General features: G+C 41.9%; 6 protein-coding genes and 1 long non-coding RNA gene across 11 annotated transcripts in view; 5 read left to right on the top strand and 2 right to left on the bottom strand.

Moving 5' to 3' along the window:
• Positions 1-4,377, top strand: part of btr01 (bloodthirsty-related gene family, member 1) — a 6,090-nt gene extending 1,713 nt beyond the window's left edge. The window contains exons 2-8 of the mRNA XM_062519362.1: positions 160-845; positions 1,153-1,248; positions 1,864-2,097; positions 2,588-2,738; positions 3,033-3,086; positions 3,193-3,219; positions 3,322-4,377. Of these exons, the coding sequence (XP_062375346.1) occupies positions 183-845; positions 1,153-1,248; positions 1,864-2,097; positions 2,588-2,738; positions 3,033-3,086; positions 3,193-3,219; positions 3,322-3,863 (1,767 nt within the window). The 5' untranslated portion in view covers positions 160-182 and the 3' untranslated portion in view covers positions 3,864-4,377. The remainder of the gene's footprint in view (positions 1-159; positions 846-1,152; positions 1,249-1,863; positions 2,098-2,587; positions 2,739-3,032; positions 3,087-3,192; positions 3,220-3,321) is intronic.
• Positions 4,378-4,921: 544 nt separating this feature from the next.
• LOC134063672 (adipose secreted signaling protein) lies at positions 4,922-10,932 on the top strand. Of its 4 annotated transcripts, none has more exons than XM_062519326.1 (6): positions 4,922-5,170; positions 6,404-6,494; positions 7,128-7,282; positions 8,301-8,451; positions 9,599-9,724; positions 10,275-10,932. In XM_062519326.1, exons 2-6 carry the CDS (start codon positions 6,446-6,448, stop codon positions 10,370-10,372), a joined length of 579 nt encoding a protein of 192 aa, XP_062375310.1. In that variant the 5' UTR covers positions 4,922-5,170; positions 6,404-6,445; the 3' UTR covers positions 10,373-10,932. The 4 variants fall into 4 exon arrangements, with proteins under 4 accessions (XP_062375310.1, XP_062375317.1, XP_062375325.1 ...); XM_062519333.1 differs by having other exon boundaries at positions 4,923-5,080; XM_062519341.1 differs by having other exon boundaries at positions 4,924-5,170; positions 7,146-7,282.
• Positions 10,933-15,949: 5,017 nt separating this feature from the next.
• LOC134098135 (sterile alpha motif domain-containing protein 9) lies at positions 15,950-25,067 on the top strand. The gene is made up of 4 exons (XM_062551110.1): positions 15,950-16,043; positions 20,125-20,177; positions 20,274-24,182; positions 24,501-25,067. Exons 1-4 carry the CDS (start codon positions 15,950-15,952, stop codon positions 25,065-25,067), a joined length of 4,623 nt encoding a protein of 1,540 aa, XP_062407094.1.
• A 748-nt stretch (positions 25,068-25,815) lies between these two features.
• On the bottom strand, positions 25,816-41,040 carry tesk1a (testis associated actin remodelling kinase 1a). Its single transcript, XM_062519312.1, has 12 exons — positions 40,862-41,040; positions 39,998-40,230; positions 39,614-39,824; positions 34,010-34,131; positions 33,571-33,619; positions 33,287-33,433; positions 31,983-32,065; positions 31,354-31,444; positions 30,785-30,868; positions 29,915-30,001; positions 29,712-29,808; positions 25,816-29,605 (listed from the first exon to the last, which is right to left on the bottom strand). The coding sequence occupies exons 3-12, from the start codon at positions 39,791-39,793 to the stop codon at positions 28,320-28,322; spliced, it is 2,226 nt and encodes a 741-aa protein (XP_062375296.1). The 5' UTR covers positions 39,794-39,824; positions 39,998-40,230; positions 40,862-41,040; the 3' UTR covers positions 25,816-28,319.
• Positions 41,041-47,216: 6,176 nt separating this feature from the next.
• On the bottom strand, positions 47,217-48,742 carry LOC134100763 (uncharacterized). Its single transcript, XR_009941311.1, has 4 exons — positions 48,687-48,742; positions 48,061-48,097; positions 47,875-47,966; positions 47,217-47,286 (listed from the first exon to the last, which is right to left on the bottom strand). It is a non-coding gene; the product is annotated as an uncharacterized LOC134100763 (long non-coding RNA).
• A 3,558-nt stretch (positions 48,743-52,300) lies between these two features.
• On the top strand, positions 52,301-60,304 carry faah2a (fatty acid amide hydrolase 2a). The gene is made up of 11 exons (XM_062519299.1): positions 52,301-52,592; positions 53,010-53,092; positions 53,324-53,460; positions 53,928-54,137; positions 54,850-54,969; positions 55,504-55,639; positions 56,009-56,126; positions 56,218-56,337; positions 58,028-58,139; positions 59,397-59,585; positions 59,893-60,304. The coding sequence occupies exons 1-11, from the start codon at positions 52,404-52,406 to the stop codon at positions 60,093-60,095; spliced, it is 1,617 nt and encodes a 538-aa protein (XP_062375283.1). The 5' UTR covers positions 52,301-52,403; the 3' UTR covers positions 60,096-60,304.
• Positions 60,305-63,250: 2,946 nt separating this feature from the next.
• Positions 63,251-66,998, top strand: LOC134100749 (N-acetylaspartate synthetase-like). Of its 2 annotated transcripts, XM_062554154.1 has the most exons (4): positions 63,251-63,345; positions 64,033-64,163; positions 64,325-64,483; positions 64,693-66,998. In XM_062554154.1, the coding sequence occupies exons 1-4, from the start codon at positions 63,317-63,319 to the stop codon at positions 65,055-65,057; spliced, it is 684 nt and encodes a 227-aa protein (XP_062410138.1). In that variant the 5' UTR covers positions 63,251-63,316; the 3' UTR covers positions 65,058-66,998. The 2 variants fall into 2 exon arrangements, with proteins under 2 accessions (XP_062410138.1, XP_062410129.1); XM_062554145.1 differs by lacking the exon at positions 63,251-63,345 and having other exon boundaries at positions 63,747-64,163.
• The last annotated feature ends 3,165 nt before the right edge of the window (positions 66,999-70,163 follow it).

The following is a 70,163-nucleotide window of genomic DNA, read 5'->3' as shown; positions in this document are numbered from 1 at the left end:
ACAAAATGTTGCACACTCTGGCTCCAAATGTATATTTCATTAGATAATGTCTCTTCTTAATTGTATGTTTATCCCACAGGTCAGCACCTCAGGTGTGCATTATGTTTAGGTCTATACAAGATCCCTGAATAGAAATCTAAAAGTGATCCTCTCTTCCAGACCCCGTGTGGGACATCACAGGTATGGAGCTTCCCGCCACGTTCCTGTCTGAGGAGCAGTTCTCCTGCTCCATCTGCCTGGACATGTTCTCCAACCCCGTGTCCACGCCGTGCGGCCACAGCTTCTGCCTGGCCTGCATCTCCTCCTACTGGGACGGCAAGAACAAGCAGAAGGTCTGGCAGTGTCCCCTGTGCAAGGAGAGCTTCCGCCGGCGGCCCGACCTGCACGTCAACCACACGCTCAAGGAGATCACCGAGCAGTTCAAGCGCATGGCCGAGGCCACCGACTCTGCGTCCGCCGCCGGCGTCACCGTGGTAGGGGTCATCTCGGGCTCAGCAGCTGCCAACGCCACCTCGGCCGCCATGCGGCCGCACAAAGAGCTGCCCAACGAGTTGATCAGCGAGATGAAGAGCCGGTTCCAGAGGCCGCTGTCCACTCACAGCGGCCAGCAGCCTCCGCCGCCCTACGAGGCTCATTCTCCACCGCCCGCGGGGCTCGCGCGGCGCTTCACGATGGGCAGTCTTGGGGGCGACCCCTCCTCGGACGCGCCCCCGTGCCCTGTGCACAGGCTCGGCCTGGAGCTCTTCTGTCGTAACGAGCAGGTGTGCGTCTGCGCTGCCTGCATAGAGAAGGAGCACTATGGACACTCAGTGGTGCCTGCCAAGAGGGAATGGGCCATTAAGAAGGTCTGGAACTGGTTGTGTGTCTCTGTATCTGTCTGTGTGTATGTGTGTGTGTGTGTGTGTGTGTGTGTATGCTCTTTCTCTCCTTCCCTGTGTGTGTGTCCGTGTATCTGTGAGTGTGTGTGTGTGTGTGTGTGTGTGTGTGTGTACGTTCATGGAACATGAAACCATATTATGACATATACTGTATATAGGCCTGCATATAGCATAAGATGGCATTACCAGTGTTGTGATAGCAGAGGTGTTTTTAGAAATAGACAACGAGGTTTGCATTTGGGCTTTTTTAGATCAATGTTTTTTCTCCTGTCAGGCTCACATGGGCATTGCGGAGGTGGAGCTAAACGATATGATCAAGCTGAGGGAGAAGAAGGCCGAGGAGATCAGGTCCGCCTTGGCTGATATTCAGGTAGGCCTGTTGCTCATGTCTTGAGTCGAACTACACTCCAATTAACTGCACAACTACGCTCTGCCACATTAATCCTGGTAGCTAGCATAGCTGCATGGCCATAGGTCACTTTCACAACTCACGTCAGCTCCTGATGAAAATAACATTGCCCGTCAACGCAAAATCACATCACGCATCAATCTTACTGGTATAGGACGGTCATTATCTTTAGCCTATTTTTATCGCTTCCCCCTCTCTCATCATATACAGACTTTTATATCCAATAACTTCCTACCTTGCTATATGAATAGTTTCCGTTGTGAGCTATTTTTCTGCTATTCCACCTCTACAGTCGTGGCCAAAATGTTTGGCAGTGACACAAAGTGTTTCGCAAACTTTGCTGCGTCAGTTTGTGTGGTGGGGATTCACACAGTTTCTAGATCAGTGATTCATTGCAAACTCTCTCTCTCTCTCCCTCTCTCTCCAACCCTCTGTCACAGTGTCCCATGTCTGCCCCCCTGCATGTCTGTACCATGTTACCGTTCCCCCTCTCCCCTTACCTCCACGTCTGTAAGTTACGATATTCACATTGCTGCCTGTGGCCCTGTCCCTGTCCCTGTCCCTGTCCCCTCGCAGGCCAAAGCTGACCACGAGGTCCAGGGCAGCGCCAGCATGTTCACGTCCCTGGTGACCACCGTCGAGGCCAGCCAGGCTCAGCTGCTGGAGGTGGTGGAGCAGGGGCGGCTGGCCGCCGAGCTGCGGGCACAGGCGCTCCTGGGCGACCTGGGGCAGGAGACGGACGAGCTGAGGAGAAGGAGCGCTGCCATCGCACAGCTCGCCGAGTCCAACGATCACGTCTTCTTTCTCAAGGTCAGCTCTGGCAGAGCGGACATCTTCAAAACTGTCCGGTGTCCATCATCTGCCTTTGTTGGTTTGTGAAAACAAATCATGCTTGGATTTATGATAAAAAAAAAGTGCTGTTGCTTGTATGTTAATATAATTGTATTCCAGTGACAATCTGGTTATATGTAACTCACATACTGTACAGGCTTATTTCAAGGTTCAGTGATGATGATGAGATCATACGAGGCCATGTCTCATGGTTCAGGCTTTCGCCTTTTCTTGTGAGGAGAAACTGAGATTAAAGCCATTTGTGTGGAGCTGAACAGCCTTGCTTGAGTGCTGTTCATGTCTATTTCCGGGTGTCCCGTGAAAAGGTTGACATAAATGTTTGATCACTGCCCAGCTGAGTGCACACCATATCTCCCCACGCGGGGTTGATCCACTCCGCTCCCTCTCCCATACCCTATACCCACTCTTTGCTTAACCCTCCCCTTCTGGAACATTCTGTTCCCTGCAGACCTTCCCATCGCTCGTAACGCAGAGTCCTGTGACGCGCGAGTGGGCGCAGGTGTCGTTGACCCCTGACCCCACGGCCGGGGCGGTGCTGCGTGGCGTCACTCACTTGGTGGAGCGCCTTCAGCAGGAGCTGCGGAAGCTGCCGGAGATCTGTGAGAGCAGCTTGCCTTCATCAAATATTCATGCACACATGCTCAGTGCCATCTTACTGGCACATACAGTACAGTACAGTACACACACAGCACTGTGGCATTCTGACATGTCAGGCAACATCATGCACATAAACACATACTGTATCTCGTCATTTGTATTGATTCATTCAAATTCTGCATTCTCACATTTTAATTAATTCCTTTTTTTATTGTACTAAATATTTCTTTGGTGTGGTCAGTGCCATAAATTAAATATTACTGAATAATAACTCAGGTTTTACCTCATATTTTTAGTCACTGCAGGTTTGCATTCACAAACAGAAACATCACTCCCCTCGTATCAGCCAAGTAAGTTCATGTTGCATCTTCTACCCAGACAGCCAATTTAATTGCAACCACCGTAGCTTGTAAGAAAATATATCTGCTCTTAACTGATGTGAAACTTGTGTTTCAGGACAGCAGAGTGTACAGGATTATGCAGGTAAGACGCTCTACTAGAATGACACAGAAATACATGCCACGCACCCTGCCTCCGCTGTCGCCCTCTGACTAAACTGTCCATTCTGTCATCATTCCGCTCCAGAAAACGTGACCCTTGACCCCGCCACCGCTCACCCGAGGCTAGTCCTCTCCGCCGACCACAAGCACGTCCACTGCAGTGACCACTACCAGCCGGTGCCGGACTCTCCGCAGCGCTTTGACCGCGTCGTCTGCGTCCTGGCCGAGCAGGCGTTCTCGTCCGGCCGCCACTACTGGGAGGTGCACGTGGGGGGCAAGACGGACTGGGACCTGGGCATAGCCAGCCACTCCATCAACCGCAAGGGCAAGATCACCGTCAGCCCGGCGCACGGCTTCTGGTTCCTCAGCCTGCGCAACAAACACGACTATGCCTTCCGCACTGACCCCTCCACGCCACTGGACGTGCCCAGCAAGCCCCAGAGGATTGGGATCTTCGTGGACATGGACAGCGGGCAGGTCTCTTTCTACGATGCGGGATCCAAACAGCTCATCTACACCTTCAAGGACACCCTCGCTTCGGTCATCCACCCTTTCTTTAGCCCCTGTACCAACAAGTCGGGCAAAAATGAGTCACCACTGGTCATCTGTCCCATCTCACAAGAGTAAGGGCAATGGGACATATCGATGCTACAGACACTGTATAACTTTAAGACTTTAGAATATTCGCCTAGTGTTTCTGTATAGTTTGGACTACATGGAAAGAATAAAACCTCAGATGTGAACCTCAGCTCTGCTCTGTATCAGTGAGGTAAAGTCAAGCCAAAATAATTCAGATCCTCAAAGGCTGCTCTTTTAAAGCGAGAGGCAAACAACAGACACTTGAATTCTATTTCCCCTTCCTTATGACTAATTCAAGTCTTGGCAATAAAAGTCATGCCACTAACATCGCTTTACTATGTGTACAGAAAGCTCTTTACAAATTGATAGTATTTGAATGGATTGCTTGTACAATTACAGTAAATGTGCATATCACACTCTTTAGTTGTTCGAAATATTGATTTGTAAATAGGCCTACACAATGCACAGGATCCATTAGCTGTATATGTTTTCTATATTACACCTATCTAGACAACACTTAACTATAATTGTAAAAACAAATCACAAAATAAAACTACTGTATGAACACATATTCACTCATAATAATTTTCCTTCATATTAGGCACGGTTTTGTATATTTCTTTTTAATAATCTAATGACTAGCCTACCAGAAGTGCAAAAAAGATGCACAGTGATACAAAGTTTGGGTAGGTGGTATAATATATACTGTATAGTTCAGTGTAGACAATAGTGTACAATTAAGAAGGTGGAATAGTGTAGGCTACAGTAATATAAATACATATGTGCAATAACCTCACAGAATATGAATATGCATGAACAATTTATGAACAACATGTATATGAACCGTGTATGTAGGCCTGCAGTACAATTATGTGCAGTGTAACATTATAACATTATAAGAGTGGTAACAATAAGTGCAGGATGAATAGTAGCCTACAATGCTGTAGAATATGGCTAAGTATGAGTATAATTACATTATTGTCCCCAATGTCCTTTGCATTTTAGAGGGAGGTAGAGTTATCTGTGGGGATGATGAAGACTCGACAGCAGAGAGCGCTACATTTCGGAATTCAATTCTGCCTCTAAGATACGGGAAAGCTCTCTCCCCTCTGTCGGGACCATCCGCAGCCAATGACTGAGGCTTAACACAGTGACCGATGAATCGCGTCAGTCCTAGCTCTGTGCATCGTATGGTCAGTCTGCAACATTACCTAGCGAATGGGACGGGTGATTGACTAACTAGACTTGATCAGATCATCTTAATGGTGAGTAGGCTGAGGAGTAAGGCAATGCGTATTTTTTTGTGAGGGTGGCCGATTGCGTTCTGGAACAGGTGCACCTTGATGCTCTATCAGGTAGATTGATTTGGGCGTGTGAGGGCTATGCTTGTCTGTGTTTATCTGTGTTTGAGAGTGTGTGTGTATGTGTGTGTGTGTGTGTGTGTGGGGGGGGGGGGGGGGGGGGGGTCTGCATGTAATGTAATGTAATGTAATGTTAAACTACGATTGCGTTTATGTGCCTGCTAGGCTACTTCAAAATAGCTGTAAGGAATAGTTGGATTATTTCCTCACGTACTGTAGGACTAGCCTACTTAAATATCTTACTTGAAATGACCGAACAACAATAACACTGGCTATGAGGTACGACTTTTTAATTTACCATAGAACTATTTATCTGTGATGTTTATTCCACTCATGTTCACTTCTTGTCCCGTTACTGCCTCTGATCTCGCCATTGAAAACTACTAGCCTACTATAACCTTTCACTACAGCAGAATTATTCTCGAATTATCAGTATGAATTTCCCGGTGGAGTTGCTCATCGTATAATTGTTACATTAATTGACGCAGTTATTATGGTCGGATGTGGCTTTTCGCATTCCACTCCAAAAATAGACTCGGTGGCGGTATCCTCAGTCTGTCCCGTTTGGACATGTTTAACCTGACCATCCATCGATAGGCAGCCAACACATTTCATTTCCAAGCTTCTTTGGTGTTACATAACCCTCTTAGTATTTCCCTTTCGGATACTTCGTTCGCCACCTTACATTCTAAAAAACGAACATTTCTTATAGGTTTCCGCTAGTCCTGCAGTAGTTCGTGTAGCCTAAGCCTCTTTAGTTTTGATTGAATCCAGTCATTGTCTGCCTCACTGGAATACACACACAGCTGGACAGGACATAATGACATTGGATAAAACTGCGGTGAGATTAAAGTGCGTATATTGGGTTTCACTCTTCAGTCTTCACAACCGTAGGCTACCCGCATCTGGAATGAGGATTTTATATCCTCACCTTACCACTCTGTGTACTACTGTACTATTCTTACGTTGCGTGCATATCATATAGCCTAATGTTTTATCTTTTAACATGCACATCGCCTAAAGGGAAGGGAAACCACCTTTGTAACCTTTGCAAATTGCCCATCCACGCAGGGTCATCCGTTCGTAATAATTACCATATGGTGCTCTCAGTCCGTTTTATGGCAGTGTGGTACAAAAAGTAGTGCCTGCTGGAAGGATGAAATCTGGTCTGTTGCTGGGCCAGGCCATGCTTTATTCTATCCTGTCTATAAATGATTTCCCTTTCAGGTCACTTGGGGTTCAAGCCATCAGAAATGAGATCGCATTGACATGGCTGATTATTCCCTTCCCAGTGCTGACATGGCAACAGAGAGGAAAGGTGTGTGCACCGCTGGTATTTCTGTGTGTTACCTGTTTAATTTATGTGCTGTTTGTGTTTTTGTTTGTCATAGTGTTATCTTGATTCAATGGAGTACATCGGTTTTAAATCCATAATCCAAGCCACTATTGCTTTTTACCAAAAGCCATTTTATTGTGTAACAGCTTAGAAATATTCCTGATTAAAGCTACAAACTATGGCAGGAAAAAATCTCTTTGACAGTTGTTCTGTCAGTGTTTCACTTTGAGCGCACACTAACTACACACACACACACACACACACACACACACACACACTACATGTTTGCTGATTTCTCATGTGTCTCATATCAGTTGGAACATAAAGTAAATTCATCCCATTAAGCGCAGGTCAATCACGACAGAACATTGAGTGATGAGGTTGAAGGTACATGTGCCGACTGTGTCTAATGCATTTTTGAATGATTGCTGGACTATATATCAGCTCTGTGGCATAATGATGTAAACATTAAAGGCTTGGTTAGCCTGGATTGCAGAAGATTATTTGGGTTCAGCAAAAAAAAATATTTACCTTTTATCTTTATCCTGGGAAACCCCATCAAGGAGACGCCCTGCAGTTGAACACATACCTCTGGCCTTGTCTGCTTAAACACAGACTTCTTCTCCTCTCAAGGCTCTACTTCAAAGGGCGGTGGGGTGCATTTCACTGATCAGGAGGATGCCAGCACGGGACCTGAGTGTTCGGACGAGACCCGGCCTGACCGCGTCATCAGTGCCACCCCAGAATCTGACGGGACTTACCTTGTGAAGGTGAGTATGTGGCCTCTGGGATTTCCAGTGAGTGAGGATCACCACAGCACAGTACACTATAACCCCTATCAATGGGCTTGTATTGTGGGCTATTTTTAGCTGCTGTTCGTAGCCTTAGACACGTTAGCTATGAGGAAGTATACAAAATAATTTAGCATTGTTCTATGCAACAATGGATCTCTGACATTTGTCTACAAAAAGTAAGCCTACCCAAAGCTGCTGTCTTTTCCGGGTGTTAATCGAAGCTAACTATTGCAAGTTGTACTGCAAGTTAGCTCTGAGGTAGCAAAAATCAAAGTTTGCCATCACTATTGAAGATCACAAAACCCACTTGAAGGCAGATGACAGGTCAAAACGTCTGCATTTCAAATGTGTTTCGTCCAGAGTATAACAGTTGTGATTATAAAAAATCCTTATGATATTTTCTCATAGGAAAAAATGTATGGGCAAAGGTGGCTGCTTTGGGTACTTTTTGTAGACAAACTTCAGAGGTCTATTGTGCGATCTTTATACCCATCCACAAGAGTTTTTAGAAAAGGAATGGAAAGTCCAAAGTTCAAAACTTCTGAGTCACACCCTGTGTATCAAATTTACTTGATTAAACACCATTTGCAAGTCTGTTAGCACAATATTACTGTAATGAATCCTATGAAATTGTGCACACTCTATGAGATTAACTCAAGGCTACTGCATCTCATGCACCCTCACCCTCTGCTGAGGGCCAGAAATAAAATTTGAGGTTAGACAAAAAAATCCCACCATGACATCAACGAGTTACTCGGACTCAGTCTCCATCACTCTCTGTTCTCTGTTCTCTGTTCAGGTGGGTACATTTTGTAGGCCATCTTCAGAGGTCTATTGTACAATCTATATACCCACCCACAAGAGCTTTTAGAAAAGGAATAGGAAAGTTCAAAACTTCTGAAAGTCACACTCTGTGAAAAGTTGAGGTTATACAAACAATCTCTCCACTATGAACGAGTTACCCAGTCTCAGCCTCCTGTCACTCTCTGTTCAGGTGGGATTCCTGAGAAGCCAGCACCGCTATGAAATCGCCTTCAACCTCCCTCAAGTCCCATCAATGGCCAAAGATGCCACGCTGTCCCCGGCCCTCCGCACCTCGGCCAAGCCTCGCCTCCGCGCCACCCGCATCACCCCTCGCCAAGAAGGTACGGGCCAGCTGGCACCAGCTTCACTACGCTATCTATGGCCCAGCATATGCCCTCAGTTAGATGGGCACCGGCTGAAATGCGTCAGCGGGCATTTCTCCTTCACACACTAAAGGTTGCTAGTGCGTCATTATCGCCGTAATGACAAAATTCTAGTGCGACATGACATCATTGACTTTATGTTACGATTATTATAGTGAGACATTTTTAACTTCATATTAAAATTATTATATTTTCTGATTCTGTTTGGAGAATCAGTGAATGTGTTTAAGTCCTGCTGAATTTGGATATCTTCCTTGGTTGGACCCACATCGTCAGTATAAATCATAGTTTAATATTGTCTTTTCACGTCTATTTTGCAATTCTTCATAATGTTCATAATGACCGATATGTGTTACTGAAACACTTCAGAATGCTACACATACACACATATGTGCTTGCTGTGTACATTTCCACAGTGTGTGAGCTAGTCCTTCCTCAGAATAACCACACATGATGTCTGTAAGAATCATTCCTGTGAGGAGACGTGGAGAAGTGATTCTCCAGACTCCTCCAGTTTCCTATTTCAGCACCTTATCGATCTATCCCTAGAGTAGGCTACTACAGACGTGGAGAGTTTATTGATCCCTCCCAAGAGTAGGAGACTTTGGCAGTGTATTTTTGTTATTGTTTTGTACTCTTCTATTTCTGCAGTCAAAAGTTATCCCAGTGGTAGAGCTATGAGTTGTGCTGTGTCACAAGTGAACCCAACCACTGACACCTACCTATGTTTCCAGATATTTTATTGATGAGAATATTTAACCTTCTATTACACTTTGATTTACTGCAGTTTGACAATATGCTGTTAAATATAGATCCATGTGATAAATTATAAATGAATAAGAAATTCTGTGCCAGTCTTTCTGTGACTATGGATATTAGAGTGTCTGTGTGTATGTGTGTGTGTGTGTGTGTGTGTGTGTGTGTGTGTGGGTGTGTGTGTATGTGTGTGTGTGTGTGTGTGTGTGTGTGTGTGTGCGTGCATGCGTGCGTGCGTGCGTGCGTGCGTGCGTGCGTGCGCGCGTGCGTGCGTGCGTGCGTGCGTGCGTGCGTGCGTGCGTGCGCGTGTGTGTGTGTGTGTGTACGTGTGTGTGTGTGTGTAATACAGGTGGAATGAAAGTTGTGTGTGAGTACAGCACCCAGCAGGAGGGGGTGCTGCAGGAGGAGTTGACGCTGGTCAACCGCAGCAGAAGGGACGGCAGCGTGCGGGTCAAACTTCAGGCCAGAGTCATGGGTGAGTCACCTACATACGGCCACTTACACAATCACACATACAGTACACACTCATATTTCACTCTCTCTTTCTCCGTGTGTGCGTCTATTTCTCTCTCTCTCTCTCTCACACACACACACACACACTCTCACAGACAAAGATAGAGAGAGAGAGAGAGAAAGACTCACATAAGCACACACACACACAGACACACAGAGAGTGATAAAGAGAGAGTTTCTCTCTTTTTCTCTCTCTCTCACACGCAAAGTGATACTCCTCTTATAAAACTGCAGCAGAATTTAGGGCTGTTGGGAATTAGGATAGTTCTGCCTTTAGTGGTATGCCACGAGGCCTTTCCTTTAATCCTCTGATTTGGAAGACATCCATATCTCTCAGATGAGCAGTGCAGCTTCTTCCCTGCACCGCCCAAGTCATCCAGAGAGAGCGAGAGGGAAAGCACCGGTCTAGCCGGGAAAGTGATCCCACAGAGCCCCCTGGTGGCGATATAGGAGTAGTGTCATCCTCTGAATATGTAGTGCTGTGGAATGATGTCATTCTTGTTCTGCCTTAGACCGTCACCATGGAACGCCACAGTTGATGGAGGGGGTTCGATGCATAGGACCAGAGAAGGAGGCCAACTCAAAACAGACCGACCGGAAGAAGATTTGACCGCAGAAGCCAAGTTATCAGCAATAGCCGAGTCACATCAACACACACTGCAGTCTGGACTACAGCTCAAATATACTGTACATATCAGCTTTACTGAACAGCAATAGCATATCTCTATGAAGGACTTAAATACTTACAGAACAGAGCTTAATAGATACCCTCTGGTCAGTATTTTCATGCACAATAGCCACAAATTTACAGTAATATCAAATACTGCTATGAATGCTTGCTACCCTCCCTTCTCCACTTTCTTTGCCAGTGTATGCTGACCTTCTCCCATCTGTCCACTGAGCAGTGAGCACTATGCCAACAGAACACAATGCTTTGCTATGCTTCCCATATATGAGTCAAAAACACTCTTTATTCAAAAACAACCCTTAACTATATTACTCAATACTCATAATAGTATTTGATCCACTGCATTTGGACCACTGCATTTCCATTGTGAATCTCCTAATCCTTTGGCCTTTGGATACCACTAGAGATATTCTCTTTACAGTTTGCTCAGATAATATCAGTTGTGTTATTTACCATGGAAGACCAAATAAAATCAGACCAAACTAACTGCTCAGAGAGGCTTGTGTGTGTGTGTGTGTGTGTACTTATCTTTTATAACCCAGTTTCTTAAAGAAGGTTCAGGTACAGGTGATCTGCTAATACTGGAAGGTGGTGTGTCACTGACTAACCTACAGTAATAGTCAAAGGTTCTTCTAGGGTTTCAGTCTTACAAATCCAATGTTCTTAATTGTTTCGTTTCACCAAGTAGGCCTAGGCCTTAATGGTCAAGCTCAATCCATAAAATGTGGCAACCGACACTATAAAAAAAGAAAAGAAAAAAGATAACTTGGTCTAAAGGTCATTCATTCTTCTTTGAGCAGAAGCTTCAGGCGAGACCCACCCACCCATCCCCGGAATCAAGTGACCATATAACAATACAGCAGATGGTCACATGAATCGAAACCACAATGCTGCCACAGTTTCCAAGGACAGTACACTCTTGCTTTGTGTAGCCCTCTGTACGGTTTGATGTAATGTTTGGATTTCATAGCTTTGTGGATGTTTTCAAATTTTTGTGAACTAGGACTTCTAATAGAGCGGACTCGAGTAAAGGCTTCTGTAAGCTACTCTGGAGAATAAAGAGTAGACTCACACACTCATTACAGGACTGTCGTCATAACTGAGGATTAGAAAATATTGCCGGCATCTGTGACAAGGTGAGATATTAGTCTTAAAAGATTTGTGATGTTTTGAAACATCGAAATGTAAATAATAGCCTATCTTATGAATTTAGTCTATCAGTTGTTCTGGCTTGAGAGTGATTATCATATGAGTTAGTATTGTATTTAAGAATCATCGTTGTGCAGTTTATCGGCCATTGACATATTTCATTATGGAAAGAAACCTTAAACTTGACCACGAAATGTTATGTCGGGTATCCCACAAAAAAGCTCAGGATTTGGCAGAGGACCTGTTTACTTTCAAACCTTTGTTTTTTTCTCAATTGCGGGGAAAACCCTGTTAACTGTGAAGGTGAAGCTTAAAACGAAAACACTTGTTGAGGATGCCACAAGTTCCAAGAGAGTATTTATTACAAATATATGCACACATCTACATCCACAGACACGCACACACACACACACACACACACACACACACAAACAAACACATAAACACACACACACACACACACACACACACACACACACACACACACACACACACACACACACACACACACACACACACACACACACACACACACACACACATTATCGGTATTGGCCATTAGAACAGCCGATAAATGATTCTAAATTCAGTAAAGGTAGCAGAATATTGATCCTTCATTTAGACCTCATTTAGTATAGTATTGACGTGACATAGTTTGTCGCAATGTCTTCCTGCAACACACACAATTCATTCCTTGACTTGGTTCCAGTGTTGCCAAGTGCACTTGTTATAAGTGACTTTGGGCTTGTGTTTTTGAAAAGTCACTTGAGAATATTAGCAGTTGGGGTTTGCATTTTTTGGGGTTTGTTTTTTTGTGCGGTAGCTTCTTTTCGGGCTTGCTCTGTATCTGTTGCCTCTCCCTTGCCTTTACCCATGCTTTCCCTTTGTTGCATAGAATCTGTGTTGGATTCAGAAGTTTCTTTTTGCCAAGTCAGAGTGATGGTGTTACACATATAGGCAGCACGCACACACACAGGCACGCACAGGCGGGCAGGCAGGCCGGCGTGCGCGCGCACACAAATGGCAAGATAGGGGATGAGGAGATGGAGACAAATTGACAAGTGTGACAAGCAGGAGAGGATGTACAGAACTGAGCGGCGGTCATATTTTGTACCGCTATGCAGTAGGCTACATCTAGTTATAGGTATTTTTTCAACAGCATTCTAGATATTATTTGCTTCAGGAGAGAGAGTCTCCAAATTGTACAGATTTATTTTTGTATTTGTGACAAGAAAAAAATGATCTTTCTTGCAGTATTTCTTTAAATGAAAATATTTGTAACCGAACACATATATGTTAAAGTATACTACTGTACTTTTCATAGCCTAATAATAAAAAAAACATAGGCTTACAGGAGGTTCTTTAGTCTAAAGTCCGCTGTCCATGGACTTCAAAACTTTGGCATAGACCTATCATGATGACCATATAACACAGACCCTGCATTTTAGGTGAATCGAAACCAATGCTATACAATTTCCTAGGACTTTCCTCTCACTTTGCCTTTGGCACACCACAGCAAGTGTTTCCTCTCTGCGATTTCATAGGCTAATGTTTGTGTTTAGTAGTTCTTTGGATGATGTATGATGTTTTCTCATGGTAGCAAACCTTGGGACCAGACCTGAGTAAAGGCATCTGTAAGCTACTCTGGAGAATTAAGAAGAGTCGAGACTGACACACTCCTTGAGGGATCGCCTCCATAACTGAGGATTGGAAAATTGCCGACATCGTATAACGGTGAAGCCTTAGAAATATTCGATATTGAATCAACTGATAGCGTAGATTTATAAGGTAGCCTATTATTTACATTATTGTAAATACTGTATTATATTATTTTGTAATTTGTAAATGTGTAGATTAACTGGATATGACTAGATGCTGTCTTGTAGGCCTATTTACTGTAAGTTGCATAACACTATAGACATAATTTAGAAATAGCCTAGTTATTGGTTGTTGTACTCAGTCTGTTATCAACAAACCTTTGACATAAACAACGTTCCAATAATAAATCTTGATCTTGTATGATAATAGTAATTATAAAGTATAGATTTTGCTAGGACCTGTCTAGTACTTGACCTTGTGTGTTTCACAATTTCGGGTAAAACTCGAAGGCTGGCTGGAGTAGATTCCTTAAAAAAGGAAACATTTTGCAGACAATGCAAACTTTGTTAACTTTATATAAGACTAGAAACAATAGCATGTGATCAGTCCCTGTGATCAGGTAAAAAATGTCATGAAGTATGTCAGTGAAGGAAAGATTATGCAATCTGACCAAGTCATAAGGTCAATGTTCATCAGAAAATGATGATCCAAACTGTTGATACTGATGTGTTGTGGTTCTGCTGTGGCAGCAGCTTCTAAAGCCAGAGATGAGCTTTGCATTTGTCACATGACATTCTGGAAGTAATGACCATGATAGATAGGTTTATTATTTGAATGACCGAACCAGCATTCAAAACTTTGGCATAGACCTATCATGATGACCATATAACAATATCTTACAGACGCTGCATTTTAGGTGAATCGAAACCAATGCTATACAATTTCCCAGGACTTTCCTCTCACTTTGCCTTTGGTGAACCCCAGCAAGTGTTTCCCCTCTGCGATTTGATGTAGGCTAATGTTTGTGTTTAGTAGTTCTGTGGATGATGTATGATGTTTTCTCATGGTAGCAAACCTTGGGACCAGACCTGAGTAAAGGCATCTGTAAGCTACTCTGGAGAATTAAGAAGAGTCGAGACTCACACACTCCTCGCGGGATCGCCAACAATTGGAAAATTGCCGACATCGTGTAATGGTGAGGCCTTATAAATATTCGATATCGTATTAACCCATTTCAACCCATCGGTCACAATTGTGACCGAAGAAAAAAATCATGTTTTTAAGGCTCTAAAACTGTTACTAAAAAAAATCCCAACACTCTTTTGGTAGATATTGAAATAATAGAGTCTTTCAATGAAATGTGTGGAGTGTCAAATGTTTTGAGTAAATTGTCACATGACCAGAGCTGTTTACTTCTTGGGTGCACCTTGAGAAGAGAATTACTCCCTCACAGCCCCGAAATAAAAGGTTATTAGAGTATGTCAAAATAAACATAGAAAAAATATTTTTTGTACACATGCTCTTTAAGGTGTCTAGTTATGATATACACATTTGCAGATATTCAAATGTCTTTGGTGTGTCTGCTAAATGAGTAAATATGTTAACGGTCACAATAGTGACCGGTGGGATAGAATGTTATATCAAGAAGCACTCTTACTTCTATACAAACAATACAACAGTACTATCACTATACAACAATTATTGTATCTTACCTACACACACACTCTCACACACACATGCACACATACTCACAGATACACACACTCTCTCTAACACACACACACATACACACACACACACACACACACCAGTCAAAGAGGACTTCACATTGCAAAAGGCATGTGCTCTGCTCTCACACACATACACACACACATACATATACTGTAAACTCACACACACAGACACCGAAATGCACAGAGACACACATACATTCTCTCTCTCGCTTACACACACACACACACACACACACACACTCATACCTACATACACACGAACACACACAGACATACACATACACACACACACACACACCAACAAACACAGACATACACACTCACACACATACAGTATACACACACACACACACACACACACACACACATGCACACATACTCACAGATACACACACTCTCTCTAACACACACACACACGCACACACACACACACACACACACACACACGAGGGCTGGCTGGAATAGATTCCTAAAAAAAGGAAACATTTTGCGGACAATGCAAACTTTGTTAACTTTATATAAGACTTGAAACAATAGCATGTGATCAGTCCCTGTGATCAGGTAAAAAATGTCATGAAGTATGTCAGTGATGGAAAGATTGTGCAATCTAACCAAGCCATAAGATCAGAAAATTATGATCCAAACTGTTGATACTGATGTGTTGTGGTTCTGGCTGTGCAGCAGCTTCTAAAGCCAGAGATGAGCTTTGCATTTGTCGCATGACATTCTGCAGGAAGTAATGACCACGATAGATAGGTTTATTATTTGAAAGACCGAACCAGCATTCAAAACTTTGGCATAGACCTATCATGATGACGATATAACAATATCTTACAGACGCTGCATTTTAGGTGAATCGAAACCAATGCAATGTTTATTATCTGAATGACCGAACCAGCATGTCCACAGACATAGACCAAGCAAGAAATAAGTTACTTGCGATGAGGCACAATTTGCAGACAATCCCCCCAACAAAGTCTTCCCTAAAGAAGCATATGCAGAGTGTACCAGGGAGGCCATGGGGTCAGAGGCTGGTATCAACACCAGAGCTACCTTCACCAGAGACTTTGTGAGACACAGCACTCAAAGAATCCTCGATAGAAATGCATGGGGTTAGTTAAAAACAACAATATGGCAGTAGCATAGACAGTAAAAGATATGGACAGAGCTATCACGTAGACGTCAGCAGAGACCGAGGAAGCAAATTTCAACGTTTTCTTTTTTGTCTACTATCTCCTGCATAGGCTCAGTGGGGACATACATGTGATGTAGGCCCGTAGTCTGACCTATGGCGACGCTTTACTCTCTCTGAACGCATGCGAATTACCTAACCTACGTCACTTTTAGCATTGATTTCGGTAAACGTTTATTTCTCAGCCGATAAGACAATTACGAGATTATGACGTCAATTTCACAATGTTGTATGTACTCCGACAATAGAAAATGTCCGTATAAAGGCTTAAAACACTTCAGCTGTAACGTTATTTTATGTCAAAAGTGGCGCTTACGCCCCATAGGATTCAATGGAATGGCTAACTAGCACTGGTCTCCTAATTACCATGGCGGCCGCCATACTGTCTACACTCTCCGAACGTTCGCCTGCCACCTTGGGCAGTAGTCGACACATACAGTATCCCGCCCTTCCCCATTCACTTCAATAGGAAAATAACGGCCCGATTACTGCCCAAAGAGCATTACCAAAATGGCTGCCGAGTGGGGGGACTTGCCTAAAAGGACCTTGCCTTCACCCTGTAAATAGAGCGACTGATTTTACCTGTGTCTTCTTGACTGGAGTGTGCTTCTCTGTTTACTTTTCAGGCAGTACTACTTACCGGAGCAAAGTAAAATTCTGCCGCTGATGAGAAATTAGTCCCTCAAAATTTAATGCCAACATTATTCTATCAACACAGACGTTTACATTGATAGTCTGGCATTATAATCTATTTGCCTCGGGTGTACTGTGGAGTGGGTAAGACTGTTTTTAGTGGTAGGCTAGCAAATGCGATTGAATTGGCCTAGCCCCAGTGAACTCTGCAACTATAGGATGAAATGTGCTGGAAACGGTCCTCACCGATAGATGAATAAAAAAATGTCAGCTAAGTATAGCATAACCAAAACCATAAACATCACACTGGCTAACCTGGAAATGAGGTCCTATTGGTGCATTCCAGACAGCATTTAAACTAGTGGGATTTAACCTACCTCCAACTACGAAAGATGCACTGGAACGCCTGTCGAAGTGGGAGCTCCTACTTGCGAACTCGTAGGAACTCAACCTGCCCCGACCTCAAAAAAATTAAGTGGGAGGATTATGGCGGCGCCCATGGAGACATGCTCCGTGAGAGGTAACTTCAAGGAATACGCTATAAACTTCAGGGTAGGGTTGTTTTAGACACAGTAATTAACTTGTTCTTCATATTATGACTTAAAATTGTGTCAACAAAGAATACAACGTATTGTGAAAGTAACGTTATAACGTTATACAGTTAGCCTAGGCGAATATGCTAACGTTACGACGGTATGCTAACGTTACGGCGGTCACCCATGTTTTCTAAACCTCCCACTCCAAAATGCTTGGAACGCTTTGAAGTGGGAGGTAGAACCTTTCAGGTAGGGTAGGTCCCACCTCCCACTCGTTTGGATGACGTCTGGAATGCAGCATATGTCCAAAATTCCGAACCTCCCATTTAAAGGGGGAACTGAAATCTATAAACAGCATTCTTAAGTAGGGTTCAGACCAAAGATTCCCGACGAGACGAGACGAGACGAGATGAGATGAGCCGCCACGTTCTAAAACCTTGCGACTGCGACTCAACATGTTTAATGCTCTGCGACGGCTTTGCGACGGCTTGCGACGGCTTGCAACTACGTGCAACTTCTAATTCACACCGCTGCAACTTCGTCTCGTCGCGTCGGGAATCTTCGGTGTGAATTGGGCTTTAGGAGCCAGGAGTCAAGGTGGTCAAAGAACATAGTGCAGGCCTAAGTTAACTGCAACATCTACTGCGGTTTGCTTTGTACATAAACTGCTTTGGATCAAGATGAGGAGCTGTGATGGGTTTGAGATGGAACAGAACAAACCCCTCAAGACATTTTATGATTTAAGGGCCACCGGTCTGTAGTCATTCAGGCCCACAGCACTGTTCTACTTCGGTACTGGAATAAAGGTTGATGACTTCAAACAAACCGGGAACCTTGCATAAGACAATCAACTGGTTGCTTTCCTTACATTCTGCCAGTTAAATAGCCAGTGCATGTTCTTCTCATCAGTATCAAAAGGAACCTGATTGAGAGGGGCAGTGTTCTTCTCCTCCCTGAGTGGGACTTCATGGTTATAGGGGCTGTGTGGTGATAATGACTGGAAAGGCGTGGGATCTAGACCCTGGTAATCTTTCAGATTAAAGGAATAACTGAAATCTCGACGGTTGAGCCCGTTTGTGGAATTTGTCAGATTTAGAATGGAGCTCTGAATGGCTTTAACATTGTTCGCTTTGTGCATGGTCTATTCTTTCCTTAAAACACCCCTAAGCGTTCATTTTTAAAAGTGTGCAGCTCACCGAGTGGTTACTGGTCTTTAACGATCTTCTATAGCAAGTTTAGCAACGAAATACAGCTTCTGTCATCTGTTATCAGGGTTTTTCGAAATCCCGGAAGTACTTTTTCAACCGTGTGTGCCTAATACTGTATAACACAACAGAAAAACGAACATTTACAGTAGGGGTGTTTAAGGACAGAATAGACCATGCACAAAGCGAGCAATGTTAAAGCCATACAGAGCTCCATTCTAAAGCTGCCAAATTCCACAAACAGGCTCAATCGTCGAAATTTCGGTGTCTAGCACTCGTTTTCATGCTAGGCAATAAAGAAAATGGGCTTAAAGTGTTGAAGGGTCTGGCCATGAATAATGTAATGGCCCTACTCGAGGGGAGGCACCAAGCATGCATTTGCAAATCTGCACACAGTTGGATACGACCAATTGACCTCTGAAGTTCGCCTACAAAAAAGCCACCATCTTTGCCCAAATAAGGAGATCCGGTATCTTGAGATTTTTTCTATGGGAAAATAACATGGGGATTTTCAATTATCGCACCTGTTAAGCTCTCGCGGGGATGATGACATTGGAAATGCAGACGTTTTTCACTACACAGTTTTGTCCACTGCCGTCTAGTGGATACTGTGATCTTCGGTAGGTGAAGATGGCACACTTTGATCTTTGCTACCCCAGAGCTAACTTACCATGCAACTTGCCATAGGCAGTTAGCTTCAATTAACTCCCGGATCTCCTTATATGGGCAAAGATGGCAGCTTTGGATCCTTTTTGTAGGCGAACTTCAGAGGTCTATGTTGACCGATTCCGGACTTTGACGCAATTGGATAACACTACGACCAATGCATACTGACTTGAACAATGCAGCGTTGTCGTCATCAGTTTAGCTTGCCTTTGGCCCGCCTATATCAGATACAGTGATTTGATTGGTTACCCCTAATGGTTGGGGTAAATTTAACATGCATCATTGCTTGTTGCCAGAGTATCTTGCAGACACAATTTAAATTGTGTTCTCGCAAGAACTCTAGATTTCCAGGGTAAAAAGGGCAAGGGGGAGGGCAGGGAGATCTCTCAAATCTGGGATAAAATACATTGAAATAATTGCCCAGTTTAGCAGATGGAGTGAATTGTTGCATATTGTTTTGTTTTTGTTTGTTGCATTTTACTGTTTGACTTACTGTTCACTGTTACTGCAACTTCTAGTGCCAATGACTACACTCCTGTCCTGCCGTTATTACATATCTAAATTATTCATTCCTGATGCTGTGTGTATTGTTAGCATTGACAAAACATTATCTCGAACTAGCATGACCAATTGCCCTCATTCAGCAATGTAAGTTATGAACCCATTTTGATACATTATCATAACATAATTTTAACTAGCCTAGTAGACTACCACAACATTTTGAAAAGCTGATTTTTTTTCCCAATCAGGTGTATATTTAGTCTTTTATCTCTTATACAGTTCGTATAAGGAAAGCAATGAATGCTCTGAAATCATTCATTATTAAGTCATGGAAATTCTTTTCTTTTTTTGTCAGGAAAAAGTCATGTCATGGAAAAATCTAAAGTGCTGTCATACAGTTACACCATTCACCCTAAATGAATATGTTTTTAATGGTCATCTTATTGGTACTGTCTTGTAGGACCCCATGGCCATGTATCACAAGACCTAAGCAGAAAATCATCAATGGAGAAGGTATGATTGTCTGTATGATGTATTGCTTTCAACAGAATTATAGATATTCTTTGCTGTATAGTCTCCAAATAAAATGTTCTCCTCCTTAATCCATAGGGTGCACCATCACCAGTGCCAGCCCCAGGTCCCAAGGCACCAGACCTGCCACACAGGATAGAGGACTGGACCAGAGAGGATGTTCGTGGGTGGTTACTGACCAATCTGAGGGTGTCACAGGAGTATGCTGACAAACTCTATGATGAAGATGTTTCAGGAGCCAGTCTTGCCTACTTCGAAAAAAAAGACTTAATTGAGTTAGGCATTCGGCATGGACCTGCAGTTTTAATTGTTAAAAATGTAGAGAAGCTTAAGAAAACCTCAGATGGCTTAGATAAATGTTCTGATACCAAAGAAACAGCAAAAATGTGTGTAGGTAAGGAGCTCCAGACTGCTAACAGTCCAAAAATGGATCCCACCGATCAAATGGAAGCTAGGAGAGCTTCAGAACAGGCCATGTCAAGCAGCTGGACAGAAACGGAGCAGAGCACTGCGTCTCCAGTACATATGAATCAACACCAGAGCCATGATTCCAAGAAGGACATAAAGCCCAAAATAAAACAAGCTGATGCCCCTTCTGCATCTAAACATCTGCCAGTCGAAAAACGAATGTGCCAACCACGTCCCTTTGACCAGAACTGTCCATCCTTTATGTACACACAACATGACCTGCTTCCTCCAGAGACAGGACCAACCAATCTGATTGATCCTATCCATGAGTACAAACTATTGAATAACACAGAGAATGCCAGTGAGAAAGAGATTCTTCATAAATTCAGCTCAGAGGTGTTCAGGTTTGCCGCTGCATGCATGAATGTTCGGACAAATGGAACCATCCATTTTGGAGTACAAAATGCACCACACGGTCAGGTGGTTGGCATAGATTTGGCTTCACCTGACAAATACGTTGATGAGTTTGACTTGCGACTGAAGCAGTATTTTGAAGAGAACCAAAGTGTTGCACGAGCATGCATCAGGCCACCGAAATTCATCCCAGTGCAGTGTTTAGATGGTTCATATTCAAAAAAATGGCTTATTGAGGTTGACATTGTACCTACCTATTCAGAAACTCAAGAGACATTGTTCTACACTTCTGTCATTGAAGAGATTGACAAGAAGAATTACAAAATGAAGTGCCTTTATGTCCGAGAAGGGGCAAATACCATTAATTTACTTGCTGGGAAGAATCAAAGGATTGTGCAGGAGAGGGTCATAGCTGTGTCTGCAGATGTGCAGACCTGGGCATCAACTCGCATGTCCATGGACAATGGAAGATATCAAAAACTGTCTCAGAGTCATCAAGGACAAAAGCTACAACAGCTTATCACTCTCGGTAGAGACACACTTGAGCAATCCTTGCAATTTTTGGTTGTTGCAAACAAATGCCCTGAAAGTGAACTTGAACACCTGAGCTTTTTGAAAGAACTGAAGTTGTTTGCTGTACTCGATTTTGACCCAGAATCAGAGGTCACAGGAGCATGCAGTTTTTTCCGAAAGGATCGCATTACTAACCTTCACTTTCCTCGAATGTACAATAACTCAGACAGTGTTTCAGCAACTATAGAAAAGTTAAATCTCTATAAACAGACAAGCTGGGTCTTCTGCAATGGACGGGCAAGTGAGGAAAATAAGGATGATTTACCCTTTGACCCCAGCAACTGGCTGAAGAAACGAGCAGCAGAAGTGAGTGACTTGATTAATTTTATCTGCAAACCTGACATTCTTCCAAGGGACAGGCTTCTTGTAGTATTTCTACTTCACTCTGGAATTACAGATGTCTCTCACCCCCTCCTTGAAACCTTCTGTACAATTTACCGGAAACTTGGAGGAGAAGATAATATGCTTTGTATTTGCAAAGATTCAACAGTGTTCAGCCAGTGGAAAGAAGTTGTGGGAACACGGTGCCAGATTGACATAAGTAGTAAATGTATTTACGAGTTGAGCCTGTATGAGGTAAACTGCACAATTAAAAAGGTAAAAGAGCCCCAAACTCAGTCATCACAGCGATATTTACCATCTACTGGTTTGAGCTCTGTCCTCCTGACAAAGAGAGATGAGGAACTGATGACCTTCCTTGACATCCTGAGTGAGAATGAGTGTGAAAACACAGAGATCGAGTCCATGGAAACTTTCAGGGATTTCAAGAAAAATATTGAGGAGACCTTCTATAGAGGAGGACAAGTGACCTGGTGGAATTTTTATCTCTCTGAGAGGCCAGGCTGCTTGCCCTTCATCAAACGTGATAAGTATGAAGATCTGTACAATCTGATGACGCCTACAGGGGGGCACAGTTCCCCATGCATCATCATCAACTTGTTCCATCATCCAGGTTGCGGGGGGACTACTTTGGCAATGCATGTGCTATGGAACCTGAGAAGGAAATACAGATGTGCAGTTGTTAAAAACAATACTGCACAGAACAGTGAGATTGCAGCCCAAGTCATACACTTGCTGACCTATGGGAAAGACCAGCAGTCAAGCTACACCCCTGTGCTACTTTTGGTAGACAACTGGGATGATGCTGAGGACTTGCAAAGATGCATTCTTTATGCGGCCCATGAGAGAAAGCAGGACAGCTTGCTGGTAATCATACTAAATTGCCAAAGATCCCAGTTCCCTGCCAAAAGTTCCCGAAAGAGTAGAATCGACAGCATGTTCATTACTTATGAGCTCTCAACCAAGGAACAAGACTTTTTCCACGTGAAGTTGGAAGAACTGAGAGGCCACCATGACAAACCAGAGACATTTTACGGTTTTATGATCATGTCTAACAATTTCAGTGAAACATACATAGACGATCTAGTATGCAACACTGTCAAGGACCTTAATGTCTCCACACATACAGGCCAACTCATTTCATTCCTGGCACTACTGAACACATATGTCAATGGCTCTTCCATGTCCTTGTCACTGTGTGAAGAATTTGTTGGGATCAGAAATGTTCTTTGGGGACAGGAAACATTGAAGGATAAAATGGATCCTTACTTCACATTATTAATTTGCTTCAATGTTGAGGAATTTGGGACATACCAAGCAGTTCGATTTCTACACCAGACAATCGCCAAACACTGTCTTAAGGTTCTCACTGAAAAGTATCATCTGAAATTGAGTGAAATTGCAACCAACCTCTTGCACTGTGACCTTCTTTATAAATCGGGCATGGGTAAAGACATACTACTGCAAGACATTCTAAGTATGTTAATCACTCGGCAAAGGAAAGAACTTGGAGATGATAAAGACACATTGTTTTCTCCTTTGGTGGAACAAATGCCCCTGGCTGAGGGAAAGGAAGTATTAACACACGCCATAAAGAGATTTGACAAGAATGCAACTGTGCCTCAAGCTCTTTCAAGAATTTTCTACCTCAAAGAAAAGGATTTTTCATCAGCACTGCTGTGGGCCTTGGATGCCCAACAGAAGAACAACAACTCGTACATTGCAGACACTCTTGGTCAAGTGTACAAGTGTCGTCTAAAGCATGAAATTGAATGCAATAAAGAGATCAGCCCAGACTGCCTGGATTTGTACTTGGAGGTAGCACTGAAAGCCACGCAATCTTTCAAAGATTCACAAGAACTTGCCAAGAGAAATGAACCCATGGATTGTTTTGAGCAAAAAAATAGAAGACGTCAAGCTGTGTACAATACATCTGGATATGTTGGTGAAATGGATGTGATCATAATCATCTTAAATGTTCTTGAGGACATTTCTTTTGCCAACAAAACTTACGATCATCAACATAGAATGAGCCAGTTTCTGAAGGGAAACTTACCCATCAGCGTCCTCTATGAAACAAGCTGCCCAGTTGATGATGCATTTCTAGCCGTGTTGTCCAGACATGAGAAATTCCTGAAATCGCTGAAGCCAAGGATGAAGGAGATCTTTCTATTCTTTGAGAACTACTTCACATATTTGAAACCCAGATCGATGGAATCAATTTCTCCAGCTGAAGAACGAAACAAAAAAAGAGTATCTGAACTTTTTACGAAATATGTCAACATTTTCTGCAAATCTGGGGAAGAGAGAGAAACTGAGAGAGCCAAACAACCAAATATCAGTTTACAGCAAACTGTTGAAGAAAACAGATGTTATCTTGAGGGAAAGCGTGCCGACACATTTGCCGGACTGCTCCAGTGGTTGAATGAAAAAAATGGATCACAAATTGAGCATATTTTAAATAAATGGCAGTTCATTTTTGAGAACTCATCAAGAAAGTCTTCTATCAACAGGGTCAATTACATCCTGGCAAACATTATTGTTCACTGTGTCCGTCCCAACTCCACAAAGATCAGAAAATACAATGATTTAATCACTCTTCTCAATGAGTTGCTACAAAGTGAGGGAACACACTCAGACCGCACAGAAGTTTACTTCCTTGCCATGGTACTTCTGTGGCCAGGAAAGGACAGTGCCCTGGAAATATCCAAAAACATCTCTACCTATGTTACGTCCACAAAGAGGTCCTTCCATCGCCGCTTCCATTACATGTTTCCAGCTAAGAGTTGCATTGCTCACTTCTACTTGGGAAAGTCAAAGGGTCTAAAGAGGATTGTCCACAAAGCAAAGATTGACCAGGCCATTGACAGTGACAAACAGAAAAAACCCCACCAACTATGGCAAAGTGGAGCCATATGGAAAGAGCCTGGAGTTGACCGTTTGTTGTTGCGAATAAAAGGGAAAACTGAAAATGGTGAAATCTATGTGTATCATCCTGGCAATCTCAGAATCCCAGTGCGCCCTGTTTACCTTGGAGGTCTACGTAGTGGACATAGCATGGAAGAAGTGTCCTTTTACCTTGGGTTTACCATGGATGGACCTGTGGCGTATGATCTTAAGTACATGAATGACCCATAAGATGAGCTGGGTGAGGGTGGAGGGGAGTCGCAGTGCAGTGATGGCATCTGCTCGGAGTTCAGGCGTTTTTCACATAACGTCATAACAGTTGCTTATTCACATTCTGATGCTATTTCTAGGCAATTTTTGGTTGTTTTAAACTAAAGAAAAATGCCACACATCACCTTTTAAGACATTCATTTGTGGTAAATATAAACCTACAATGAAACTTCATTAGATTTTCCCTGTCAGTCTTCAAATGATATTCAGGGTAAAGTGACTAGTTTTAAAGAAAATAATTCAGAAATGTGGATATGAATAAACAATATCGTGGATATATTAGAGACAGAACTGTACTTTCAATTGACATTACCGTAGGTAATTATATTTTCCGAATGCATTTTTAAAAGCATTTTAATCCATGTCTGTAAGAAAAATAATGTATGCCAAAGTTTTAGCAATAAGAAAAAGGTACTGTACCTTTGCCTATTACATTTGCTTTAAGTCATTTGTGCATTTGCTTCCCATCTTCAGAATATCATGATTATTTCACTGAATTTGATGATATTGTCATAGTTTGGGGAAATGTTGGACTTGTGCATATTCTTGCTTGCGTAAACAATAAATGTATACCCCTAAATGCTCACTGGAAAACAAATTAATAATAAAAGCATAACAGTTAAGATTTGCATTTTTCTATTCAGAAACTATTCACAACTAACCACAAACTATTCTGGAACAGAAAATACAATGAAATAACGATATAAGGTTCAGAAAGGTTTCATTTAATTTAGTCATTCAAAAAATGTCTTAAATAACATGAATAATCAACCACAATTAAAGCTGGTATTCCCCAATAATGATAACAAATCAGTTACAATAAGTGCCTTTTATCAGAATGACAGAGAGAGGTCTTTGTATATAAAAAAAAAAGCCTGATAACATGTCACATATAAACTTGCACAGAAATGTCCAATCTGGGCCTTCACATCCCATCAGCCTACGTTTGTTTTTCTTTCCATTATTTACATTCCAAAAACACTTGGACCAATTTTTCAGCATCAGCACCAATGTGATCTGTCTGTGTGGCACCTCCTCATCTTAGAGCTGACAATTTTTTCAAATTCCCTCACTGGTGTAATCCCAAATGAGACTAAGCTGATTCAAGTAACCAAATGTATCAAAATGTATCAAAATATCACTTTTGGAAATGTGTACATTATCTCAAATATATGAATAGGTAGGTCACAGTCAAATTAGCAATTAGTAGTGATTAAATACCATGGAGTGCACTACTTCTCCAGGGAAATTCTTCTGCAGTAGGCAGACCTTTAGGGACGCAACCGACTAAACATCTTTGAAAAATCAAAGAAATGTTGCCTCCCGTAAAGGTGCTGGACATTAGGCCTAACAGACCTCTGAAGACCACCTAAAACACGACCCAAAAGCTGGCATTTTTGTCCATATAAGTTCCATAAGAGTTCCTGATCTCTTGATATGGGCAAAGATGGCAGCCTTGGATCCTTTTTTGTAGACGAGCTTCAGAGGTTTATTGTCGCTGGTTCTGATTTAATTTATTGAGGGAGTAAGAGAGATCTCCGTGCCAAGGTCAGAGAGCCGAGCTAGCACTATCAAAGGAGAACATCTACAACAGGCAAGGGGCTGGTGTCACGCACTGGCACTGTTTAAACCATTGTGATGGTATTTCATAGTCATCTTTGGGTAAAGACCCAAGCATGCACCGTCTGGCTCTCTCCAGCTTGTGCCGAGACATGTCTAAAAGCAGATGCACACAGACTCACAGACCACATGGAGATTCTTTGGACGGAGTTACATACTTTTGTAGAAAAAGCATGCTGTAGCTGTTGCCATTACCATTACCGAGTGGGTAAACCATGTACACTTCCTCTGGTTCTCTAAGCAAGACAAATTATTAGTTATTATTACAAACTAGACTGAGGTCACAGATTCAAAGGCCAGCATCACTTAGTATATATATTTATACTGTATAACTTATCAATGTGATTAGCAAATCTATTGAACAGAACCAAGAGGCTTGGTTTTCCCACTTCAGCACAGAATGACTGAACTGATCTGGCAGGAGTAGCCAGGGTCCAGGGTCTTCCCTTCATGAGGGAGGCCAATAAATAAAATAAGCATTTCCTTGATATTTCAGAGTGCAGCAGCTCTCAAAGTGTACAAAAGAACACCTCTGTAAAATATTATGCACAAACTCACTTTACATAGACTTATTGCACATTTTTTTCCTTTCCTAGATACACATAAATACAACAGAGAAGAGCTCAAAAACTCATTCACTTGAAAAAGAAGGTGTACACACGTACACGTACACACACACACAACCTTGGAGGTTGAAATCATTTTTGCACTAGGTAAATTGGAGAAGAGAAGCTAAAATTGCTTTTCATGCTATCGTACAGTTTCATCAGTATAACAAACAAATAATATACAATACGAACACACTCGCAAACACACACACACACACACACACACACGCACGCACGCACGCTTACTGCTGTAAGTTTTGGACTAGAGATCATGAGGTGTGAGGAGCAGTGCAAGCACCTGATCATATTCAATATGAATCTAAATCTTCTATAGAAAAGGATTTTTTTTTAACCAATTTTAGACAATTTAAAGACTACTAAGAGTCCAACTGTACAACTCCCCCACACAACCCCCGGATTTCTGGCTTCCATTGGCCTCACCCTGAGGCCCACCATTTGCCCACAGTGTCCTGCACTTCCCATACGGCCTCATACACACACACACACACACACTGTACACACACGGCCCTGACCCACAGGATGTCCAGCCCAGGGCACATTCACTCTGAACTACACTTAGCTGTTGATCCACAACAGACAGCTGGCACTGGAGTGTGGTCCCCTTCAGGCGGAGATCACACTTGCCAGCGGCGAGGGCCAGATTTCCTATTGGTCGCTATGGTTCGGCAGCGTTAAGCTCGTGTCAAACGATTTGAATGCTGAACTTGGCTCAACTTTCGTAGCGTAACGCAAGGTTCACCAATGGTCTGTTTAGGCAAAAGAATGTTGGTCGTTCGGGTCACCTCGGAATGAGAGAGAACTTCTTTTACATTCTTACAGTCTGAGCCGTGTGTTACGCTTTACCGCTGCCGGGTCCTTATTTCCAACGTGAACCCACCTCAGCCTCTGATGCCGAGAGGCATGTCACAGGTGAGGGGTGCTGCTGGACGTTTGCCCCCCGCGCCCCTTGGCATGCATCCCCAGCTTATGTCTGTGCCTCTGGGAGGGGCAGGCCCGGCTCACAGGGCGGGGTGGGTGGCGAGAAACCCTTGGCCCCGCGACACAGAAGGCCCTTGGTTGCCGTGGCAGCAGCGGAGGCGGTTGCCGCCGCTGCGACGCCCACCTCGCCGCCGGCAAAGTTCCGGTAGGACCGTCGGCCACGGCCCACCTGGCGGGTCGGCGCAGCGCCGCGCAGGCACACGGACGGGAAGGAAGGAAGTCCCGCCAGACAGCAGCCGGGACAGGAAATGACCTCGTCCTGCGGCTCACCGCCGAAGCCGCACGGCTCGGGGAGGATGGAGGTGGAGGTGGTGGTGGTGGTGGTGGTGGTGGTGCGGTAGCCGTTGGTGGCTCCCCAGCCGAGCAGGCGTCCAGTGGGCAGCGAGACGTTGTTGTTGTCCAGGCGGGGGAGGGGCGGCAGCGAGGGAGGCCCGTTGGAGACGGGCAGCACCACCCCGTTGGGCTGCAGCGACGAGGCGGATGAGAAGGACGAGGAAGAGGAGGAAGAGGAGGACGCAGACGAAGACGAAGCTTTGACCAGAGCCCTGGGGCCTGGAGGAGAGGCCATGTTGACGGTCCCCGCGGCTGCTGCCGACATGCTCTCGGTGGTATCAGGGGAGCTGGTGCAGTCCATGGGCTCGGCCAGGCACAGCTCCTTCAGCTCGCCGCCCTCCTCATCCTCCTCTTCCTCCTCCAGCCGCTCCAGAGACACCATCTCCAGTTCCAGGGCCACTCCAGAGTCCCCCATCTCGTACACCGAGGCCGACGGCGACTCCGGCGGACCTTTCCCCTCTTTGGTCACCCCGTCGTCCTCCGCGTCCCTCTCCAGGCAGCTGTCCCCCTCGCTGTCTTCTCCGGTGAGGAGGTCGTCGTCGCTTCGTCGGGTCCCCAGGTCGCGCGGCTGGCATAGGCCGATGGGGCGTCCGAGCTCCGGCGTGCAGGGCAGCGATTGGCAGCGCCGGGGCGGCCCGCGGAGTGGACGGTGTCCCTGGTGACGGCTCGGCGAGGCGCAGGGCTCCAGCGGGGGCAGCGTGAAGGTCAGCGAGATGACCGACTTGCTGGGCGTGTCGTAGAGCTTGATGTGCCCGCCGTTCAGGTCCTGGCGCAGCGAGAAGGGGTTGATGCGGGCCGGCGTGCCCGCGTGAGAGGGCGTGGTGGCCGCCGACAGCGACGGAGGCAGCATGTCGGACTGGCTCCGCGACAAACGCTGGTCACCCGGGCAACAGGGCGAGTTCCTCCGTCGGTATGGACTATTGTCAAGGTCGATGGGTTCTGGGGGGGAAAAAACAAAACAAAGAAACAAAAAAAACGTTTTTTGATCACACCAAATCACTTCAGGCAGGTTTATCCACGAGCTTCCTTTGACCTTTGAACTCACCCAGCACCACAGGTGCATCGTTGCTCTGCTCCTCTCTCTCCATGCGCTCCAGCTCAACGACGAGGTCCGAAAACGAAGGCCGACTCTCTGCACACATCTACAGATGGCAGCAGGGACCACAGAACGATTGTCACAAAGAAACACTTGATTTGGAAGGTTATTAATATGGAGACAAGACAGCTTAAAGTGGGCATGCAACTTACATTACAGCATCGGACAGCAAGGTTGAAGAGGGACTGTGGACAGTCCCCTACCATGTGCTCGAAGGCCTCCACATCCAACCCAAAGTCCTACAGAGAGAACCAATGATACATTTGCAACTCAGCTCACAGATCAACAGCTTGCTTCACTGGTAGCCACTAGGGGTGGGAATTGGCAAAAAAATTAAGATTCGATACTATTGCGATATTTGGGCCACAATTCGATAATATTGCGATTCTTAACATATTGCGATACACCAAGTATTGCAATTCAATTTTGCGATATATTGCTATTCATGTCTCTCATATTATTCTAAGTCATTACAAAAAATTAGGAAAATATACTATTCAACTCCCTTTGTAATGGCATGGTGCATGTCAAGGTCCTTACTATTCACTTTTTGTTGAAAACCAAAATACACCCACTTTTTTCGATGTGAAAGTAGTGTAGAGTGTCGTGTATAACAGGTTGTGATTGTGAAGCCATTTTCATTTATTATTGCTGTTGAATGCACAATGAAACACCACAACACGTGCCCCCCTTATAAGCGTAATAAGCTAATTTAATGTGATCAGAGTAAACCCTGAGTAAACTCGACTCAACTTAAAGTAGAATGGATAATTAAATTATATAATTAAGTATTGCGATACTTTGAGCTACAAGTATCGATTTAATTGTGTGCACAAAATATCGCGATACTGAACAGAATCGATTTTTTCCCCCACCACTAGTAGCCACAAATGTGCAACACCGTATTGAGCACACATACTTACATAAATACACACACACATACTCTCATTTCTATAGTGAAGCGGTCTATGATTCAGCCACTGGAAACACTAACAAAAAAAAACAAAAAAAAAATGTCCTACCTCTGTTCTGGGAAGGATGTCTGGATCTGCTTCGATCCGGGCTATGATCTCACATAAGATGATGCCATATGCAAACACATCCACCTAAGGGCCAGACATACATGTACAGTAGGCAGACAGGTAAGCAAATGCATTTTTGTTTTACAACCACCAAAATTGTAGGTTACTGATGCCATTCTGCATGACTGTAAACGGACCCCTTCTATCCGAAATAGGCAGCTTTTGGCCAGACTATGCAAAAATTAATCGCTTCACACACATTTTTTTTTAAAGGAAAAAAAAAAAAAAAAAAAAAAAAAACAATAATCAATTAAAATACTTTCATTTGGCATTATTAAATCTTAGATTTCATTGACTACCAATCTCAACATTAACAGTCAATGCTTCACATAACACTAGTAACGCCAATACTATCGTTGGTCTGAACACAGTTGGGGCAAGTTGATAGGCCAGTGACTAGTCCATCAGGCCTGAGCTCTTCCGTCAATCACAATTCCCAGCTGAAATGCAGAGGGGGCTGGTAAAACATGTGTGGCCAGTGGGGTAAAAGTGCTATGTTGGTCTCTTACCTTCTCATCGTAGACCTCTCCTCTGAGCACTTCTGGAGCCATCCAGTAGGGGGAGCCCACTACTGCCAGACGCTGCTTCTCCACGCCATCACTGTAGGAAGAAAAAGCTTCCAGCACTGCAGTTCATGGTTGGCTACATATTTAGTAGCTGAAAGCAAGAGCGCTAATTTGCTCTGGGCTCCCTGGTGAATTAGGTAATGGGGTTTCACAGCTAGTTTTTTCCACCTAAACATGCCGTCTATGTTTAATACAAGATACAGTGTTAGAGATTAGAGCTCAACAATATAAATGTCATAATTGGTCATAATTTACCCGAGAACAAGCAGTACAGATTTAAAGTAAAAATCTGTAAAAGACGCAAACTATCCTCAATAGACTTAATATCACTAACAAGTCCTCGTCACACAACTGATTGTTCTCTGATTGAACTGATTGAAGTCACTTTGGATAAAAGTGTCAGCGAACTAACTGACTACATGTAAAAGTAAATACCTTTATCCTACATTAAACAAATGAACCACTAGATATCAGATGTGACATTGCATTTGGTTGCCTGAAAATACAACCACAGGGTTTGGAACCACCGCGCCTTCGCACGTGGGTGTGGCACGCCGCTGGCACTGCTTTACCTGTAATCAGGGATTTTCTCTGCCAGTCCGAAGTCACCAACCACAGCAGTGAAGAGCCCGTTTTCACAGCGCACCAGACAGTTCTGTCAGATGACAAGATTAAGAGGGCATAAATACCTCTGCAGGTGAGTGTGCCTAACCAGGGAGAAAGGACTTGCACTTTACACACCATTTTAACAAAACAAAACAAAACAAACAATTAAATCAAATGAACATGCTTTCATTTATTAACCCTTAGATTTCATTGAGAAAGAGGAGCTTTTTTTTGTTCTGTAGTTAGCAACTACGCCACATCACCAACCTAAAACAAAAAGGGTCATGCAAGTTACAGTACAACCCCCCTGTTTAAATCTGACTTGGGTGAGGAGAAATGGAGCGTCTGGCACAATGAATTATAAATAGCGATTAAATATGCAACATGGTGGGAAGTATATGAAGAATTTTTCAGTGTTTGTTTTTAAGTGAATGCATGCATCCTACACTCCATCTGAAGGAGCTGAAGGTAAACCATGTGACCAAAAACAGGCTCTTGAGCTTCACCTCGAATCAGGCAACTTCACTACTGTATATTCTATCTAGTGGCAAAGACTTTATAGGACATTTTTTGATGTAAAAAGAAATAAGAAACTCTTTCCTCACCACACATGGCCTGCACTCAATCACATGCAAGCAGATTGATATATTAGTAGAGGTCTTTAGAAATGTATGTCATTTCCCTAATAAAAATCTATGACCATTTTCATTTCAGATGAACATTAGTGCCAGAGTATGGAAATGCCTCTTTAACAAAACCATCCCTGTTACTCCCAGCAGGTTTAAACGTCAGATGACCTCAAAACTGAGGAGAAACAAGGTTTCTGGTTTCTGTGTTAATTCAAAGAGACATACTGCGCAATGGTTTGCGTCTACTAGAGTGTACTTCCATGAATAGTAATGTTACTTGTGTGCGTGTGTAGCAGATTGAGATGTGTGTTAAGAGTGAGATGTGTAGTAGAGTGAGATGTGCAGTAGAGTGAGATGTGCAGTAGAATGAGATGTTTGGAGTTATGTGTGGAAGAGTGAGATATAGAGTGAGATGTGTAGTAGAGTGAGATGTGTAGTAGAGTGAGATGTGCAGTAGAGTGAGATGTGTAGAGTGAGATGTTTGGAGTGATGTGTAGAAGAGTGAGATATAGAGTGAGATGTGTAGTAGAGTGAGATGTGAGGAGTGATGGAAGAGTGAGATGTGTCTTAGTCAGATATAGAGTGAGATGTGTCTTGGAGTGAAAGGGCACAGGAGGTCGGGCTGGTGAAGGCCTCTGTACCTTGGAGGTGAGGTCCCGGTGGAAGATGCCTTTGCTGTGGAGGTACTGCAAACCTCGGGCGATGTCAAGCGATAGACCGATCCTCACCGCCCACGACAGGTACAGGTCACCGTCCAGCAGCTGCTCCAGATTCCCCCCGTTGATGTACTGTAACCATAACAACCACAGTCATCATGACCACACGTGAAGCCACCCAGACCTCCCATTCCCCAAGAGCGGTTTCTATGGCAACGGTCACCTCATGTCAGTAAAGGATGTAGAAGAAGATAAAAAGTGAGAGATACCTCTGTCAAGGCATGCAGCTGGCCTTCGTGAACACAGACACCTAAAAACCTGGAGAGACAAGAGACAGGCGGGGCGGTCAGCATGTTAGTAAACACATCTGAATGGCACAGATTAGGACTACCACTGGCGCATCACAGATTCTATATCCTGATCACAATACAATTTAATCAAGGTCAGCAACACAGAGGCCTAATGCACGGGGAGTGTACAACAAGCCCAGGGCACTGCTTATTGATTCCCCAGGATCTATTAGAGCGAGTGACAGACAGAAAGAGACATGAGAGAGAAAGACACAGAGAGAGTCAACAAGAGAGGGAGGGAGACAAAGAGATAGACAGATAGACAGACAGACAATGTCAGAGAGAGCAAGAAATAGAGAGACGGCAAGAGAGAGAACAAGCGAGGGAGAGAGAGAGAGAGACCACTAGGTGTACTAACCTGAGGATGTTGGGGTGGCAGAGGCGGTTCATGAGCTGCACCTCCCGCAACATGTTGGCCTTGTTACTGGCCTGTGTGTTCATCTTCAGAGCCATCACCTGCCCAGTGATCCGGTGCTGCACCTGAGACACACACACACACACACACACACACACACACACACACACACACACACACACAGGGTAGATATGTTATAAACAGGTATGTGTAAAATGACTTCAGATTCACCAGGATTTCATCAACCCCATGCATCTGTGGAGAGTATTATGGAGTGTATTACATCCATAACCTGATACACTTTATAATCCGGCCATAATCTCTGGGATAAAAAGATATAAATATTCGGGTCATTGCAGAAATTAAGCAAGCGAGTGAGTGAATGGATGAGCTGCATACAGAACACCCTCAGATCCCATTACTTTTATCCAATGCTGGCTATAGGATGAGAGAGAATGTCAGCATGTCAGAGAGATGGAGAACGATGGGGACGGGGGGACGGGGGAACAGGGGAACAGGGGTCCCCACTTTAGTTTACAATCAGATACATCAGTTTACCGTCAGATACATCAACCCACTGTATCCCACAGATTAGAAGGCAATGTGTGGTGGTCGCCCTTTGTCTGACTTGTCGGGGTGGGGGGTGGGGATACTAGTCAAAGTGTGGTTGAAGGAGAGCAAGGTTTTAAAGGAGGTAGAAGTAGAGGAGTGCCAAAGACGAGTGTATAGTCAGTGCATGTTGGGTTGTTGAGAGAGGAAGAGTAAGGCCAGTGCATGTTGGGTTGTGTTGGGTTGTTAGGAGAGGAAGAGTAAAGTCAGTGCATGTTGGGTTGTGTTGGGTTGCTAGAGTAAGTGCATGGTCAGTACATGTTGGGTTGTTAGGAGAGGAAGAGTATTGATCAGTGCATGTTGGGTTGTGTTGGGTTGTGTTGGGTTGTCAGGAGAGGAAGAGTAAGGTCAGTACATGTTGGGTTGTTAGAAGTGTTAGGAGAGGTACTCTCGGAAGAGTTGGGTCTTCAAGAGCTTCTTTAGGATGGAGAGGAACTTATAATATAAACTTATAATATTCTGGATTGCTGCATATGGACAGACGGCACATTCCTCGCAGTAGCCGAGGAGTAACGCATGCCATTGTGAGGACATTTCAGTAAGGGGGAACAGATCCAGCCTGCACTAGTGACTTAAATTGGAATGCTAAGGGTAACCAGTGGAGTTCTCTGAACAGCAGCAGAACATGTGTGCTCTTTTTTAAGTTGGTTGAAAACCAGATGCACACAATCACAAACAACGGTTCTTGACCATTCAAACCACGGCAATCTAACCTATGACAAGTATAAAAAGAACAATTTATTTCATATTAATTGATGGGCAAAGCACTTTTGTTCAATTTTACTGTTTCCATATTTGTTGTATTCGCTGCAAATACAGGCTAATACTTTGATGATGTTGCCAATAATTTAGGTCTCCACGGCATACTGTACAGTATAAACATGACATTATTAGAGACCTACCATTTTCATGAGACTAAAATGGTAGGTGGCATAGCTAGAAGTTGCTTAAAAACTTTTGTTAGAAAATGGGAATAGTTCAATGTGTGCAAAGTGCCAATCTTGTAGTCTGGCTATCACCATAATAAGTTCAATCTTTTAAGATCGAACATTAGTATGGGGAGGCTGGGCTTTGATTCTACTGCACAAGAGGTGTGATCAATGGGCATTGTTCAAATGAATCTGTACGCTTGGATAGTCCTTCAACCAATCAGATCAACGATACGGTGCATTTTTTGGATAAGCAAGTTTCTAATTGGAGCCAAAGGTTCTGGCAGGGAACAGAGGCCATAGATGTGCAGGTTTCCAGCCTGAGCTCAAGTTGAGGCAGGGTTCACCCAGCCTACCAATCTTGTACATCTGTTCTACAAATTCTCCTTTGTATGTACTGCCACTAACATGTTGAATTTGCTCATATGATGCCACTATTGTATGCTCCTTCTGCACGCTGTACTTCTGAACTATTGCTCATCTTTGCCTCTCTACGCAGTGATGTTGCATTGTGTTTTATTTTATATAACTAGTGCAGAGTGCCCATAGTAGATGTGGCATTTTTTGTTCGTATAACATGAAATTTGGCACTGCACACACTGGTGCTATTAGGATGACACCCACCAAATTTGAGAGCAGTCGGATGAGTGGTTTGAGAGTTATGCGTGGAACAGACAGACTGACACACAGACACACGTTCCTTGCATTAATTGATAGATGGTCTTTGTCTGTGTTGTAATGCCGTCTTCAATCTTCATTGTAATTTATTAACTTGTGTTGTGTCATAGGTTGTGTGCTCTCAACACCTGGCTGCAACTTAATTCCCCCAGTAGGATAATAAAATTGACTTGACTTGACATTCATAGATAAATTCACGGTTTACACAGCTATATACCTTCCTTCCTGCACTAGGTTTCTTACCACAAACAAAATCATTTCAAACCTAGACAGAATATCTTCTTGACCCAACTTATAATTGGCTTGTAATGGAATACGAGTATCATTGTAATTTTAATGTATTTCAAGCCCTAAACTTAAACGCGTAATGTCTCTACAAAGACAACTTCACAGGGAAGCTAAACAAGTCATGTGACTCACTGCCACGCTCTTTCAGAACTATGCACCTCTAGTACTGGTAAGTGGTAAGCATTCATGAATTGGATTTCTGTGTGTGTGTGTGTGTGTGTGTGTGTGTGTGTGTGTGTGTGTGTGTGTGTGTGTGTGTGTGTCTGAGCAAGTGTATGTCTGCACGCACAACCAGTCCAATGTGTTGGGTATTAATAGCTGCACCTCACTAATTGGCTTTCTGGATTTTCCCATCATACCACATGACCTGCAGGAACACAGGACACTATCCCTGTGACGAGACAGACAGACGAAATGACCCACGCCCACTCTCTCCACACAATCCCTTCCTCGTGGTGCTTTGCTATACCCTTCCTGGTCCCTATAGATCCCTTTCATGAAAGTAGCAGAGCAGAAAGGTGAAGAAGGCAAAACATTACGTTGAGGTGAAACCAACAGCTTTGTGACATAGCCTACTCACAATGACACACAAACGTGGGAGGAGCCTCTATCTAGCAGCTACAAAACAACCTCAGCCAGAGACAGACAATCAGTGTTCAGTCTGTGGAAAACAGGACCCCGCTTAGCCTACAATCACAGGACCATGGTGCTACAGCATGCATTGTGTCAGTCTTACAATATAAGATTTTATTTTTGATTTTGAGATCATGCACATATTCGTACATAATTGTAATTACCTCTTTAGCATCTAAGTAGAGCATTTCTGCTTGCTTGCTGTGCTGTTTTTAACTATATTGGATATATAATTTAATATAATTACATTTAATTATATTGAACATGTGTCGGACACCAATTTTCTCCTCAGGCAGTTACTGATTAGTGTAACTGATGCACATGGGGTAAAGCCAGTTGACTGTTAACAAGTTCAGAAAGCGGCCTTTTGTCCACCTTTGGACAACACTGTTCAGCCCTTTGGAATGACGGCTGCAGACTGCAATATTTGCGGTAGGTACAGCGAGTCGTCACGGGTGTGGTGCAGGGGAGACAGGACTTCAGAGGACTAATGGAACTCCAAAGGTGTCCTCAGGGCTGTAATGTAATCAGCAGCCACAGATTTAAGACTTAATAGGTCTGTTTTGAGACTGTTATGCATGAAATTTAATACCAATTTCATATTAGATTTTAGACTTTTTTTTTTTACACTTTTAAAACCCTGCGGGAACCCTGCGACTTTTTACAAAATCAAGGGAGAGAAAACAGGTTGGGGAAACAAGCAGCCATGCCTTAGTCAGCACTACCCCTGTTCTGCAGATAGCTAAACTAGCTAACCTACTGTAGCATCGATGGAAAATCAAAGGCGGTGTGGTTGTAAACAGAAACAGGTGTAAAAAAAAATTCCACTTGATCCATCTAGATTAGAAACCACAGCAGAAAATAAGAAGACACATTTTGAAATTTTTTTTTGTACTGAATTTGAGATCTGAAATAATGAAATAATAAAAGCCACATAGTACAACTAGAAAAGCACTCAGAGAGCGCAGCTCTTCCTAGGTTGTCATACATACAACCTAAACTATTCAGATCGCAACCACATGGCCATACCATGCCATTACACCACTAAGCTAAATACATAAACGCCTCTGGAATCTCGACAGATTAGAATTACGGATCAGTCCTAAAATTTAATCGTCTTCCTTGGGTCATGTCCGACCTTCCCTGAAAATTTCATTGAAATCCATCCATAACTTTTTGAGTTATCTTGCTAACAAACAGACAGACAGTCAGACAGACAGACAAGACAAGACAAACAGACGCCGGTCCCCGATGAAAACATATACCTCCTTGGCGGAGGTAAATAAGGAGCGCCTGTCTAAAGTTCTAGGAGTCTGGGATCCATGTGCATCTCATTCTGTTAACACGTTACAGCTTATACACTAGTAGGGAGGTAGGTGTCTTGAGCATACGTGTTACACATACAAGTACCCGTGTCACTTTAAGGCTGTAGGCCTAGAACAGAAAAAAAGATGATTTAAAAGATGATTTATGAATGAGTTTCTTAAATTGAAATCTAGAATGCAGGTGATATTTGCCCCAAATAAATGTGACACAAGTAAATAAAGTAAAGTAAAGTAAATAGTGAAATAAAAACCTGAAAAGAATAGTCTTGCTGATACCCTAGTCATTAATTGATGACCTACCAATCCATTTTTAAAGAAACTATAACCAGCACCACTAGGCCAAGGCCTACACTTATGCGTTATATGCCATTGCCAACACACAATTTACACACACACACACACACACACACACACACACACACACACACACAGTAGGGCAAATCATTGACGCACATTCACTAGTACTGTCGATTTCATAAGAAAGATACTGAATTCTTATACAGTTGAATCATTTGAACGAAGGTGACTCAGTGAGCGCCATATCTAAAACAAACATATCAGACAAACAGGCAGGGCACCTCTCCATGTTTGCCCAACAGTGACAAATAATAGCCTTCAACAGAGGGTACTGAAGGCCGGAAGTAGTGTAATGTTTAAAGCTGCATTAAAAAATGTATTCATTTCATTTCATTATTACGTTGGTACAGGAGTGTCAACATCGATGATGGTGAAGTATATCACAGATCATTTAAGATTATGGAGAAAGGCATATTAATCTGTATTATTTACACTACAGGCCTGTTTTCTTCCCAACATGCATCTGTGTGTGAATGCCTTTTGCTGTGGATCCAATTAGTCTTGCCAGTAGGTTATGAATATACTGTTTCACTATTAACACCATCATCATCGCCATGCACATAATCTAACATACACATTATCTAAGTGGCAGGATGTTGCACGTTGACCTTATGCCAATGACTCATTAGTAGTCGACTGAAATTTGTTGTCTGATCCAAGCATATTAAGATATTAAGATTCAGCTTGAAACTCTATAGGTATGATTGTGTGCAGTAAGGCATGCAGGAAGCACAGGCAACATTGCCCAATTGCATTCAGCTCAAAGGACGACGTGTGATCTACATTACCTTGAACACCTCCGAAAAGAACCCGGACCCAATCTTCTCACAAAAAAAGTCGTCAATTCTGGCCAAACTGGAGACCGCACTTCGGAGTGCACGATAAGAGGAGGGTCGAATTCGGTTTGGTCCATGAATTCCATGCAGAGGGGGCTCCGAGGACTCGGAGTCCGTCTCGTCGTGATCCATCGCAGCGGTTCCGAGATGATCGTTTAAGGGCCTGTCCACATGATCATACACTGCATGATTGAAGAGTGCAAACAACCCTTTGAGAGGATTAATCCGTTAAGGAAACACTGTTAGCTTGATGCTGTCAAAGTCTTGGTCTGTCTGTCCACCTCCACATCCATTCAACCGAGAGAACTGCTACAAACCGTGCATCGGCAACGTTACCTAGTGTTGCGAGGGTATGTTGTCAGCGGAGAAGTTGTTTCACCACCTGGCTGTCCCGTTATCCTCCAGGCAAATTATAATAAGAGGAGCTGCCGTCCATGGGAGGAGTGGTGTTTAGCCGTAGCCGTCCTCATCCCCCACTCTTCCGCCTGATCTTACTGTGATTAGCTAGGTGTCCTTGCCACCCCGGAATAAAGTAGCAAAGTCCTTGTAGGAGGGCACCTGGGCAAGTGCTGTTTAAAAAAAATAAAATAAAAAGGATGTCAATGCAGTATGCTTGATGTATGCATAGGTCTTATACAGGAAACATTAAACCACTCCAGTTCACCACTCCAGTCCAGTCCCATGGCGTTCAATAAAGCTATGCTAGTTTGGATGGCTAACAGTAAAGGTGCTAGCGTAATTTCACAGCATGAAAAATCGCTCTGCAGTATTTAATTGTAATTAGTTCCAAAAATGGTAAGAATGGCGCAAACGGCAAAAAAAAACAGAGCTATTCTTACACACAACGTTAACCAAAGATGTCTGACTGACAGACACGGGAGCAAAATCCTGCTGACACCGGGGGAGTGTGAAATTGTCAGTATGAAGGTTTGTTAGCAAAGCTAGGATAGTTGCGTTAACCTGCGCCCGCTAGAATCCCGGTGAGTCGAGACAAACCATACGATTATTGACTTGTTAACGTTATTAATATTCTTTCCGGACTGCTGTAGATTAAATTCACAGGGCCAATTTGTCAATTCAGGAGTCGGAGATCAGTATACCAAGCATAAGTGGCCAATATAGCTAACGTAGGCTACATTAACCGATTCTCGTATAAATAATTACAAACCAATGCGAACTGGATGACTAGAAAACACTTACCAGTTCTTGGATTTATCGCCGAGGATATTAACGGCAACAGAAGTGTCCAAACGCCCTTCTTGACGCTCAACGTCTCACGTTGTAATTAGAAGGCTTTTCTGTCATTAATCAATCACCCTTGGCAGCGTTGTTATCCTCAGCATTAAGCGATGCCGCCCGGTACCTATTTCTCTTTTATGGCAGCTGTGAGTGAGCCTCGCAGAGCACTAAAGTCCATTATTTCATTGGCGGAAAATCGGGGCGGGTCTTGAAAGAGAACGCAGAGGGGCTGAACTCATCCTGTGTGTGGTTGCGCATGCGCTACTGCGCTGACACACTTTTCTCTTGCCACGCTTTTAGCGGTACCAGAGTGGTACCCGAGTGGTACCCTGCCCATATAGATTGCGCTTTGAATTCCGATGGATAGCAGTGAAAAAAGAAAAGCAAAAGAGACCGTTTGTGCTATAATCTTAGGCAAGTGAACGTGTACATGTATTTAACAATGCAATAAAGAAGCATAGGCTAATCTATTTCCCTTTTTGTGGATTTTTCAAAAAGCATTTGATCAACCCCTGCCTATGATTTCAGAGCTATTCATTTCAGAGGGTGTGTGAAGTCAGGAAATGTCCAATCAGAGTTTTTTTTTTTTTTAATCGATCACTCTGTTTCTTTTTCTGGTTTCAGAGTCAAGACACTTTGAGATAAGATTTTTTTAGCAGTGTTCTTCTAACAGCGATGGCCATCTTGTTGGGGGGAGGTTGTTGAAGCCCCTTTTCCCCACCCAGCCTGCTGTGCCTAGCCCGCCACAAACTGCAGGTAGTTCTGGCTGTGATGGGAGCCCCATGTCTAGCTACTGAAGATGCTGACCGAAGAGCATCTCTGCAGGGTACAATTAAGAGGGGCCACTCACATTTGTACATCGGTGACTCTCATTCCTTGGGAATACGGTCAGGCAGTTGACCTCATTGAGGCTTTTTGAATATAAATCTTTGACCTTTGACCCTTTGCCACTTCAGCTGAGCATTGAACTCTCCTGCAGCTCCAGCTGCAGCTAAACATTGAAGTAATCGATTTGATCATGTGTCACGTTATCTTCTTCCCACCTTTTGTACCAACCAATGTGTCGGACACTAGAAGCAAAGAGCTCCGTCATTATGGACAACACATCTAACTAGAAATGCAATTCCAAGGAATTACCAGTGCATGAAAATGCAAAAATAGATAGATAATGTAGATATGGTTACAAAGGTGTAGCTAGGGTAAACATGGTGGTTGCATAGTTTACAGAGAGTTGATAGTGTGAAGGTAGACAGTTTAAAGCTGAAACATTCCACTTCTAACTTAACTTATGATTTCTATTCCTGTTAAAATGATAACTATGGTAACTATGATAACCAGGTTGATTGTTAACTTAGCTACTGATTTCATGCAGTTATGGTAAAAATGTTAACTATGCTAACTATGCTCACAGTGCTAACCAGGTTGATTAGCTAACTTAGCTAATGATTTCTAGCAGTTATGTTAAAAATGCTAACTATGCTAGCAATGCTTACTATGGTAACAAGGCTAACCAGGTTGTTTAGCTTACTTAACTGATGATTTCTAGCAATAATGCTAAAAATGCTAACAATGCTAAAATTGCTAACAATGCTAACCAGGTTGATTAGCTAACTTAGCTAATCATTTCTAGCAGTTATGCTAAAAATGCTAACTATGCTAACAATGCTAACTATGCTAACCATGGTAACTAGCTAACTTGCTAGTGAGGACTTTTATTTTGAAACATTTGTTGCTAGGGTATCCATGGTGGCCACTATCAGGAAACAAGAAGTTACTGCAGTATAATCATGTTGGTTGCTATGGAAACGGTCATAAACGCTTAATTTCAATGGTTGCTATGTTGGTTGCTAGGTACATGGAGGTTTCATGTAGTTGACTGGAGGCATAGTTGATGATAACTGACAGTTGGAATGGTTGAACAGTTAAATAGTTGAGTAGTTTCAATGGTTAAATGATTTAATAGTGTATTATTGCAGTGAGGACTTTTATTTTGAAACAGTTTTGGACAGAGGAAACAGGATATGTAGTCTTAATGAGATTGTATGCTTAAAGCCTGAGACAGAAGGTGCTTCTCATATAGCGTTTACGCGTCCTCTCTCGCTCCTCACTGATCTACATAAAGAATGATGGAGCGGCAACAATGGGATAGTCTAGCCCTTCTTCTATCTTTCTTTATGTAGATCATTGAGGATCGAGGAGCGAGGGAGGACATATAAACGCTGCTTGAGAGGGACCCACAGTAAATACTTTAAAAGTTGTATGTAGATAGTCTAATTAATGTTGATAGACAGAATGTTTAATGGATGTTGATAGGCAGATTGTTTAATAGATATTGATTGACAGTTTAATGGGTGGATGAGTGAATGGTCTGAAGAAGATGAATGGATAGAAGGTTGGATGGAATGTGCCTTATATTCTTGTTAAGAGAGACACTGATACAGCTATCTGAGAGTAGTTGATACAGGTGTAATCAATTTAACTGGCTAGTCTTAAGAGAGCCACAGTGTACTCTTAAAGCCTGAGACAGAGTAAATAATTTAAAAGTTGAATGTAGATAGTCTAATTAATGTTGATAGACAGAGAGTTTAATGGATGTTGATAGACAGGTTGTTTAATAAATGTTGATAGACAGTTTAATGGGTGGATGAGTGAATGGTCTGAAGAAAATGAATGGATAGAATGTTGGATGGAATGTACCTTATATTCTTGTAGAATGGAGAGACAGCTCTCTACTGAGAGTAGTGGATACAGATACAGGTGTAATCAATTTAACTGGCTAGTCTTAAGAGAGCCAGCCTGAGACAGAGTAGATTGTTTAAAAGTTGAATGTAGAGCGTCTAATTGATGTTGATAGGCAGACTGTTTAGAATGGGTGGATGAGTGAATGGTTTGAAGAAGATGAATGGATATAAAGTTGGATGGAATTAGGAGGACTTATTTTGATACTGTTGTGCGCAGAGGATACAAGGGAACAGAATATGTAGTCTTCAGGGATATTGTAAAGCCTGAGAGAAACTGACAGTTGGTGCCCAGGTGGCTGACCAGCTGGAGTAAGATTCTAATTGCTGCCGTGATGTCATAATGAGCAATGTTAAGTCTATGGGGGAAATTGTAATAGTTTTTAACTAATAGTTTAAAAAGTATAAAAGTTACAAAGTTGAAAAATATAAAGCAGGCATGGCATAAGCAAGACCTACGCAACAACGTTTGAATGAAGTTTCTACGTTAAACGGTTGAAGCTGAATTGGCTGCGTTAGAAGAAGAAGTTTAATAATAACTAGAGAATGTAATTCCAAGGAAATTACGAGTGCATGAAAATGCAAAAATGTACAGATAAATCATGTAGATATGGTTACTAAGGTGTTGCTAGGGTAGAAATGGTGGTTTCATAGTTTTTGAAAGTTGATAGTGCGAAGATAGACAGTTTGAAATTGAATTAGCTAACCTGATTACCAGATTAGCTAACCTGGCTAATGATTTTTAGCAGTTATGTAAAATTGCTAACTATACTAACAATGCTATCTATGCTAACCATGTTAACTATGCTAACGAGGTTGATTAGCTAACTTAGTTGATGATTTCTAGCAGTTATGCTAAAAATGCTAAGTATGCTAACTATGCTAACAATGCTAACCAAGTTGATTAGCTAACTTAGCTAATGATTTCTAGCAGTTATGCTAAAAATGCTAACTATGCTAACAATGTTAACTATGCTAACCATGCTAACTAGCTAACTTGCTAGTGAGGACTTTTATTTTGAAACATTTGTTGCTGGGGTATCCATGATGGCCACTATCAGAAATAAAGAAGTTACTGTAGTATAATCATGTTGGTTGCTATGGAAAATGTCATAAAAGCTTAATTTTAATGGTTGCTATGTTGGTTGCTAGGTACGCGGAGGTTTCATGTAGTTGACTGGGGGCATAGTTGACGATAACTGACAGTTGGAATGGTTGAACAGTTAAATAGTTGAGTAGTTTCAATGGGTAAATGATTTAATAGTGTATTATTACAGTGAGGACTTTTATTTTGAAACAGTTTTGGACAGAGGAAGTAGTGAAACAGGATCTGTAGTCTTAATGAGATTGTATGCTTAAAGCCTGAGAGAGAGAGAGAGAGCTGCTGCACCTGGACTGGCCACCTGGCATAAGATTCTAATTGCCCTATTATGATGTCATAGTCACAATGTTAAGTCTATGGGGGGAATTTTAATAGTTTTTATTTAATAGTTCAAAAAGTATAAAAGTTACAAAGTTGAAAAATATATAGCTGAAGTCACCTAAGTAAGACCTACGCAGCGCAGTTTGAATGACGTTTCTACGTCAAACGGTTGAAGCTGAATTAGACGCACAAAAAGCGTTAGAAGAAGAATAATAATATCGATAATAATAAGAAGATGTCGGATAACAGTAGAGTGCATTTGCATGCACTCTAATAAGAAGACTTGGAATAACAGTACAGTGCATTTTCATGCACTGTAATAATGGCCATAGGAAATAGGCTAGGTCTGTACACATTTTGTGCTTTCATATTTCCTGTATCTATGTATTCCAGTACAACCCCAAACCAGTCAAGTTGCAGAAGCAACAAGGACTGGTGATAGAAGTAGGATGCACCAGAGCCCAATTGTGCATCTTGGGGTCTGAACAGATGTACAATGTAAATGTAATATTTCATTATTTTTTAATATAAATTTACAAAACACTCCAAACACCTGCTTTTTTAAGGAATGTTGGAGTATTTGGTGTAGATTTTTTTAAAATCCATTTTAAGATGAGTCTGAAACAGATCTGAAAACTTTCCGGTTGCACTATAGTCAACATTATCAACATTGCTGAAGCAACGAATCCAATGGCTAAGACTTCACATACGATTTGCATATATTGTGAATTTTTAATACTAATTAATAATTGGACACACTCCCGTGTAATCATGATCAAAGGACAAATGAAGAACCCCATTATTTCTACAATATTTGTGTGAAATGTACATCTAGATATCACTTTACTGCAGTGATTTAGTGTATGACAAATAGTTTGGCGTTTTGGGGGAAAGAAATCATAAACCACAAGATTTAAGAGATGAATGAGTGACTAAGGCTGTATAGGGCCATAATGTGAACATGGATTTCATCATTCAGAATGAGGTAACTCTACATCACAAGTCTTGAGTGCTTTTAAAAATATATATGTTTAGATACAATGCATGAGATCATCAGTCAGTTTCACATTGAGGTGCAATTCTCCAAGAGGATCATCACTTCACAATGATATCATTGAGGGAATAAACAAAAAGATACCATCTTTCACCACTAGAGGGGGACTTCTCCCTCAGCAGCTGTGACTGGTTTCCACATAATGTAGGCTACCCAACCTTGGTAAAGTCGAGGAACACTTTTTTATAGGGTGACTTATTAGGTCAGCACACTTTCCCTCTGTTTGAATTATGTAATTTCTTGTTGAACATCAAAGAATAAGAGCATCTGACCTATATGGCATTAGGAAGTCATGGATTAGGGCTTGAAAGGGCTTGAAAAAAAAACATTTTACTGTGTTTATCAGACTTTAAATGAGTGGTTGTAATTGTGTCACATGTTCTGTTATTTAAACATATTCTTAATATTTGTATTTCTTTCATTTACCACCTGTAGCCTACTGTACTGTACAACTCTATCATACAGCCAACAAATAACTAAACGAGTTCCATAACATTTAGTGCCACTGTAAATTTTGATAAGTTGACTTTACTTAAAAAATGTACGCAAACTCATTGCCTTGAAAAAAGTAAGTTCAATGAACTTACATTTTTTAAGTGAACACTGCTTGTTTATTCTGAGTAAGTAACACTTAATAACTTACACTTTTTAAGTGAATACAACTTATTTATTTTAATTAAACTGTACTTAATTAGCTCATGGTTCTTAGTACTCATATACCTAGAACCCATAGTTCTCATGGAAGCTTGTTTTTTCTGAGTAAATAATACTTAATTAGCTCACATTTTTAAGTGTGTACTGACTTGTTCTCCGGTTCAGTTTACAATGTCTATACAAGCAATGTATGTAAAAACATCTAACAAAAAAAATGAAATGAGAAGGTTGGTTTAGGTTAATCACAATTTTTTTTATTTTTAATTATCCAGCATTCACATAGCAAACTACCCTGCCATTCAACATGTTTAAAGTAAAATAAGAGTGCTTGGACTCCGCAGTAAAATAATAATAGTAATATCAAGCAGAAAATGAATATTATATTATATCAAGCAGAAATAAGGTGCCACCATAACACCTGACAGCAGCTTGGACCCTGGAAATTATGTTAGCCGTCAATCTCCCCAAGAACAGTGAGCACATCAACACATGAGATGGTCCCATCAGTCACAGCGTCCTGAAGACACATATGCAAAAGAAAGTCTTGTTATCATGTGTTGCTACTAATGAACAAAGCTGTGACCACAAAATGAGTCCACCTGAACACAATCTACTTTCCAAGTGTCAACACTTACCAACTGTCCTCCTACCAACTCCTCCAACCCGAGCACGAATGACAGATTAACCAAATGTGACAGTTCAACGAAACCTTATGATACTGGGTTGGGGGAGCTGGTAGAGGACAAGTTGGTAAGTGTTTTCTGTAATAAACTCCGGGTTCGCTAACTACGTTGTTGGTGCTTCCTTTTAAGTGTAGGGACCCTGAGCAAGCTACTGATGAGGTTTGGTGCTGTTTTCAATATTATTGGTTAAAATGCTTTTTTGGAAGTGTTTGCTCACCGCCAGAATAACACTTTAAACTATTTTGGAAAATGTCCAATGGGCCCCCTCCTCACCCAAAGACATTGACAATATAAACATGCGGAATAAGTGGCAATTTCCAATGTGTATTGCATAACATACATACTGTACATACATAAATAACCTTAACTAGATATGATAACTTGCTTTATTTCTTCTTATTATTATTTCCAAGTATACTTACAAATGCTGTGCTGTAGAATTCGCTGGACTTGATCCATGTAAAACAGGAATTCCCTTCAGGACAAGAGTGCGTTGGGCTATCACAGTCGATGTCTAATGATAGAGACAATAAAGATTAAGACATTCACAAGACACAAACTGCTACTTTAGCAAATAGCCTTATCAGCACGAAAAGTGCAGTACTTACAAGTTCATTCAGGGATTTGGTCTGCTTGACAACATCTCTATAAGAGAAAAGATCATGTTAGCACCAAGCTCAATGAAATGAACTCAATTATATAAATAGTAAATAGTAAACTAATGTTTTTGCTCAGACAAAATAGGCCTACTTTGTATTGATATGAAATAACATAAAATCAAAGAATTTGAAAGCAATTCCTGTAGCTGCTACCATGAGGAAAAGAACTAGCTAGCTGCTAGTGCTAATGACCAAGCTGCAATAATTCCAGTTGAAAAATGCTAGCTAATATGGAGGTCGAACATACTAATCATGCTTCATACCATTTAGCTGTTACACATGCAAACGTGAAACTTGAGTTATTGGCTTTGGAGTTTTTAGAAATAATCGTTTTCAGTGATGAAAACACATGAGCCACGTCCGAAAAGAGTCTTTGGTAGATCTACAGTTTAGTGTTTCTAACAGATAACGTTAGCAACAAACGTTGGGCTAGCGATAGCTAGACGCTAGGCTATGATACTTAACATCACAGCAGGCACAGGTCACATAGACATTGACATATGGTGAACAAAACTTAACTAGCGTTGAATGAATAATACATAAAGAAAGCAAATCGATTTCAAACGTTTACTCACCAAATGAGCCTGTAAAGTACTCCAGCGATGTCCATGCGTGTTTAGTCGTGTGTGTCGTGTCGGTTGGTTTCTACTGAGGCTTCTGCGCATGCCCAAGTGTTGGACTAGTGTTTTGTGAGTGACCTGAACTTAAAATGATTTAGTTGGTTTGACTTTTCGCTCCCAAAGTACTACTAACTCAAATAACGTGAGTATTCTCGACAGATTGGTCAAAACTAAGTCAACCCTACTTAATATTTCTTATTAATTTGAATGTTAGAATTTACAGTGGGTTGCTGCCAAGTACACCCAAATTCTTGAGGAAAATCTGCATCCCAGATGGCCTGAAGATGGGCAGGTCATTCGCCCTCCAAAACAATAATGATCCTAAACATACTGCCAAAAGAACAAAGCAGTGGTTTAAAGGGATATTCCGCCATTTTTGGAAATACGCTCATTTTCCACCTCCCCTCGAGCAAAACAATCGATATTTACCTTGTTCCCGTTCATCCAGCCATTCTGTGAGTCTGGCGATACAACTTTTAGCTTCAGCCTAGCATAGATCACTGAATCGGATTAGACCATTAGCTTCTCGCCTGCTAGCTTCATGTTTAAAAGTGACTAAGATTTCTGATAATTTTCCCATTTAAAACGCGTCTCCTCTCAAGTTAGAAAGTGCAATAAGACCAACTGAAAATGAAACCTGGCGTTTTTCTAGGCTGATTCCACATGGAACTACACTCTCATCTGGCGTAATAATCAAGGCAACTTGCAAACGTACCATAGGCGCAGTGATATCGTACGCAGCATCTGAAAATAGTCCCCATAGACATCAAGCAGTAGTAGTGCCAGTAGCTGCAAGTTGCCTTGATTATTACGCCAGATGAGAATGTAGTTCCATGTCAAATCAGCCTAGAAAAACGGCAGGGTTCATTTTCAGTTGGTCTTATTGCACTTTCTAACTTGAGAGGACACACGTTTTAAATGGTAAAATTACCAGAAATATTAGTCACTTTTAAACATGAAGCTAGCAGGCGAGAAGCTAATGGTCTAATCCGATTCAATGATCTATGCTAGGCTGAAGCTAAAAGTTGTATCGCCAGACTCACAGAATGGCTGGATGAACGGGAACAAGGTAAATATCGATTGTTTTGCTCGAGGGAAGGTGGAAAATGAGCGTATTTCCAAAAATGGTGGAATATCCCTTTAAGGATATAGGTGAATGTATACTGTAGGTGAGTGGCCAAGTCAGAGCCCTGACAAATCAGAAAATCTGTGGATTGACTTGAAGAGAGCAGCCCATCGCCGTTCCCCACAGAATGTGGCTGCATTTTAAATAATTCAAGGAAGATTGGGCAAATATTCCCCAATCTAGGTGTGCAAAGCTAATAGAGACATATCCAAAGAGACTGATGGCTGTAATGAAAGCAAAGGGAGACTCTACAAAGTATGAAATCAGGGTATGATGACTTTTCCAATCCTGCTATTCCGGTTTTTCATTTTTTATTAATTTTTAGAACTGTTGTCGGTAGTTCCATTATTTGAAATGTGTAGGCTAAATAAAATAAAATAAAAAATTAAATGGGTTTTTATTTCAGACTGTAAGACAAAAAAGTTAACTGTTTCAAAGGGGTATGATGACTTTCTATAGGCACTCATATACAGTATTTGATGTAAAGATTAGACCTCCACTCTGCCATGTTACTGCTTCATGTTACAATGTTATAATGCATATAGACCTTTGTCATTTCAAAAATCCTGCTTTAGGCCAGATGTCAATGTCTTAACACTGCAATAGGCTATTTGGTCAGCCTTGTACAACTCCTGAACCTAGAACTGAAAACAAAACATTTCACCTGACCTGATACGACTCAAGCTCTCGTTGTTATTAGTAAGACTTAATGGGAACATGTCTCAACAGATGCGCGTTGCTTCACTGATGCTGGCTTCGGACCAAAATGTGTTTGACAATAAAATAGGCCTATTATTAAGAGCAAACACTTGAGGGTGCGGCTTTCCTACTTTATTATTTTTTTTATCAAAGTATTTTTCTAAGTTGTAGTCTACCCAAAGAAGGATTTTATTTTCTATGTATGTTTGTTTCAGTGTTCTTCAAGCTTGAAACGTGTGGAATGGACTAGCCTAAACTGTCTTTGCACTGTCAAATCTAGGCCTACCTTTCAGGGAATTATTGTGAGGAAAACCTTGACAGCAAGTAGGCTAGTTTAGGCCTTAAACGGACCGGCATTATAGGGATATGGTTATTTTTGTTGTTGGTTAGTTGCAGAGGTGGAAAGTAACTAAATACATTTACTCAAAATACTGTATTGAGTAGCTTTTTTGTGTATTTTGGATTTTTTGAGTAGTTTTAAAAATCGGTATTTAAAATTTTACTTGATTACATTTTGAGTGAAGTATTGTACTTTGATACATCACAAATCCAATCAGTTACTTGAGTAAAAAAAAAAAGAGGAAAAAAGTGAATCGTCGGAACTACTAAGGTGACAATGGTCATGGTCAGCCAATAAGGCGTGAAGCTGTCCACTAGGGATGTTCAACTAAATTCAACAAAAGATAGCCTACTTTATCAATTGTTGTGCAGGTGGACTATAGGCCTACCATTTTGCTTTATATGCCACTTTTTATATACAAAAAGGCAAACTTTAAATTTTGTCTGACATTCATTTTGACATTTACTGTAATTTGGACATTGAAATATTCAGGTAAAATATACAGTTGAAAGCATATAAACGCAGAAATAGCACCTACTTTCTCACAACAAATTAGTATTAACCCTCATATGCGTGACCGTTCTAGTTTTTTAAAAAAATATTTGTTTGGCTTTTTTGCCTTTATTTGTATAGGACAGCAAAGGGTGAGACAGGAAGCAAGTGGGAGAGAGAGATGGGGTGGGATTGGGAAATGACCGCAGGCCGGACTCGAATCTGGGTCCCTGTGGGCACTTGGACCCGCATGTGGTATGAGCGTTGTAGCCTGTTGCGCCATAAAGATCTCCATTACTCAAGGTCATGGAGTAGCCTACTGTCAGTATGAAAAAGAAAATAAGACAATCTGTATTACCTGGCAATTTAGCTGCCTTAGCTGCCTCCCTAAACAAAAAAAGTAACTAAGTAACTTTTACTTTAAGTACATTTTTAGTTAACTACTTTTTACTTTTACTTGAGTATATTTTCAGATGGGTATTGTAACTTGTACTTGAGTAATATTTCAGCAAAGTATTGGTACTTTTACTTGAGTACAATATTTTAGTACTTTTTCCACCTCTGGTTAGTTGACACATAGGCCCCTCATGGGTTTCATCAGATCCCTTTCCACAGGTGTATTAATCATTAAGTCAGCATTCATAATCTGTGCTTGATTTTATATGGCTACCAGTGGAAAGGGACCAGATGAAACCTATGGATGAAACCCATAGTTTCTTTTTTCTTTTTTAATTTTAATCCACTGTTGCTATGACCTACATTCTGACAAACGAGATGAAAATGCCCCTTTTCAAATGGAATTCATGTGATAAGAGTAGGCCTAGCCTAGATTTATTTTAAATGGTGACGTTTCCTCAAAAATTGACACTTTAGTCTGGTTGTCACAGTGACCAGCAGGCTGGATTGCGTTTCCATCTCACCGCGTTGCATGCTGGGCAAAGTGAACCTGCAATTCCTGTGTTATGTCGGGTATTTTTCTTTCGGTCTGTGGTAACTGAAGCCTGTCTTGTGCAGAATGGCGTTAACTCTGTTCGAACGTTTACTATCATGGATACTGCGCACAATTGTAAGGATGCTGAATGGGTTTTTAATGCTAACTACGTCCCAGCGAAAGTCTGACGGGTCTGCGCGACTCCCACCAATCACCAACCCACTTTTGACGGCAACGGCGATGCAACTCGCTCGTAAGATTCGTCGTAAAGAGGTAGGAAATGCTATCTTTACCCGAACTGATGTAAACTTAGTATCGATTCAGGTCACGGTAACGTGGAGTCACTCCTGTTCATTGCGAATGATGAAGCCCTTATTTTGGTTCTTTCACTTCAATGTTTAATATCAAGGAAGAGGAAAATCTAAAATGTGTTGCATTATGGGCACTGGAGTTTAAATGTTCGGACACATACATTTATTGTATAATAATAGGCTACCCTTTGAAATGTCCTCTCTTCAAGTGTCCTTGTAGCTTTAATAGCCTACCACATTCTCAACAGGGAAACGGTATGCTAGAAACTTACAATAGTGGCACAGTGCCACATCTTGCAAAACTTGTTCAAAGGTCAAAACCAGCATTTAGGCCAGATCAGGGTGCTGAGTACTATGTTGTCACTCTTTGGCCCTATAGGTGACAAGCGTGGAGGTGGTGCAGGCCTACATTGACCGAATCCAGGAAGTCAACCCTATAGTAAACGCTTTGGTGAAGGACCGGTCAGTGTGTGTGTGTGTGTGTGTGTGTGTGTGTGTGTGTGTTAGATAGGGATTGTAGGCTAGTCCTACAATTGTATCCACTTTTCTGTTTGGAATACTTCATCAATGCACTACTACTCATCAAAACACTGGGCCTTCCACAACACATTATTTAGATTCTTTAACTTATTTAAGTTATACAAAAACAAATTGGGTGAAACTGAAAAATTGGGGTGATTTTTCCCCCCTCAGCTTTTCGGCTGCATTACAGGAGGCCTCTCAAGTGGACAAGCTCATCGAGGAGGAGACCGGAGGAGAGGAGGTGCTGGAGGACCGGCTCCCCCTGCTGGGGGTTCCATTTACTGTCAAAGAGGCTTTTGCCTTACAGGGTAGGCCTGCTACACATGCACATCTTATTAGCCTTAGTCTGGCTCACCATACTAAACTCAATCTTGGAAGTCTGCGCTTTATTTCTACTGCACAAGTGCCGTGATCAATGGGCATAGTTCAAAGCCCTTGGGTAGTTGTTCGGTGCGTCTGGTGGATAAGCCAGCTTGTGATTGGATCTGCTTTGTGAATCATCTGAAGACTTGGTTGAAGGTTTTGTTAGTGAAGTTTGAGATTTGGGGTTTGTGTTTACAGTTTTAAGAAAAGAGTGGAAGGTTTCAAAAAATGTGTTTTAGTGATTGTTGAATACTATAGTATATTCCTTTTGCTGTAAGCCTGTAATGGTCAATTTGTGCTCTCCCATTTTAAAACGATATATGTTGCAAAGATTTTATGTTACAATGAGTACATGTTACATATGCCGCATTGCCTCTTGATGGTTAAGTACATTATATCTCCTCCTTTCCAGGTATGCCAAATTCCACAGGGCTGATCTCCAGGAAAGATGTCATTTCACCCAATGATGCTCCGACTGTGGCCTTGCTAAAGAGAGCAGGAGCCATCCCCCTGGGTGTGACCAACTGTAGTGAGCTGTGCATGTGGCTGGAGTCTCACAACCACCTGTATGGTATCACCCGAAATCCCTACGACTTAGGGAGGATAGCTGGAGGAAGCTCCGGTCAGTCAACAATCTCATTTTACACGTAGTAGTAAAGTTCAAAGTTTATTGTCATGTACTCATGATAAGCATTTATAAGTATTGAAATACACACACACACACACACACACACACACACACACACACACACACACACACACACACATATATACATACACAAACACATTTTAAAAAAAGTTCCATCTTATGGGATTTGCAAGGACGGTTCAGCCTCCTGATGACTTGTGGGTAGAAACTATCCTTGTATCTGCTGGTACGAGTCCTTATGCTCTTGTATCGTCGGCCTGAAGGCAGGAGGGTGATAAGATGGGGGCTGGCATGACTGGGGTCAGAAACTATGCACTTGGCCTTTCTTCTGCAGCGCTGACTGTAGAGGTCCTGGATGGATGGTACAAAGTACAAAGTACACTTTGATAATTCAATGTCTGAAAAATAGAGTCGTAAAAGTCGGGCTTCATGAAGTAAAAGTCCTACCATGTATTGACCCTACCAGTACACAACAAGTGATCTTACTTATTAGCAAGCACATCTGTTCGATAGTAATTGGAGCAAGAATGTGGTAGGACTTTTACAACTCTGCTGGTAAACATGCATACTGACATGTACAGTACATACACTTACGTTATTTTAATGTTCTCTTACTAGTTTGTAGATCTGTTGACTTATGAAAGAATAACCTTTGTGTTTTTCCCACCATGTGTTTTTTGTGCAGGAGGAGAAGGAAGTATTTTGGGGGCTGGTGGCTCTGTAATTGGTATTGGTTCAGATATTGGGGGAAGCATACGCATGCCGTGTTTTTTCAACGGCATCTTTGGGCACAAACCTACTGCAGGTACGTGGGAGAACCTGTAGGGGGTTGAAATGAAAAGCAGACCAACTTAATAGTGTACCATGATGATGCAGCACCTTTATGGCTGGAGATAAAGGGTCGATCTGTCTGGTCCTCTAACACACTTGGCACTGGGCCACCCCTTGGGGGAGAGCAGGGGTAGTAGACAACAACAACAACAACAACAACAACAGCAATAATATAAATAATATTTATTATTATTGTTGTTAGTATTATTATAGTTACACCTTTTCAAGAATCAAGACACGAAAACAGTTTTACATTACACATAGATAGATGGATAGATACATGCATACATGCGTGATTGCGTATACATTAGAATAGAACAGAGAACGCACAAGATATATAGATGCCATCGATGTTGAGTGAGAAGGTCTGGGCTGGCCGGGATGGATCAGGTTCAGTTAAAAGCGCAGTTTGGGGATGACAACATTGCCTCTGTGCCACTGATACTAATGAATGAGATCACGATGATCTTTTCTGTCTTCCTCACATCCTCCCTCCCTTTCCACGCAGGAATCGTCCCCAATGAGGGGCAGTACCCGCCTGCCTCTGGGCAGCAGCTGGGGTTTCTCTGCACAGGCCCCATGTGCCGCTACGCTGATGACCTGATCCCCATGCTGAAGATCATGGGAGGCTCCAACACAGAGAGGTAGCTGGCTGGCCACAGCGCAGTCTGAACCGTAAAACCAAAGTACAGGGCCATTTAAAGCAACACAATGCAACACCTTCAAGCTCATTCTGATGCTGCACTGTCTTATATGGAAAACGAAGTCTCTAATATTGCACTATCAAGCGTTGTTCAGATAGGATCATAACCCTTTTAGTTGGTTTTGACTAGTTGGGTACTGTCTTGGCACTAAATGGCATTGGACGTTGATGCCAAGCGGCATAGATATTGACTCTTCCATTGTGTTGCCTCAATTAGTGGAGGGAGCACCATCAGATGACTGTTAACCAGCACAACTCTGGTTAATCTTGGGTATATAAATATGCTTCTCTCTCCCACACCCATGTGTAGGTTGTGTTTGTCTTCAGAGGTTGATTTGAAGACCTTAAGATTCTTTTCAGTCCCACACGACGGTGGCTCTCCATTGGTGTCTCCAGTGGATCCGGAACTTGTTGAAGTCCAGAGAAGAGTAAGTGTTCTGTGTGCATATTATGTTTGTGCTATGTAAGTCTGTTATGTTTAAGAAGTTAATAATAAATAATAAAATATTGCTTTCTCAGGTAGTAGAGCACCTTGAGGCTGAACTGGGGGTCAGAGTTCAAAAATTATGTATCCCTCAGCTGAAATACTCCTTTCAGATATGGGGAGCGATGATGTCATGTCCTGGAAAAGATGGAAAGGTCAGTGTGTGTGTGTGTGTGTGTGTGTGTGTGTGTGTGTGTGTGTGTGTGTGTGTGTGTGTGTGTGTGTGTGTGTGTGTGTGTGTGTGTGTGTGTGTGTGTGTGTGTGTGCGTGTGTGTGTGTGTGTGTGTGTGTGTGTGTGTGTGTGTGTGTGGTAACCTCTGAAGAGTCCAGTAAATGTAATACAAACACTAGAAAAGCACTCAGAGAGCGCAGACCTCCACCTGTATTGTTCTTCCTAGGTTGTCATACATTTGAACCTACAGTATGTTCAGATCACCACCACATGGCCATACCATGCCATTACACCACTAAACGAAACACATAAACGGCTCCGGAATCCTGACTGTGTTACGGATCACTCCCAAAATTGAATCGTTTCTTCTTTTCATTTCTGACCTTCCCTGAAAATGTCTTCGAAATCCATCCATCACTTTTTGAGTTATCTTGTTAACAAACAGACTGACAGACAGACAGTCCCTGATGAAAGCATAACCTCCTTGGTAGAGGTAACAAGCAAACAGTCCAAGTTCAGGGACACAGAGAGGTCAAAAAATACCTCACGCCTGCAGATAAAGTCTTTAAATAGCCTATGGCTCATTAATCAGTAGTCCACAGGTACGTGAATACCGACTGCAAATATCATTAATAACATGTCAAAGTAGGCTGTCCGAAACAGTAGCCTACATAGGATATGTCAGTGTATCATATTGTAATGTATTATGTTGCCATGTCATTTAAGTAATTTACTGAATTATTGGAGTCTATTTAGGGTTCACTTCATTATTCAAACCAATCTTCCTATGTTGCGGGTGTCATTCATCTCTTTTAGCATGTTTTTCCAATTAATAGCCTACTACTGTACAGCCAGACAAAGATACAGTATTACAATAGTTTGCCTACAGTCTCATAGTAATCAGATATTAACTAGGTTATAAGATCATTTGTGTCATTATTACAGAGAAGGCTATCCCATCGGAGATTAAATGTGAACTTATAATTGACTTTGTTTCGCCAATGCTCAAAATCCTATTAGCCTACTACATACATGTAGATTAACAGTCGGACAGTATTTAAAATGGGTCTAAAAAAGATACAACAGTGTTTTTGTGAATTTAGTTGTTTAGTTGTAATCTCGTCTGTCTCAACGCAGCTATTGGTCACCTTTAACCAAACCTGTAATTATTTGAACCCAACCTGCCTCAACCAACTTATTGCGTTTGACCACACCCTCCTGCTGGCAATTCTCTGGCAATTCTCAGGTGCAATACTACGCATGCTCTACCATACTCGCCAGTGACATGTCGGTGACAAACTCAGGGCCATACATTTTTAGTTGTATGGCAGGACATTATTCCTACATGAATGCTATATGTATTCTATGTGTGTTTTACAGCCATATGATTCTTGCATTATTCTGTCAGGACAGATAAAGATCATAAGGGGTTTTCAACAGAACTATTCCATATGCTGTGGACATAGCCGGAGTCAGAATGTGCATCCCGGTGTTACAGTTATGATGCCTGACTTTTCTTAGATTTGAGTTCTGTGTTCTATTATACTGTATGTGTGTGTCACAGGTATAATATGTATCTAATGTAGATAGTTTGCTTTGGTAGGCTTGTCTAAGGGTGACGTAATGTAATGTACTGTAATGTAACACAATTAAATGTAATGTGTTTCAAACAGACACCCACTACCTTTGCTGAACTCATGGCAGACAGAGGTAGTAGAATATGGCCTTTGTGGGAGCTCTTCAAGTGGATGCTTGGACTGTCTTCTCACACCATGGCTGCCATAGGTAACACTGTGTGCATGCGTGTGTGTGTGTGTGTGTGTGTGTGTGTGTGTGTGTGTGTGTGTGTGTGTGTGTGTGTGTGTGTGTGTGTGTGTGTGTGTGTGTGTGTGTGTGTGTGTGTGTGTGTGTGTGTGTGTGTGTGTGTGTGAGAGAGAGAGAGAGTGTTTGTGTGATTCTTATAGAATTGCTTAGCAATGCTGGAACTTAAGAGAGGCTCAAATATCTCATGTACCAGTTATGGTTGGTTGAAGGGGAAATCAGTCTTTATACTCACAAGTAGTAAGTCTTGCAAAAATACATTTGACTTGTTGCTAGTGTCAAAATTGACCGGGAAATGTCATGGAATTTTACATTTGACTTAAGCCCTATTCACACGGGATTAGTATTACCTGTGGGCCTTTGGTGATTTGTGATAATTGCGGAGGATGCCTGAGATCTTAGTCCCATGCGAATGTGGCATGTCTGTAATTTCTAAAGTAAAAATTCCGCCGCAAATTACCTACTGTATTTCGCCAAACACAGACGTCCGGTGTATAATATATATAATCCCATGTGAATCGGCATCTCAGTGATTGTTATTGCAATTGCCTATCTTATCTACTTTCTGCATTGTTTTCGGATGTTAGAATACGACATATCCGGGTGTAATGTCAGTGAAAATAGAGTGATTTACAGACTTTGTTTATCCCGTGCGAATGTGCTGCAAGTAACACAGAGGTGGGGCGGTAATTTGAAAATTACCAAAGGTCCCCAGGTAATAATAATCCTGTGCGAATAGGGCTTTAGTGTATTTGTATTTTTGGGCAAATAGAATGGGAAGATGTAAAGAGCAGAATATAACAGAAGATGTCGTTACAACACAGTTAATGTTCTACCAGAAATACATGAGCGAGCGTACAGGAAAAGCCTTTTGTGAAAATAGTCTATTATATTCGGGCTACACTTATAGCCTGGAGACGCCCACGCACTACAACAAACATATTTCTCACTATCTAGAAAATCCACAGAGAGAGGACAAATGAGGTGTCTCAAGGGAACCATATTCTCCTAGCACATTGCATTAAATGGGAAATGTATCATGCTTATGGTATAGTTAGTTTTATGTACTTACAGTATGTATGTTATGTATGTTACTGATACCAAAATATAACTTAAATGATAAAACCAACGACAACGTACTAACAACAAAAGAAAACAAATGTTTTCAGTGTATTTCCAGTAAGCTCTCTCCTGTCCCTCTCACACGTCATCTCTGCTCAGGCTTGGCGTTAGTGGAGATGTTCCAGAGCACGCGGCCGTCGTCCTTCATTCTGAAGCAGAGGGAGACACTGCAGAGGGACCTGGAGGAGATGCTGGGCACAGACGGTGTGCTGCTGTACCCCTCGCACCCCCGCTTAGCTCCACAGCACCACCACCCGCTCCTCACACCTTTCAACTTCTCCTACACTGGTGGGCCTTCGCATGCGCTCCTTTCATTATGTTCTTGATTATGTTTGTGGTATTTAGCGGCAGCATTGTGACTTACATTGACATCAATAAATACACATTCACATACACATATCATTACATTGTGATACATTATACTTCATAGATGAATTCAAACCCAAAGCTGAATTTGTTACTGGTCTCTGAATGTTTTTTAAAAATGTAAACCTCATAGAATAAAACAAACCAATCATGCTATTGCGTTTTATTGATAATGTTTTCAATTGTATGTAGCCAACTAATTAAATTTCATGACACAATTTCCATCCAGGCATCTTCAACATACTAGGCCTCCCGGTGACCCAGTGTCCTCTTGGGCTCAGTAACGAGGGGTTGCCTCTTGGAGTGCAGTTGGTAGCAGGGAAACTGCAGGACCGATTCTGCTTAGCCACTGCAGCGTACCTAGAGAAAGCCTTTGGAGGCTGGACGGACCCAGGCAAAGGTTCAGCAGCACCCAGCCCCAGAGCACCTTAGATACAAAAATGTCACAATGACACTAAGTTACAAAATATTGGTCACTTTACTGTTTGCTGTCAAATAAACATGGGTCGTAAAATTCAGTTTTTTTTTTTCAAAATGAATGTAATTTGTGAAGGAATGGAATCATATGTTTGGTGATATCAATAATGTATAATTATATATTTGTGCAAACCGTATCAATAAAAAGGTCTTGTACAATGTAACTGACATGCAGAAAATACTTACAAACCGATAGCTGTGAAGATACGGTGTAATCACTTTTATTTATAAAGCGCTTTTATAGGCACATGCATGTCAAGTCAATTCAAGTCATTTTTTTTGCGTAGTGCATTTAGCAATCACAGAGTGCAACCCACAGCACTTTACACACAAGACTGATACATAAGACATTGTCAAACGGAGCGTACCCGTGACAACCCGTGACAACAAAACATACAAGATAGACAAACAAACAAAAATCAAATAAATAATAAAACAAACAAAACCAGAAAAGTTCACGTGTGTGACACCAATACATAAACAATTTTACAAACGATGAAATAAAATGAACAAAAAATGAATAAGCAACAAATAATAAATCATTGGCATCGCACATTGGTTACTCTCCTGGTAATTAAAATCTTGAGCAACATTGTGCTCTTGAACAGTCCATCACAGGCCTGGTGCTCTTGAACGTTTGTCAGACAGACCAGGAAGCACTTTGAAGCCAGCCAGCAGATCAACAGTTCGTCAAATCTTCAGAAGTGACACATCCTCCATCATCCATCCATAATCATCCATATATTTTACACACACACACACACACACACACACACACACACACACACACACACACACACACACAGCACACAGCATTTTATATGCCTATAAAGCCTACTGTCTCTCTCCCTCCCAGCACAGTCATTACCAGTCTCTATAACAGGGCTATTTAACTTCATTACCAAGTGGGTCAGACAGGAAAACCACTGGGTCTCTGTGAGCCACCCAAAATATGGCGTTGCTAAAATGACTCTTTTGTGGCTACAAGAGACACAAGTTCAGTTAAATATATTCACAAATACTGGATGTGTTCTGGTATCATTAAAGAAAACAGGTTAATTACCCTATATTTTTCTGAGAAGTCTATATACAGATGTGATGACAAAAATGTGCATTGAGATATTTCCAAACTTCCTCCATATCACTATACTGTAATGTATTTTGCGTTACATTGAAATGCATGTATATTGGTTATGGGTCTAAACTAGCTGTGTAAAGTGTATTCAGCTATCTAACCCATACATTTTCTAAAAGCCCATACTCTCTAGATGTGATATAGCAAGAGTTGGGATTTGACCCACCCACTTTCAGTCCTTTGCTTCTATCTAATCCTATGTAGGTGAAAACGTGTACGACGGATACATTTTAGCCTATATGATTCATGGAAAGCTAAATTGGCCTTCTAAACTGTATATTTTCTAAAGGCCTATGTGATCTACATGTGATATAACATGGATTAAGACATGTCCCACCTTCCTCCAGACTTTGAGGCACCCATATCTGTACATAGGCTTGTAATTGTATAATTTACTGTGTGCAGGTATAAAAGCTAGGAAAAATACAACTAACCTACCACACTTATAGGGTTATCATACCAAATAATGTCCCTCAGGCATGGAGGATTACAAAAATCATTGGTAGATTTTGCCACCTCAGGTGATACGATATGTGATTTTTAAGGTCCTGGCCCATGAACTATATGCATGTTTTGTTTTTGTAAAAGAGCCTCGGTAAAAGGTATCTTGCGTTGGGTCAAAGAAGTGGCGAAGGGCTAGGCTACTGTACTCCTTTGACTTGTAGCCTAACGCCACTTGACAGTAAATTCCTTCATTACCTAAATGCATTTATTGCACAATAACTTGTTGTTCTCCGAGAACTGTGACTGGTTTTCATCTATGACTGGTTTTTATCATCTATTTTGTGTCAAGGGCCACCTAACCACTTTTTTCAATTTACGAACCACCCCCAGCCTTTTCCTCAGAAATTTGTTTCAGAGACAGAGACACATCCCACCTTTTGGCAGGTGCAGTACTGGTGGCCGACAGGTGCAAACTACGTGCAAAAGGTGGGATGTGCACACAATTACTTTTTTTGAAAGCATAATGTTAACCATGCATGTCTCTGTCTCACTGCACGCAATTGGATAGCACACTACAACCAATGCTTACTGACTTTGAACATTGCAGTTCCATCGTCATTAGTTTAGCTCGCCTCTGATAAAGTTACCTTGGCCTTTCAATTAAAATAGCCCCACATCATCACATACTTAGAAATTGCATAGGATCCTGGGTGCCAACTTCCTGAGCTGAATAACCTCAGGCGTATTTTCAGTTGTTTTACACTTTTTTGGTAAAAAATATTTCCACATGTGTTAAAGTGTAACTGCACCCTAACATATGTTTTTTGAGCTGTTGATTGATTGAAATTACTCTTAAGTGATAAACCACACTATTACCAGGGTTAATAGTGCCCCTCCCTTGCAAATTTAAGAACGTCCCGCCCATTTTGAAAGCGTTTTTCAGAAATGTGAAGTGGGTGGAGTTATGGGATGCAGTTACACTTTAATTCATAGTTTTGATGCCTTCAGTGTGAATCTGTAATGTCCATAGTCGTGAAAAGAAAGGAAACTAATTGATTGAGAAGTGTCCAAACTTTTGGTCTGTACTGTATATATATATATATATATAATATTCTTTATATTGTTTTCAAATAAAGACATGCTTTTTCCATGCCTTATTGTTGTTAAAAATCATTCAAATGTGGAAGGAGAGCAATTAAAAAGGTGACCTTTTGGCGTTAAAGATGATGCTTGCTTGGCTTTGAAGATGATTGCTTTCACATCCCTGACGTATGTGCAGGTGTTTAGATGCCTCTTCATATCCACAAGGGTCCGTGCCTCATGCTTCGTCACATGGTCACATCTAGACTACGGGAAGTAGAGAGTGTACAACTTCATAGCAGCGTTTGTATCCCCGCCCCTGCTCTCACCGGCAGATCTCGCTGCTGCAAGAGGTCAACTTGAACGCGCCTATTAAAGTGTAACTGCACCCCATAACTCCACCCACTTCACATTTCTGAAAAAGACTTTCAAAATGGGCTAGACATTCTGAAATTTGGAGAGGGAATGCAGCACTGCTGCAACCAATCAACCATGGTGATTTCGTGTCCATCTGGGAATGAGTGCTGCAGACATGGCTTATCACAGGTAGGGCAGCAGGTGTTGGGGCGTTTCATTCCTAATTTGTAATGACCCGGTGACGTAGACTCTTCAGAAAATTGCAGGACTACGTCAGCATTCCAATAGCATTTTGGACCAAAATGCCATGGCATGTTTCAACCTGCATACGAAATGTAACTTTTCTCGGGAAACACAATTTTTGTCAATATCAACCCTGGTAATAGTGTAGTTCACCACTTATGAGTAATTTCAATCAATCAACAGCTCAAAAAACATATTTTAGGGTGCAGTTACACTTTAAACTTGACCTGACTTGACTTGACTCCAGGGGGTGTGGCTTATCATGCTGCAGCATCCTATGGCCCAACAGGCAGTCCTATTTAAACCGAAATGCACACCCTTCTTGCAGTATGAAATGGGAACTTCCACTGTTCACCTTAACTGACATACTGATTGGCTTTGTATTTATGTCAGAGTATTTCCTTAGTTTGTTTCAACAGGGTTGAAGTTTGAGTTATCCTCAAATGTTGTATGACATGTTATTTCAAATTCTACAATATTAACTAAAAATTTGCTGAGACCAGTCTGCCAGTTATTCATTGAGTGAAATAAGCTCCCCTGCATGACAGCCTTGGATAAGAAAGCAATGGCACAACAGGAGGCATATGCAAACTTGAACAATATCAAAGAAGATAGAACAGTGGTTGTGCGTAGGTATACTCCTTCGGATCGTAAAGAAGTCCTGCGCATCTTCCGTGAGGGTATGACAGAAATGGTGACTGACACTGCTTTCCGTGGCTTGCTGTATCACCCGGAAAGTCAGCTTCTGTACACTGCTATATCAGGTAAGCCATTTATCTTTCAAGTCTTCTGTTGGCAGCAAGGTTAACTTCATATACTGTAATGTAGTGTAATGTAATTTATTGTGACATTATTCATTCAAATGTCTTACTTGTTGTCTCATTTCTTTTCTTGTTCATCTGTCAATGTCTTGTTTCATTTACAGTGACATTCTATGTGTTCACTGGATCAGTATGGCTGGTCTGTTGCATACTGCCACTAGTATTGGGTGTGCGCTACTACTACAGTCAGAAAGTGGTGAATGGGTACCTGGAACGGGCGCAGGACATACATGACATTGACCAGTACTACATGGAATCCTCCGGTGAAATAACTTTGTCAACTGTTCTTATCTAACTGATGTCTTCTACAAGATAGAAATGTACATTAAAATGACATCTGTAAGCATTATGTTGTATAACATAGAAACCTAAGTAACATACAGGGTAGTAATGAAAGATGAGGAGTTGGGAAATAAGCTCCTGATATGAGTAAGCATGATGATATGTGCTTACTTGCTCTCCCTAATCTTAGAGCACCATCTCTGGGTTGCGGAGATCGGCAGGACAGTGGTTGGGCTGGTTGCAGTCCACTGTCTCCAGGATGGCAATATGGAGCTGGATCGCATGTCTGTGGATCGCCGCTTTAGGCGACAGCAGGTTGGGGTTGCACTTGGCCAGCAGGTCCTCAGGTTTACCCGTCTGCGTGCCCACTCCTCTTCCTCAGTGGTCCTGGGCACCACAGCATACACGGCGGCACCGCACCGCCTTTACCAAAGCCTGGGCTTCCGCTGTGTAGGCATCACCAATGGATTCTGCACACCAGGCACTGAGCAGTCCCTCTTGGAACGAGCATTCTACAGAGTACGCCACCACCACTACAAGCTGGACTTACAATAGTCACAGACTACACCATGGTGCATTAACGCGGAATGAGCAAGAGATTCATGTTAAGGGATGAGTAGAGTGATGTTTAGATATGGTGATGGTGAAGAAAATTAGATGTTCAATATTTCTAAATTGGATTTAATTGAATAAGCATCCTCTACCAGGGGTCTAGAAAGAATAATACAGATAATTGCAAAAACTAAATACCATTGTTTGTGGCATCAGCTTTCACTATGCAATGCAATAGATATCTGATATTAGATCTGGGGATTGTTTAAAAGTGGTCCGTGGATCTTCTGGCCAATCGATTTTCGTTTCATGAATGAGAATGGATAAACAAAAAATAAAGAATATTTCAGTTTTTAATTAGACAATAGAAAAACGGAAAACGCCGATCTAGTCGTTTTCTGTTTTCATCAGTATTTTCCATACATGGAATTACAGACAACAAAAAATGGTCCGTGATTTTGTTGTTAAGCATTATTGTTTTTTTTCCATTTTTTTTTTTTTGTGATGGACTGGGTAGGTGGTGCAACACAGGAAGTTAAACTGTATGTTATCATGATTGTAGCAAGTTAACATGACCGATCATGTTCACTGCCTGCTCGTCAGGCTGTCTGTGGCCTAGTCTATTCTGTAGCAAAGATCGTATAGTTACTTATAGCTTTATAAACCGTCTCTGTCTGTAGCCTACATTGTGGAAGCATTGCTGATCTAAAAAGATATAAATATAAAAGCAACGGATATAGGCGCCAACACCCAATCAGGACGCACTGAGCTCAGGTGGTATGAGGTGAGCTCAGAGTGGTAGCATCAGAGCAACTGATGAAAGGCTGACCCGGTAACCTTTTGTACAACACAAGACATGACTACAGCATGTCTCTATAGCATGTGTCGTGATTTATGAGGGTCTCTGACCTTCATCATACATGAACATACCACACTCGTAGAATGTGTCTAACTTGTAGTTGAGTTTCTCTTTTTCATGTTTGGAGTGCATTCCTATAATGGAATGGAAACTAGATCTTTTAACCTGCGCTTCCTCTTGGCAGCACCACGCCCTTTGTCCTACTGATTCGATCACAACTGACTAAGAAAGTCTGAAGCCAGCTGTTGCAGCCTGATAAGCGACCTCCTCCCATTTCACCATCTCAGGTTCAACATATAGACCCTCAACACTCTAGAGAGGGTGGATGTTATTCTGACAATGGATGTTATGCTGACAGTGGCATTACACAAACATAACTCAAGCGTGACAAGCGTGACACCTCAAGCATTTACAGGACTCATGTGAATTTGAGTGACTTAGAAACATTTCTGCTCATGACTTCAACAAAAAACAATCATGTTCCCAAGAATATTATTCACAGTAGTCATTCTACAATAAAACAGTTCGTCAGCCCAACCACAGGGGTTTTGATCAGTCTCATCAGTCTTTGATTAGATATATTCACGTTACAACATGTTTCTTTATTGACCTTTGCCATGAAGGGCTCAATCCTGTCTGTCCATTCTATTAAGGCACAAGTCTGGTTGTACTTTCTCTGAATCATCAGAGTGCCTTGAGTATTGAAGTTTTTGAGTTTTGTGTCCCTGGTGGTCTTTCCAATGATATACAGTAAGCACCAAATTATAGAATATTGACCATATCCCTACCATGAGCCTAAACCAGATGCACATTTCATAAATAGAATGTATAGGGGGTAACTTCATGAGCTGAATAAAACTGAATTTGCTACCACTGTGATTTTTGTACTGGGGGGGTCAGGACGATTCCGATTCTAAAGGCCCGGCACTGAAACGGGGTCCTTTAAGGGCTATTATTATTGTCAAAAAACACACCCATTCTCTGTTACATTGCTCCGCTATTATTAGTTGCATTGAGATGGGATCTCTATTGCATGAAAGAGCAGAAGTGGGGCTTTTCAACGAGACTAGGCACTTGTCTGTACGATCAAGTAAGGCGATCATGAAATTAAATCAAATTGTATCATTTTTTATAGTCATACTGTACTGCTCTGTGTTCACCTGCACACCCATTACTCTCGTTTCAATTACTCACAAACTCATGATAGCACAGATATGGCACACATGTCAGACGAAAGAGGAGACAGAGCTATCCACTGATACCAAATACATCAATCCATCTGGTTTATAAAAACAGACAAAGTGACAGAAAATGATTAATGTCATATGGCTCATCCTATTGTTGTGCACCCATTACTCTCCTTTGATTTCTGGCAGCGCCCCTGACAAGGGGTGTATACCAAGAAATCAACATGATCATGTGTAATTGATCATTATGCTTAATGATTTATCCACTGTACCTAATGCTCAAGATGATTTGTTGTCCATACCTGATGTCATTAATGACAGACAATGAATTCATGTTAATTATGAGATTTTCCTGTATAATTAATGCATGATTTAATGAATTAAGTCATGATAACTCATAACATTTAGTTAACATGAATTCATGTGTGACGTCCACGATTTTGTCCGACAAAAAGTCATCATGATCATGCTTAATTAATCATGATTCATGATGATGTGCCAACCGTACTTAATGCTTAAGATGATGAGTTGTTTATGCATGATTTCATTAATGACAATCAGTGAATTCATGTTAAGTCATAATGAGTCATGATATATTCAGGGATGGATTAATGCATTAATGTAATGATTATTATTTTTAACTTGTATGTGTGTGTGTGTGTGTGTGTGTGTGTGTGTGTGTGTGTGTGTGTGTGTGTGTGTGTGTGTGTGTGTGTGTGTGTGTGTGCGTGTGTGTGCGCGCGCAGTTGTGCTGCCGTTGCCCAGGCTATAATGAACATGTGAATTAATTAATTAAATGCTCTGTTGTCCTGGCTGACATGTCTGCCTGGTGTGAAGGGAGCGAATGTGACTGTGAGTTGCCTGACTGAGAGCTGGGCCTTCAGGATCATCAAATGGCCTCAGTCTACAGCACATCATAGCCTTTATCAACCTTCATGCTGTGAGTCTGTAATACAGCTGTGTGTGTGTGCGTGTGTGTGTGTGTGTGTGTGTGATTCAGATTCAGATTCAGATTCAGAAAACTTTATTAATCCCCAAGGGGCAATTCAGTTTACAGCTAACCCATCCATTAAGGGGTTAAAAGTTTGAAAGTGCATTGGCATTCACTAGAATGTATGCAATGTTAAAAATAATAATAAATAGACAAATAAATAAGTAATAAGTAAGTGCCACAGCAGTCATACATCTCCTGTCCACACACACACACACACACACACACACACACACACACACACACATACATACACACACACACACTTCATTCACCAGTGACAGAACAGAGCAGCAGGGTGCAAAAAACAGTATTGCTGTATTATGTGTATTCTCTTAACAGTCTAACATGATGTTCATTTAACAGTCTAATGGCAGAGGGCATGAAGGAGTTTGCATAGCGGTTGGTTTTACGTACTGGCACATGAAACCTACCTGACTGCATGATAACCAGTCCATGGCTTAATACATGATTTGGTTGGCACACTATCCTCTCTGCTTTCTGCATCACCCTTGTTTCCCAGAGAGAGCAGAGACTGTTTAGCTGGGAGCCAGTGGGTGGGTGTGTGTGTCTTTACTTGATGTGGAATAATACTTTTTTGTGTGTGAGTGTGAAAGTGTTTAACTGATATGGCATGTAGTGTATAACGCAAAAAACCCGGACATCCAAGCTTTTACTCATGCTTATTTTACAGGTGTGCTTTCTATGCAACACCGGTTGTCGAATTATCCTATTCATCACTGTAGGCTATACGTCTTACAGGCCCTAATATGCAGGCGTGTTCTAAAAATATTACAGTCTAGACCATGAAGCTGGTCATTTGATTTTATTACTTTATTAAATGACTCTGTTTTCAAACAATACTGACACAATGTTGTTCGGACATTCACAATGAAAATAGGTTGTTGATCAGTGAAAATAATGTATTAGCTTACATACTGTTGTTTAGTTTCAAATATTTTTACAAAATATATCCTGTTTATGGCTTGGGTCAGAACCGTCACACTGCTCAGCAAGCTCTTGAGCACAATTGAACTTTGACGCAGTGGCACGTAGTATGTGGCACTCATCCAAGTGTAACATGTAACATGTCTGTGAAAGCCCTATTCCTCTGCTCAGACATAGTTTAATAAGTGTGAAAGTAAAAACCTTTTGCTTACAGTTTGGCACCCACTTCAAAACGGCCCTTGTAGAAAGATGGACTATAAAGTCCAGAAACTCCTGAAAGTTAGACAGACTGCACCCAGATGCCAGTGGACACACAAATACACATCAGCTATATGGCGCTCTCTGCTGGTAAAAACCTGTTATTGCTAATTTCTGAGCTCTCCAGGGCTAAAAGTCTGCTGACTGCAGGTCAAACACCATACTGCTAGTGAGCACACTTCAAACAATAGATTAACAATAGTTTAAACTATAGTAAACAATAAAGGCAGATGTTATCATCAGTGTGTTTGAGATCAGTGCTTGCAGCATGCACTGACATGGCGGCTCTCATTGGCCATAGCTCAATGAGGACGTTGTTGACTCCGAAACCACAATAACATTAAATTGGCTAGAAACTGACCTCAGTCTAGCTACACAACAACCAAAACGAACAAGAGCTAGGAACTAGGGAATCAGTTATGACCAAGGACCCATTCAAAAGAATTCAGTTGTTCACACATGTCACACCACTAGTGTCACACCACTTATTTACATACAGTTACAAGTTTCACCATGATGTATTAGGAATTGTGAGAAACACACTTACTGTGCAAATGATGCTGATAACTGTTCGAGAAATGCACCAAAGTGACTGATAAAAAACTGTGAGAGGCTGGACAAGCACAAAGCTACAATTGGCTATCATTGATAAATTCAGAAAATTCAGAGAATTGAATTAAATTAATCTTGACTCTCTATCCTCATTTGAGCTGTATGAAGTCTATTTTTCTATGGTTTGTTTTGCTCAGTTAAATCTGCATATTTGTGGACAGGCCTATAATGTTCACATGTGGGATAAATTCTGTTCCTTAAAACCCATGTGCAAAGCATCAGGGCATTTATAAAGTTTGAACTCCTACTGTACA

The sequence above is a fragment of the Sardina pilchardus genome, chromosome 2 (assembly GCF_963854185.1).
Source record: "Sardina pilchardus chromosome 2, fSarPil1.1, whole genome shotgun sequence".
Lineage (NCBI taxonomy): Eukaryota > Metazoa > Chordata > Actinopteri > Clupeiformes > Clupeidae > Sardina > Sardina pilchardus.
The sequence above is the reverse complement of the archived record's forward strand: the minus strand, read 5'-3'. Positions and strand labels throughout refer to the sequence as shown.

Excerpts from the sequence above, each read along its gene's own strand:
- faah2a (XM_062519299.1), top strand. The coding sequence starts at position 52,404 with ATGGCGTTAACTCTGTTCGAACGTTTACTATCATGGATACTGCGCACA. Across the intron at positions 53,461-53,927 it reads AGAGGCTTTTGCCTTACAGG|GTATGCCAAATTCCACAGGG; the intron begins GTAGGCCTGCTA and ends CCTCCTTTCCAG. Across the intron at positions 54,138-54,849 it reads GATAGCTGGAGGAAGCTCCG|GAGGAGAAGGAAGTATTTTG; the intron begins GTCAGTCAACAA and ends TTTTTTGTGCAG.
- LOC134063672 (XM_062519326.1), top strand. The coding sequence starts at position 6,446 with ATGGCTGATTATTCCCTTCCCAGTGCTGACATGGCAACAGAGAGGAAA. Across the intron at positions 8,452-9,598 it reads CATCACCCCTCGCCAAGAAG|GTGGAATGAAAGTTGTGTGT; the intron begins GTACGGGCCAGC and ends TGTGTAATACAG. Across the intron at positions 9,725-10,274 it reads ACTTCAGGCCAGAGTCATGG|ACCGTCACCATGGAACGCCA; the intron begins GTGAGTCACCTA and ends GTTCTGCCTTAG.
- tesk1a (XM_062519312.1), bottom strand. The coding sequence starts at position 39,793 with ATGGATCACGACGAGACGGACTCCGAGTCCTCGGAGCCCCCTCTGCAT. Across the intron at positions 30,869-31,353 it reads GAGAGGTCTACGATGAGAAG|GTGGATGTGTTTGCATATGG; the intron begins GTAAGAGACCAA and ends TCTGGCCCTTAG. Across the intron at positions 29,606-29,711 it reads CGATGCACCTGTGGTGCTGG|AACCCATCGACCTTGACAAT; the intron begins GTGAGTTCAAAG and ends TTTCCCCCCCAG.
- LOC134098135 (XM_062551110.1), top strand. The coding sequence starts at position 15,950 with ATGGGGTCAGAGGCTGGTATCAACACCAGAGCTACCTTCACCAGAGAC. Across the intron at positions 16,044-20,124 it reads CCTCGATAGAAATGCATGGG|GACCCCATGGCCATGTATCA; the intron begins GTTAGTTAAAAA and ends ACTGTCTTGTAG. Across the intron at positions 24,183-24,500 it reads AAGAACGAAACAAAAAAAGA|ATCAGAAAATACAATGATTT; the intron begins GTATCTGAACTT and ends AACTCCACAAAG.
- LOC134100749 (XM_062554145.1), top strand. The coding sequence starts at position 63,941 with ATGACAGCCTTGGATAAGAAAGCAATGGCACAACAGGAGGCATATGCA. Across the intron at positions 64,164-64,324 it reads TCTGTACACTGCTATATCAG|TGACATTCTATGTGTTCACT; the intron begins GTAAGCCATTTA and ends TTTCATTTACAG. Across the intron at positions 64,484-64,692 it reads GTACTACATGGAATCCTCCG|AGCACCATCTCTGGGTTGCG; the intron begins GTGAAATAACTT and ends CCCTAATCTTAG.